Consider the following 71,111-nt stretch of genomic DNA (forward strand, 5'->3'; position numbering starts at 1 on the left):
TGACTGCACCTGGACAGACCCAGGGCCGGTCCTGGGGCAGGACCCCAGGCACAGGCTCTCTGAATCATCTCTGGGTGTCTGGAATAGGTTCTCTGCTCCGACCTGCAGGGCATTCACACCCTCCTTAATGAGGTCCTGGGTGCTCCTTGCCCACAGGACAGGCAAATAGTGGCAAAATACTGAAATTGTCACCTACAGGGACATCTGTAGTCAAGTGTGGGAGGCGAGTAAGTAGCTGCTTCTAAGCGTGTTGCAGAACTTGGGGGAAAAGGGGAAAGCCCCCAGTTTAGCACCAAAGGTCCCGGGCAAACTGGGACAGTTGCCACACCAGATGGAGACACTGCTCCAAGACCAGGGAAGCAGGCTGGGAGCGCCCGAGTCCCAGCCCCTGTTGGTCTCCTGCACAGAGGTGCAAAGTCTCCAGGCCCCAAGCAGCCCGGGGAAGGAAATCCCTGCACCTCCTCTGCAGCCAGGCCTCTGGCCCAGGGGGTGTGACCCTCAGTTCTCTTAGGCAAGGGACCTCCAGCCAGCCTGTGGCAGGGATCAGGCCAAAGCTCTGCCCACCCCGCTCCCCGCAAGGACTTATTTGGCCTCTGTCGCCTCACCGAACGCTGCAGATGGAGCAGCCTCTGCCAACCAGGGGGGGCTGCATGTTCCCGGGAGGGGAGGGCACTGTCCCAGGCCAGGGCCTGCCTCCCCACCTGAAGGACCGCAGGGCCAGCACGGATCCCATCCCCAGGGTACAGGGGTACCAACCTGGCCCTGACTCCAGCCCTGCAACGGGCACACACGTGGCCATTTAGGGCTGCACTGGCTCTTGTCCCCAGCAGCGACAGAAGCTGTGATCGAAGCTCTCGCCAGACCCGTCCAAGGCACCCAAAGCCCGGGCTCAGTCTCAAGCTCTGGGTGGACTTGGCTGACCCTGAGCAGGCCGAGCCCCCGTTACTAGGAAATTTACCTAAAATCAGGAACTTGCTCGCCACCACTTTGAGTCCCCTCGACGTTGGCTAAACTAATAGTAATTGCATTGAAAAACGTGTCTGCCTTTACTCTCACCTGAGACTTTGACATTCAAAGCGTCTGTCAGTTCAGTGGTCAAGAGTAGTTACTGCTGTGTCACATTTAGGTGGGTCTAAGCTGACATTCAGGCCAGACGAGGGTCTGGCGAGGGCTGGGTGAGGGCTCAGGCCCAGCTCTGGTTTGTGCTGTCCAGGGTTTGAGTCCCAGGCCTGCTTTGGCCTTTTCACTGCTTTGTGTGTCTCAGTTTCCCCACGAGGACGCCCAGAATAGCTAGTGCGTGTTAGCGCTGTCCCCACGGACCACGAGCACGCGCTGCACGATCTGTTTCCGCCAGCCACGTTCAGCGACTCATGACAACGACCGTCACGATGCTGTTGGCGGGGAGTGTCAGGCTTGGCCCGCCCGGGACCGCGGGGTGCCCCGGCCCCGACCCTGACCCCACTCCTCTCCCCTGTCCGCCCCGGCCCCGCCCCTCCCGTCCGCGCCCACCCCCCAGCCCCGCGCCGCGGCTCCGCTCGTCCCCCCGCGGCCACACGGGGGCGCAGCCGGACAGCGGGCGAGGGCGGGGCGGGGCGGGAGGACCGGGATGGGGAGAGGACGGAGAGGGGCGGGGAAGGGGGCGCCGGGGAGGCGGGGGTCTGGCGTGTGGCGGGGCAGGTGGGGGATGGGAGGGCTGGGGGGTGGACGGGCAGGTGGAGGATGGGGCGGGAGGCGGGCCTCGGGCGAAACATGGGGAGAAGGCCTGAGGGGTCACCGGGAGCGGAGCCTTCAGCCCCGCGGCATTTCCCTGCCAGGGCTGGGGGTGCGCTGGGCCCCACGGCCCCCTGGAAGGGGTGCGGGCTCTCGGGAGCTCCTGCCAAGGCTGCCCCGCCCCGGGCCGCGGGCAGAGGGTCCCAGAGCCGGCCGTGCAGCTGCGGGCGCCGGCCCCACCTGGGAAAGCCCAGGCAGCGCCGGAAAGTGGGAGGCGGGGCCTTTCCCTCCTCCGCGTTTAAGGCTTCAGGTGGCCCTGTGGCCTGGCGGGCCGTGCAAGGCGGAGGAGGTGGGTGTGGTGGCCCCTGCCGGGCACCAGGTGCTCCTCCCAGGCCCAGCGCGCGCCAGGCCCCACCCCAGCGCCTGGCCGGGTGCAGACGGGTGCGCTGCTGTCTGCCCAGCCCCCACCCCGCTAGGTCCGTGGCTCAGGGCAGATTCCCAAACCTACCCCAGGATGAGGGCAGCTGCTGCCACACTGCACTGGCTGGTCAGAGGGCGGGGACGTAGGCTCCTTCCTGGGCACCGTCTCCAGCCCGTCTGCCCAGTGCACGCCCGGTGAGGGATGCAACCCGGTGTCTCCCCCAGTGCCCCGTAAGCAGGGTGGGCCCCGTCGGGCTGGCACGGCGTCTCCATCTGAGCCAACCCCGCAACGGCAGGAGCAGCCCCCTCCCCGCTATGACTCAGCACACACACCTGTGCGGTTCAGGCCAGCCCAACAGGTAGAATCTTCCCTTCTCTCGACAAAGGATGAAGGTTTCCCTCTGCAGAGCGAGGCTTCCCAAGTCCCTCAGCAGACCTCAGGGTCACCCACATCTCGGACCCGGGGTCTGAGCCTTGGGGCAGGCCCTGCCCCGGGAGAGAAGGGACAGGATGGCAGGACACGGCCGTGGCTCTGGTCAGGTCCCTGCCTGGCTGGGACAGTATGTTTCCCCAGCTGCACTGACCAATCAGAACTCAGCCCCACTGACCAATCAGGACACAACCCCACGGACCAATCAGGACTCAGCTGCACAGACCAATCAGACTCAACCGTGTTGACCAATCAGGACGCAGCAGCACTGACCAATCAGTACTCAGCCACACTGACCAATCAGGACTCCCCTGCACTGACCAATTAGAACTCAGCCTCACTGACCAATCAGGACACAACTGCACTGACCAATCAGGACTCAGCTGCACTGACCAATCAGAACTCAGCTGCACTGACCAATCAGACTCAACCGTATTGACCAATCAGGACGCAGCAGCACTGACCAATCAGAACTCAGCCTTACTGACCAATCAGGACTCACCTGCACTGACCAATCAGAACTCAGCATCACTCACCAATCAGGACACAACTGTACTGACCAATCAGGACTCAGCTGCACTGACCAATCAGAACTCAGCCTCACTGTCCAATCAGGACACAACTGCACTGACCAATCAGAATTCAGTCACACTGACCAATCAGGACACAACTGCACTGACCAATCAGGATTCAGCTGCACTGACCAATCAGAATTCTGTCGCACTGACCAATCAGGACACAACTGCACTGACCTATCAGGACTCAGCAGCACTGACCAATCAGACTCAACTGCATTGACCAATCAGGATGCAGCCACACTGACCAATCAGAACTCAGCCTTACTGACCAATCAGGACTCGCCTGCACTGACCAATCAGAACTCAGCCTCACTGACCAATCAGGAAACAACTGCACTGACCAATCAGGACTCAGCTGCACTCACCAATCAGAATTCAGTCACAATGACCAATCAGGACTCAGCTGCACTGGCCAATCAGGACTCACCTGCACTGACCAATCAGAACTCAGCCACACTGACTAATCAGGACACAACTGCACTGACCAATCAGGACTCAGCTGCACTGTCCAGGTGCTCTGTCCAGCCCTCGCTCCCGTCTGCCCGGACCCCCGTCATGGTGTGGAGGGCGCCCCCCTGCCCCCCGGGAGGGGAAGGGACCCGCAGTGCCGCCGGCCAGGGTGGCCTCTGCGCACCTGGCTGAGGCATCAGCACCCAGGCGGGCCCTGGGGAGGCCTCGGGAGGGGCCTGCCATACCCTGACCTTCGTTCCTATGTCACCGAGGCCGCACAGGAAAGGAGCAGACACATGACGCCAGAGGTGAACAGGCGAGTCATCCTTCCCATGTCACAGAGCACATGATGGGGACTCCTGGGACTGCAGGACACGGTCTGCCATAAGTGTCCAGGGTGACAGGGTCAGACAATCGGGGGAAGGCATCTTATTTCCAAACTCCTTTTACTTGGGGGACCAGAGAGCAGGCTGTCAACACCCCGATACATTCTTAAGACTGTGTCACCCCCACCAGGAGGCTGCCAGGGCCTTCAGAAGGGGTGGCAGGTCCTTCAGCCGTGGGGAGGCGGCGTGGGGAGGCGGCGTGGGTGCCCGTGCTCATGGCCCATTTGCTATTTTAAAAACTACCCGCGAGAGGAGCCCCCACAGCAGAGCTGCACCCCTCCCACCGCTCTCCTGCAGAGAGACTCGCCCAGGGCCCACGGGGGTCCGCAGGTGATCCAGGGGCCGGGTCTGCCAGTCACCCCGCGCTCTCCTTGCAGAAACTGCTGCGGGACCCTGGTCCCCCTTCCCTGGGTGGGCTCTGGGTCTGGAAACCAGCTTGGGTTAGAACTGGGCGGGAAAAAGTCATTTTCCACTTGCCCCCACCAAGGCCACCTCGGACACAAGAGCGGTGACGTCCTTTTGTTCTCAGATGTGGGCCCCAGGGTGCCCTCACTCTCCCCAGCTCTGCACCACCTTTTCTTCCTTGTCTACGGCGGTACCACCCTGATTGCGCCCGGTCTTGGCTGATCTCGGACGCTAAGCAGGGTCAGGCCTGGTTAGTACATGGTGACCCCACCAACCCCGGCCTTCTGTAAAGCCTGCAGTTGCCCCGCCCTGTGGGCGGAAGTCCTGTGCCAACCCCACATCCACAGCCCTCGCTGCGCTCCCTGACTGCACCTGGACAGACCCAGGGCCGGTCCTGGGGCAGGACCCCAGGCACAGGCTCTCTGAATCATCTCTGGGTGTCTGGAATAGGTTCTCTGCTCCGACCTGCAGGGCATTCACACCCTCCTTAACGAGGTCCTGGGTGCTCCTTGCCCACAGGACAGGCAAATAGTGGCAAAATACTGAAATTGTCACCTACAGGGACATCTGTAGTCAAGTGTGGGAGGCGAGTAAGTAGCTGCTTCTAAGCGTGTTGCAGAACTTGGGGGAAAAGGGGAAAGCCCCCAGTTTAGCACCAAAGGTCCCGGGCAAACTGGGACAGTTGCCACACCAGTTGGAGACACTCCTCCAAGACCAGGGAAGCAGGCTGGGAGCGCCCGAGTCCCAGCCCCTGTTGGTCTCCTGCACAGAGGTGCAAAGTCTCCGGGCCCCAAGCAGCCCGGGGAAGGAAATCCCTGCACCTCCTCTGCAGCCAGGCCTCTGGCCCAGGGGGTGTGACCCTCAGTTCTCTTAGGCAAGGGACCTCCAGCCAGCCTGTGGCAGGGATCAGGCCAAAGCTCTGCCCACCCCGCTCCCCGCAAGGACTTATTTGGCCTCTGTCGCCTCACCGAACGCTGCAGATGGAGCAGCCTATGCCAACCAGGGGGGGCTGCATGTTCCCGGGAGGGGAGGGCACTGTCCCAGGCCAGGGCCTGCCTCCCCACCTGAAGGACCGCAGGGCCAGCACGGATCCCATCCCCAGGGTACAGGGGTACCAACCTGGCCCTGACTCCAGCCCTGCAACGGGCACACACGTGGCCATTTAGGGCTGCACTGGCTCTTGTCCCCAGCAGCGACAGAAGCTGTGATCGAAGCTCTCGCCAGACCCGTCCAAGGCACCCAAAGCCCGGGCTCAGTCTCAAGCTCTGGGTGGACTTGGCTGACCCTGAGCAGGCCGAGCCCCCGTTACTAGGAAATTTACCTAAAATCAGGAACTTGCTCACCACCACTTTGAGTCCCCTCGACGTTGGCTAAACTAATAGTAATTGCATTGAAAAACGTGTCTGCCTTTACTCTCACCTGAGACTTTGACATTCAAAGCGTCTGTCAGTTCAGTCGTCAAGAGTAGTTACTGCTGTGTCACATTTAGGTGGGTCTAAGCTGACATTCCGGCCAGACGAGGGTCTGGCGAGGGCTGGGTGAGGGCTCAGGCCCAGCTCTGGTTTGTGCTGTCCAGGGTTTGAGTCCCAGGCCCGCTTTGGCCTTTTCACTGCTTTGTGTGTCTCAGTTTCCCCACGAGGACGCCCAGAATAGCTAGTGCGTGTTAGCGCTGTCCCCGCGGACCACGAGCACGCGCTGCACGATCTGTTTCCGCCAGCCACCTTCAGCGACTCATGACAACGACCGTCACGATGCTGTTGGCGGGGAGTGTCAGGCTTGGCCCGCCCGGGACCGCGGGGTGCCCCGGCCCCGACCCCGACCCCACTCCTCTCCCCTGTCCGCCCCGGCCCCGCCCCTCCCGTCCGCGCCCACCCCCCAGCCCCGCGCCGCGGCTCCGCTCGTCCCCCCGCGGCCACACGGGGGCGCAGCCGGACAGAGGGCGAGGGCGGGGCGGGGCGGGAGGACCGGGATGGGGAGAGGACGGAGAGGGGCGGGGAAGGGGGCGCCGGGGAGGCGGGGGTCTGGCGTGTGGCGGGGCAGGTGGGGGATGGGAGGGCTGGGGGGTGGACGGGCAGGTGGAGGATGGGGCGGGAGGCGGGCCTCGGGCGAAACATGGGGAGAAGGCCTGAGGGGTCACCGGGAGCGGAGCCTTCAGCCCCGCGGCATTTCCCTGCCAGGGCTGGGGGTGCGCTGGGTCCCACGGCCCCCTGGAAGGGGTGCGGGCTCTCGGGAGCTCCTGCCAAGGCTGCCCCGCCCCGGGCCGCGGGCAGAGGGTCCCAGAGCCGGCCGTGCAGCTGGGGGCGCCGGCCCCACCTGGGAAAGCCCAGGCAGCGCCGGAAAGTGGGAGGCGGGGCCTTTCCCTCCTCCGCGTTTAAGGCTTCAGGTGGCCCTGTGGCCTGGCGGGCCGTGCAAGGCAGAGGAGGCGGGTGTGGTGGCCCCTGCCGGGCACCAGGTGCTGCTCCCAGGCCCAGCGCGCGCCAGGCCCCACCCCAGCGCCTGGCCGGGTGCAGACGGGTGCGCTGCCGTCTGCCCAGCCCCCACCCCGCTAGGTCCGTGGCTCAGGGCAGATTCCCAAACCTACCCCAGGATGAGGGCAGCTGCTGCCACACTGCACTGGCTGGTCAGAGGGCGGGGACGTAGGCTCCTTCCTGGGCACCGTCTCCAGCCCGTCTGCCCAGTGCACGCCCGGTGAGGGATGCAACCCGGTGTCTCCCCCAGTGCCCCGTAAGCAGGGTGGGCCCCGTCGGGCTGGCACGGCGTCTCCATCTGAGCCAACCTCGCAACGGCAGGAGCAGCCCCCTCCCCGCTATGACTCAGCACACACACCTGTGCGGTTCAGGCCAGCCCAACAGGTAGAATCTTCTCTTCTCTCGACAAAGGATGAAGGTTTCCCTCTGCAGAGCGAGGCTTCCCAAGTCCCTCAGCAGACCTCAGGGTCACCCACATCTCGGACCCGGGGTCTGAGCCTTGGGGCAGGCCCTGCCCCGGGAGAGAAGGGACAGGATGGCAGGACACGGCCGTGGCTCTGGTCAGGTCCCTGCCTGGCTGGGACAGTATGTTTCCCCAGCTGCACTGACCAATCAGAACTCAGCCAGACTGACCAATCAGGACACAACCCCACGGACCAATCAGGACTCAGCTGCACAGACCAATCAGACTCAACCGTGTTGACCAATCAGGACGCAGCAGCACTGACCAATCAGTACTCAGCCACACTGACCAATCAGGACTCCCCTGCACTGACCAATCAGAACTCAGCCTCACTGACCAATCAGGACACAACTGCACTGACCAATCAGGACTCAGCTCCACTGACCAATCAGAACTCAGCTGCACTGACCAATCAGACTCAACCGTATTGACCAATCAGGACGCAGCAACACTGACCAATCAGAACTCAGCTGCACTGACCAATCAGACTCAACCGTATTGACCAATCAGGACGCAGCAGCACTGACCAATCAGAACTCAGCCTTACTGACCAATCAGGACTCACCTGCACTGACCAATCAGAACTCAGCATCACTGACCAATCAGGACACAACTGTACTGACCAATCAGGACTCAGCTGCACTGACCAACCAGAACTCAGCCTCACTGTCCAATCAGGACACAACTGCACTGACCAATCAGAATTCAGTCACACTGACCAATCAGGACACAACTGCACTGACCAATCAGGACTCAGCTGCACTGACCAATCAGAATTCAGTCGCACTGACCAATCAGGACACAACTGCACTGACCTATCAGGACTCAGCAGCACTGACCAATCAGACTCAACTGCATTGACCAATCAGGACGCAGCCACACTGACCAATCAGAACTCAGCCTTACTGACCAATCAGGACTCAGCTGCACTGTCCAGGTGCTCTGTCCAGCCCTCGCTCCCGTCTGCCCGGACCCCCGTCATGGTGTGGAGGGCGCCCCCCTGCCCCCCGGGAGGGGTAGGGACCCGCAGTGCCGCCGGCCAGGGTGGCCTCTGCGCACCTGGCTGAGGCATCAGCACCCAGGCAGGCCCTGGGGAGGCCTCGGGAGGGGCCTGCCATACACTGACCTTCGTTCCTATGTCACCGAGGCCGCACAGGAAAGGAGCAGACACATGACGCCAGAGGTGAACAGGCGAGTCATCCTTCCCATGTCACAGAGCACATGATGGGGACTCCTGGGACTGCAGGACACGGTCTGCCATAAGTGTCCAGGGTGACAGGGTCAGACAATCGGGGGAAGGCATCTTATTTCCAAACTCCTTTTACTTGGGGGACCAGAGAGCAGGCTGTCAACACCCCGATACATTCTTAAGACTGTGTCACCCCCACCAGGAGGCTGCCAGGGCCTTCAGAAGGGGTGGCAGGTCCTTCAGCCGTGGGGAGGCGGCGTGGGGAGGCGGCGTGGGTGCCCGTGCTCATGGCCCATTTGCTATTTTAAAAACTACCCGCGAGAGGAGCCCCCACAGCAGAGCTGCACCCCTCCCACCGCTCTCCTGCAGAGAGACTCGCCCAGGGCCCACGGGGGTCCGCAGGTGAGCCAGGGGCCGGGTCTGCCAGTCACCCCGCGCTCTCCTTGCAGAAACTGCTGCGGGACCCTGGTCCCCCTTCCCTGGGTGGGCTCTGGGTCTGGAAACCAGCTTGGGTTAGAACTGGGCGGGAAAAAGTCATTTTCCACTTGCCCCCACCAAGGCCACCTCGGACACAAGAGCGGTGACGTCCTTTTGTTCTCAGATGTGGGCCCCAGGGTGCCCTCACTCTCCCCAGCTCTGCACCACCTTTTCTTCCTTGTCTACGGCGGTACCACCCTGATTGCGCCCGGTCTTGGCTGAGCTCGGACGCTAAGCAGGGTCAGGCCTGGTTAGTACATGGTGACCCCACCAACCCCGGCCTTCTGTAAAGCCTGCAGTTGCCCCGCCCTGTGGGCGGAAGTCCTGTGCCAACCCCACATCCACAGACCTCGCTGCGCTCCCTGACTGCACCTGGACAGACCCAGGGCCGGTCCTGGGGCAGGACCCCAGGCACAGGCTCTCTGAATCACCTCTGGGTGTCTGGAATAGGTTCTCTGCTCCGACGCGCAGGGCATTCACACCCTGCTTCCCGAGGTCCTGGGTGCTCCTTGCCCACAGGACTGGCAAATAGTGGCAAAATACTAAAATTGTCACCTACAGGGACATCTGTAGTCAAGTGTGGGAGGCGAGTAAGTAGCTGCTTCTAAGCGTGTTGCAGAACTTGGGGGAAAAGGGGAAAGCCCCCAGTTTAGCACCAAAGGTCCCGGGCAAACTGGGACAGTTGCCACACCAGATGGAGACACTGCTCCAAGACCAGGGAAGCAGGCTGGGAGCGCCCGAGTCCCAGCCCCTGTTGGTCTCCTGCACAGAGGTGCAAAGTCTCCGGGCCCCAAGCAGCCCGGGGAAGGAAATCCCTGCACCTCCTCTGCAGCCAGGCCTCTGGCCCAGGGGGTGTGACCCTCAGTTCTCTTAGGCAAGGGACCTCCAGCCAGCCTGTGGCAGGGATCAGGCCAAAGCTCTGCCCACCCCGCTCCCCACAAGGACTTATTTGGCCTCTGTCGCCTCACCGAACGCTGCAGATGGAGCAGCCTCTGCCAACCAGGGAGGGTTGCATGTTCCCGGGAGGGGAGGGCACTGTCCCAGGCCAGTGCCTGCCTCCCCACCTGAAGGACCGACCACAGGGCCAGCACGGATCCCATCCCCAGGGTACAGGGGTACCAGCCTGGCCCTGACTCCAGCCCTGCAACGGGCACACACGTGGGCATTTAGGGCTGCACTGGCTCTTGTCCCCAGCAGCGGCAGAAGCTGTGATCGAAGCCCTCGCCAGACCCGTCCAAGGCACCCAAAGCCCGGGCTCAGTCTCAAGCTCTGGGTGGACTTGGCTGACCCTGAGCAGGCCGAGCCCCCGTCACTAGGAAACTCACCTAAAATCAGGAACTTGCTCACCACTTTGAGTCCCCTCGACGTTGGCTAAACTAATAGTAATTGCATTTAAAAACGTGTCTGCCTTTATACTCTTACCTGAGACTTTGACATTCAAAGCGTCTGTCAGTTCAGTCGTCAAGAGTAGTTACTGCTGTGTCACATTTAGGTGGGTCTCAGCTGACATTCCGGCCAGACGAGGGTCTGGCGAGGGCTGGGTGAGGGCTCAGGCCCAGCTCTGGTTTGTGCTGTCCAGGGTTTGAGTCCCAGGCCCGCTTTGGCCTTTTCACTGCTTTGTGTGTCTCAGTTTCCCCACGAGGACGCCCAGAATAGCTAGTGCGTGTTAGCGCTGTCCCCGCGGACCACGAGCACGCGCTGCACGATCTGTTTCCGCCAGCCACCTTCAGCGACTCATGACAACGACCGTCACGATGCTGTTGGCGGGGAGTGTCAGGCTTGGCCCGCCCGGGACCGCGGGGTGCCCCGGCCCCGACCCCGACCCCACTCCTCTCCCCTGTCCGCCCCGGCCCCGTCCCTCCCGTCCGCGCCCACCCCCCAGCCCCGCGCCGCGGCTCCGCTCGTCCCCCCGCGGCCACACGGGGGCGCAGCCGGACAGCGGGCGAGGGCGGGGCGGGGCGGGAGGACCGGGATGGGGAGAGGAGGGAGAGGGGCGGGGAAGGGGGCGCCGGGGAGGCGGGGGTCTGGCGTGTGGCGGGGCAGGTGGGGGATGGGAGGGCTGGGGGGTGGACGGGCAGGTGGAGGATGGGGCGGGAGGCGGGCCTCGGGCGAAACATGGGGAGAAGGCCTGAGGGGTCACCGGGAGCGGAGCCTTCAGCCCCGCGGCATTTCCCTGCCAGGGCTGGGGGTGCGCTGGGCCCCACGGCCCCCTGGAAGGGGTGCGGGCTCTCGGGAGCTCCTGCCAAGGCTGCCCCGCCCCGGGCCGCGGGCAGAGGGTCCCAGAGCCGGCCGTGCAGCTGGGGGCGCCAGCCCCACCTGGGAAAGCCCAGGCAGCGCCGGAAAGTGGGAGGCGGGGCCTTTCCCTCCTCCGCGTTTAAGGCTTCAGGTGGCCCTGTGGCCTGGCGGGCCGTGCAAGGCGGAGGAGGTGGGTGTGGTGGCCCCTGCCGGGCACCAGGTGCTCCTCCCAGGCCCAGCGCGCGCCAGGCCCCACCCCAGCGCCTGGCCGGGTGCAGACGGGTGCGCTGCTGTCTGCCCAGCCCCCACCCCGCTAGGTCCGTGGCTCAGGGCAGATTCCCAAACCTACCCCAGGATGAGGGCAGCTGCTGCCACACTGCACTGGCTGGTCAGAGGGCGGGGACGTAGGCTCCTTCCTGGGCACCGTCTCCAGCCCGTCTGCCCAGTGCACGCCCGGTGAGGGATGCAACCCGGTGTCTCCCCCAGTGCCCCGTAAGCAGGGTGGGCCCCGTCGGGCTGGCACGGCGTCTCCATCTGAGCCAACCCCGCAACGGCAGGAGCAGCCCCCTCCCCGCTATGACTCAGCACACACACCTGTGCGGTTCAGGCCAGCCCAACAGGTAGAATCTTCCCTTCTCTCGACAAAGGATGAAGGTTTCCCTCTGCAGAGCGAGGCTTCCCAAGTCCCTCAGCAGACCTCAGGGTCACCCACATCTCGGACCCGGGGTCTGAGCCTTGGGGCAGGCCCTGCCCCGGGAGAGAAGGGACAGGATGGCAGGACACGGCCGTGGCTCTGGTCAGGTCCCTGCCTGGCTGGGACAGTATGTTTCCCCAGCTGCACTGACCAATCAGAACTCAGCCACACTGACCAATCAGGACACAACCCCACGGACCAATCAGGACTCAGCTGCACAGACCAATCAGACTCAACCGTGTTGACCAATCAGGACGCAGCAGCACTGACCAATCAGTACTCAGCCACACTGACCAATCAGGACTCCCCTGCACTGACCAATCAGAACTCAGCCTCACTGACCAATCAGGACACAACTGCACTGACCAATCAGGACTCAGCTCCACTGACCAATCAGAACTCAGCTGCACTGACCAATCAGACTCAACCGTATTGACCAATCAGGACGCAGCAGCACTGACCAATCAGAACTCAGCCTTACTGACCAATCAGGACTCACCTGCACTGACCAATCAGAACTCAGCATCACTCACCAATCAGGACACAACTGTACTGACCAATCAGGACTCAGCTGCACTGACCAATCAGAACTCAGCCTCACTGTCCAATCAGGACACAACTGCACTGACCAATCAGAATTCAGTCACACTGACCAATCAGGACACAACTGCACTGACCAATCAGGATTCAGCTGCACTGACCAATCAGAATTCAGTCGCACTGACCAATCAGGACACAACTGCACTGACCTATCAGGACTCAGCAGCACTGACCAATCAGACTCAACTGCATTGACCAATCAGGATGCAGCCACACTGACCAATCAGAACTCAGCCTTACTGACCAATCAGGACTCGCCTGCACTGACCAATCAGAACTCAGCCTCACTGACCAATCAGGAAACAACTGCACTGACCAATCAGGACTCAGCTGCACTCACCAATCAGAATTCAGTCACAATGACCAATCAGGACTCAGCTGCACTGGCCAATCAGGACTCACCTGCACTGACCAATCAGAACTCAGCCACACTGACTAATCAGGACACAACTGCACTGACCAATCAGGACTCAGCTGCACTGTCCAGGTGCTCTGTCCAGCCCTCGCTCCCGTCTGCCCGGACCCCCGTCATGGTGTGGAGGGCGCCCCCCTGCCCCCCGGGAGGGGAAGGGACCCGCAGTGCCGCCGGCCAGGGTGGCCTCTGCGCACCTGGCTGAGGCATCAGCACCCAGGCGGGCCCTGGGGAGGCCTCGGGAGGGGCCTGCCATACCCTGACCTTCGTTCCTATGTCACCGAGGCCGCACAGGAAAGGAGCAGACACATGACGCCAGAGGTGAACAGGCGAGTCATCCTTCCCATGTCACAGAGCACATGATGGGGACTCCTGGGACTGCAGGACACGGTCTGCCATAAGTGTCCAGGGTGACAGGGTCAGACAATCGGGGGAAGGCATCTTATTTCCAAACTCCTTTTACTTGGGGGACCAGAGAGCAGGCTGTCAACACCCCGATACATTCTTAAGACTGTGTCACCCCCACCAGGAGGCTGCCAGGGCCTTCAGAAGGGGTGGCAGGTCCTTCAGCCGTGGGGAGGCGGCGTGGGGAGGCGGCGTGGGTGCCCGTCTCATGGCCCATTTGCTATTTTAAAAACTACCCGCGAGAGGAGCCCCCACAGCAGAGCTGCACCCCTCCCACCGCTCTCCTGCAGAGAGACTCGCCCAGGGCCCACGGGGGTCCGCAGGTGATCCAGGGGCCGGGTCTGCCAGTCACCCCGCGCTCTCCTTGCAGAAACTGCTGCGGGACCCTGGTCCCCCTTCCCTGGGTGGGCTCTGGGTCTGGAAACCAGCTTGGGTTAGAACTGGGCGGGAAAAAGTCATTTTCCACTTGCCCCCACCAAGGCCACCTCGGGCACAAGAGCGGTGACGTCCTTTTGTTCTCAGATGTGGGCCCCAGGGTGCCCTCACTCTCCCCAGCTCTGCACCACCTTTTCTTCCTTGTCTACGGCGGTACCACCCTGATTGCGCCCGGTCTTGGCTGATCTCGGACGCTAAGCAGGGTCAGGCCTGGTTAGTACATGGTGACCCCACCAACCCCGGCCTTCTGTAAAGCCTGCAGTTGCCCCGCCCTGTGGGCGGAAGTCCTGTGCCAACCCCACATCCACAGCCCTCGCTGCGCTCCCTGACTGCACCTGGACAGACCCAGGGCCGGTCCTGGGGCAGGACCCCAGGCACAGGCTCTCTGAATCATCTCTGGGTGTCTGGAATAGGTTCTCTGCTCCGACCTGCAGGGCATTCACACCCTCCTTAACGAGGTCCTGGGTGCTCCTTGCCCACAGGACAGGCAAATAGTGGCAAAATACTGAAATTGTCACCTACAGGGACATCTGTAGTCAAGTGTGGGAGGCGAGTAAGTAGCTGCTTCTAAGCGTGTTGCAGAACTTGGGGGAAAAGGGGAAAGCCCCCAGTTTAGCACCAAAGGTCCCGGGCAAACTGGGACAGTTGCCACACCAGTTGGAGACACTCCTCCAAGACCAGGGAAGCAGGCTGGGAGCGCCCGAGTCCCAGCCCCTGTTGGTCTCCTGCACAGAGGTGCAAAGTCTCCGGGCCCCAAGCAGCCCGGGGAAGGAAATCCCTGCACCTCCTCTGCAGCCAGGCCTCTGGCCCAGGGGGTGTGACCCTCAGTTCTCTTAGGCAAGGGACCTCCAGCCAGCCTGTGGCAGGGATCAGGCCAAAGCTCTGCCCACCCCGCTCCCCGCAAGGACTTATTTGGCCTCTGTCGCCTCACCGAACGCTGCAGATGGAGCAGCCTATGCCAACCAGGGGGGGCTGCATGTTCCCGGGAGGGGAGGGCACTGTCCCAGGCCAGGGCCTGCCTCCCCACCTGAAGGACCGCAGGGCCAGCACGGATCCCATCCCCAGGGTACAGGGGTACCAACCTGGCCCTGACTCCAGCCCTGCAACGGGCACACACGTGGCCATTTAGGGCTGCACTGGCTCTTGTCCCCAGCAGCGACAGAAGCTGTGATCGAAGCTCTCGCCAGACCCGTCCAAGGCACCCAAAGCCCGGGCTCAGTCTCAAGCTCTGGGTGGACTTGGCTGACCCTGAGCAGGCCGAGCCCCCGTTACTAGGAAATTTACCTAAAATCAGGAACTTGCTCACCACCACTTTGAGTCCCCTCGACGTTGGCTAAACTAATAGTAATTGCATTGAAAAACGTGTCTGCCTTTACTCTCACCTGAGACTTTGACATTCAAAGCGTCTGTCAGTTCAGTCGTCAAGAGTAGTTACTGCTGTGTCACATTTAGGTGGGTCTAAGCTGACATTCCGGCCAGACGAGGGTCTGGCGAGGGCTGGGTGAGGGCTCAGGCCCAGCTCTGGTTTGTGCTGTCCAGGGTTTGAGTCCCAGGCCCGCTTTGGCCTTTTCACTGCTTTGTGTGTCTCAGTTTCCCCACGAGGACGCCCAGAATAGCTAGTGCGTGTTAGCGCTGTCCCCGCGGACCACGAGCACGCGCTGCACGATCTGTTTCCGCCAGCCACCTTCAGCGACTCATGACAACGACCGTCACGATGCTGTTGGCGGGGAGTGTCAGGCTTGGCCCGCCCGGGACCGCGGGGTGCCCCGGCCCCGACCCCGACCCCACTCCTCTCCCCTGTCCGCCCCGGCCCCGCCCCTCCCGTCCGCGCCCACCCCCCAGCCCCGCGCCGCGGCTCCGCTCGTCCCCCCGCGGCCACACGGGGGCGCAGCCGGACAGAGGGCGAGGGCGGGGCGGGGCGGGAGGACCGGGATGGGGAGAGGACGGAGAGGGGCGGGGAAGGGGGCGCCGGGGAGGCGGGGGTCTGGCGTGTGGCGGGGCAGGTGGGGGATGGGAGGGCTGGGGGGTGGACGGGCAGGTGGAGGATGGGGCGGGAGGCGGGCCTCGGGCGAAACATGGGGAGAAGGCCTGAGGGGTCACCGGGAGCGGAGCCTTCAGCCCCGCGGCATTTCCCTGCCAGGGCTGGGGGTGCGCTGGGCCCCACGGCCCCCTGGAAGGGGTGCGGGCTCTCGGGAGCTCCTGCCAAGGCTGCCCCGCCCCGGGCCGCGGGCAGAGGGTCCCAGAGCCGGCCGTGCAGCTGGGGGCGCCGGCCCCACCTGGGAAAGCCCAGGCAGCGCCGGAAAGTGGGAGGCGGGGCCTTTCCCTCCTCCGCGTTTAAGGCTTCAGGTGGCCCTGTGGCCTGGCGGGCCGTGCAAGGCAGAGGAGGCGGGTGTGGTGGCCCCTGCCGGGCACCAGGTGCTGCTCCCAGGCCCAGCGCGCGCCAGGCCCCACCCCAGCGCCTGGCCGGGTGCAGACGGGTGCGCTGCCGTCTGCCCAGCCCCCACCCCGCTAGGTCCGTGGCTCAGGGCAGATTCCCAAACCTACCCCAGGATGAGGGCAGCTGCTGCCACACTGCACTGGCTGGTCAGAGGGCGGGGACGTAGGCTCCTTCCTGGGCACCGTCTCCAGCCCGTCTGCCCAGTGCACGCCCGGTGAGGGATGCAACCCGGTGTCTCCCCCAGTGCCCCGTAAGCAGGGTGGGCCCCGTCGGGCTGGCACGGCGTCTCCATCTGAGCCAACCTCGCAACGGCAGGAGCAGCCCCCTCCCCGCTATGACTCAGCACACACACCTGTGCGGTTCAGGCCAGCCCAACAGGTAGAATCTTCTCTTCTCTCGACAAAGGATGAAGGTTTCCCTCTGCAGAGCGAGGCTTCCCAAGTCCCTCAGCAGACCTCAGGGTCACCCACATCTCGGACCCGGGGTCTGAGCCTTGGGGCAGGCCCTGCCCCGGGAGAGAAGGGACAGGATGGCAGGACACGGCCGTGGCTCTGGTCAGGTCCCTGCCTGGCTGGGACAGTATGTTTCCCCAGCTGCACTGACCAATCAGAACTCAGCCAGACTGACCAATCAGGACACAACCCCACGGACCAATCAGGACTCAGCTGCACAGACCAATCAGACTCAACCGTGTTGACCAATCAGGACGCAGCAGCACTGACCAATCAGTACTCAGCCACACTGACCAATCAGGACTCCCCTGCACTGACCAATCAGAACTCAGCCTCACTGACCAATCAGGACACAACTGCACTGACCAATCAGGACTCAGCTCCACTGACCAATCAGAACTCAGCTGCACTGACCAATCAGACTCAACCGTATTGACCAATCAGGACGCAGCAACACTGACCAATCAGAACTCAGCTGCACTGACCAATCAGACTCAACCGTATTGACCAATCAGGACGCAGCAGCACTGACCAATCAGAACTCAGCCTTACTGACCAATCAGGACTCACCTGCACTGACCAATCAGAACTCAGCATCACTGACCAATCAGGACACAACTGTACTGACCAATCAGGACTCAGCTGCACTGACCAACCAGAACTCAGCCTCACTGTCCAATCAGGACACAACTGCACTGACCAATCAGAATTCAGTCACACTGACCAATCAGGACACAACTGCACTGACCAATCAGGACTCAGCTGCACTGACCAATCAGAATTCAGTCGCACTGACCAATCAGGACACAACTGCACTGACCTATCAGGACTCAGCAGCACTGACCAATCAGACTCAACTGCATTGACCAATCAGGACGCAGCCACACTGACCAATCAGAACTCAGCCTTACTGACCAATCAGGACTCAGCTGCACTGTCCAGGTGCTCTGTCCAGCCCTCGCTCCCGTCTGCCCGGACCCCCGTCATGGTGTGGAGGGCGCCCCCCTGCCCCCCGGGAGGGGTAGGGACCCGCAGTGCCGCCGGCCAGGGTGGCCTCTGCGCACCTGGCTGAGGCATCAGCACCCAGGCAGGCCCTGGGGAGGCCTCGGGAGGGGCCTGCCATACACTGACCTTCGTTCCTATGTCACCGAGGCCGCACAGGAAAGGAGCAGACACATGACGCCAGAGGTGAACAGGCGAGTCATCCTTCCCATGTCACAGAGCACATGATGGGGACTCCTGGGACTGCAGGACACGGTCTGCCATAAGTGTCCAGGGTGACAGGGTCAGACAATCGGGGGAAGGCATCTTATTTCCAAACTCCTTTTACTTGGGGGACCAGAGAGCAGGCTGTCAACACCCCGATACATTCTTAAGACTGTGTCACCCCCACCAGGAGGCTGCCAGGGCCTTCAGAAGGGGTGGCAGGTCCTTCAGCCGTGGGGAGGCGGCGTGGGGAGGCGGCGTGGGTGCCCGTGCTCATGGCCCATTTGCTATTTTAAAAACTACCCGCGAGAGGAGCCCCCACAGCAGAGCTGCACCCCTCCCACCGCTCTCCTGCAGAGAGACTCGCCCAGGGCCCACGGGGGTCCGCAGGTGATCCAGGGGACGGGTCTGCCAGTCACCCCGTGCTCTCCTTGCAGAAACTGCTGCGGGACCCTGGTCCCCCTTCCCTGGGTGGGCTCTGGGTCTGGAAACCAGCTTGGGTTAGAACTGGGCGGGAAAAAGTCATTTTCCACTTGCCCCCACCAAGGCCACCTCGGGCACAAGAGCGGTGACGTCCTTTTGTTCTCAGATGTGGGCCCCAGGGTGCCCTCACTCTCCCCAGCTCTGCACCACCTTTTCTTCCTTGTCTACGGCGGTACCACCCTGATTGCGCCCGGTCTTGGCTGAGCTCGGACGCTAAGCAGGGTCAGGCCTGGTTAGTACATGGTGACCCCACCAACCCCGGCCTTCTGTAAAGCCTGCAGTTGCCCCGCCCTGTGGGCGGAAGTCCTGTGCCAACCCCACATCCACAGCCCTCGCTGCGCTCCCTGACTGCACCTGGACAGACCCAGGGCCGGTCCTGGGGCAGGACCCCAGGCACAGGCTCTCTGAATCATCTCTGGGTGTCTGGAATAGGTTCTCTGCTCCGACCTGCAGGGCATTCACACCCTCCTTAATGAGGTCCTGGGTGCTCCTTGCCCACAGGACAGGCAAATAGTGGCAAAATACTGAAATTGTCACCTACAGGGACATCTGTAGTCAAGTGTGGGAGGCGAGTAAGTAGCTGCTTCTAAGCGTGTTGCAGAACTTGGGGGAAAAGGGGAAAGCCCCCAGTTTAGCACCAAAGGTCCCGGGCAAACTGGGACAGTTGCCACACCAGATGGAGACACTGCTCCAAGACCAGGGAAGCAGGCTGGGAGCGCCCGAGTCCCAGCCCCTGTTGGTCTCCTGCACAGAGGTGCAAAGTCTCCAGGCCCCAAGCAGCCCGGGGAAGGAAATCCCTGCACCTCCTCTGCAGCCAGGCCTCTGGCCCAGGGGGTGTGACCCTCAGTTCTCTTAGGCAAGGGACCTCCAGCCAGCCTGTGGCAGGGATCAGGCCAAAGCTCTGCCCACCCCGCTCCCCGCAAGGACTTATTTGGCCTCTGTCACCTCACCGAACGCTGCAGATGGAGCAGCCTCTGCCAACCAGGGGGGGCTGCATGTTCCCGGGAGGGGAGGGCACTGTCCCAGGCCAGGGCCTGCCTCCCCACCTGAAGGACCGCAGGGCCAGCACGGATCCCATCCCCAGGGTACAGGGGTACCAACCTGGCCCTGACTCCAGCCCTGCAACGGGCACACACGTGGCCATTTAGGGCTGCACTGGCTCTTGTCCCCAGCAGCGACAGAAGCTGTGATCGAAGCTCTCGCCAGACCCGTCCAAGGCACCCAAAGCCCGGGCTCAGTCTCAAGCTCTGGGTGGACTTGGCTGACCCTGAGCAGGCCGAGCCCCCGTTACTAGGAAATTTACCTAAAATCAGGAACTTGCTCGCCACCACTTTGAGTCCCCTCGACGTTGGCTAAACTAATAGTAATTGCATTGAAAAACGTGTCTGCCTTTACTCTCACCTGAGACTTTGACATTCAAAGCGTCTGTCAGTTCAGTGGTCAAGAGTAGTTACTGCTGTGTCACATTTAGGTGGGTCTAAGCTGACATTCAGGCCAGACGAGGGTCTGGCGAGGGCTGGGTGAGGGCTCAGGCCCAGCTCTGGTTTGTGCTGTCCAGGGTTTGAGTCCCAGGCCTGCTTTGGCCTTTTCACTGCTTTGTGTGTCTCAGTTTCCCCACGAGGACGCCCAGAATAGCTAGTGCGTGTTAGCGCTGTCCCCACGGACCACGAGCACGCGCTGCACGATCTGTTTCCGCCAGCCACGTTCAGCGACTCATGACAACGACCGTCACGATGCTGTTGGCGGGGAGTGTCAGGCTTGGCCCGCCCGGGACCGCGGGGTGCCCCGGCCCCGACCCTGACCCCACTCCTCTCCCCTGTCCGCCCCGGCCCCGCCCCTCCCGTCCGCGCCCACCCCCCAGCCCCGCGCCGCGGCTCCGCTCGTCCCCCCGCGGCCACACGGGGGCGCAGCCGGACAGCGGGCGAGGGCGGGGCGGGGCGGGAGGACCGGGATGGGGAGAGGACGGAGAGGGGCGGGGAAGGGGGCGCCGGGGAGGCGGGGGTCTGGCGTGTGGCGGGGCAGGTGGGGGATGGGAGGGCTGGGGGGTGGACGGGCAGGTGGAGGATGGGGCGGGAGGCGGGCCTCGGGCGAAACATGGGGAGAAGGCCTGAGGGGTCACCGGGAGCGGAGCCTTCAGCCCCGCGGCATTTCCCTGCCAGGGCTGGGGGTGCGCTGGGCCCCACGGCCCCCTGGAAGGGGTGCGGGCTCTCGGGAGCTCCTGCCAAGGCTGCCCCGCCCCGGGCCGCGGGCAGAGGGTCCCAGAGCCGGCCGTGCAGCTGCGGGCGCCGGCCCCACCTGGGAAAGCCCAGGCAGCGCCGGAAAGTGGGAGGCGGGGCCTTTCCCTCCTCCGCGTTTAAGGCTTCAGGTGGCCCTGTGGCCTGGCGGGCCGTGCAAGGCGGAGGAGGTGGGTGTGGTGGCCCCTGCCGGGCACCAGGTGCTCCTCCCAGGCCCAGCGCGCGCCAGGCCCCACCCCAGCGCCTGGCCGGGTGCAGACGGGTGCGCTGCTGTCTGCCCAGCCCCCACCCCGCTAGGTCCGTGGCTCAGGGCAGATTCCCAAACCTACCCCAGGATGAGGGCAGCTGCTGCCACACTGCACTGGCTGGTCAGAGGGCGGGGACGTAGGCTCCTTCCTGGGCACCGTCTCCAGCCCGTCTGCCCAGTGCACGCCCGGTGAGGGATGCAACCCGGTGTCTCCCCCAGTGCCCCGTAAGCAGGGTGGGCCCCGTCGGGCTGGCACGGCGTCTCCATCTGAGCCAACCCCGCAACGGCAGGAGCAGCCCCCTCCCCGCTATGACTCAGCACACACACCTGTGCGGTTCAGGCCAGCCCAACAGGTAGAATCTTCCCTTCTCTCGACAAAGGATGAAGGTTTCCCTCTGCAGAGCGAGGCTTCCCAAGTCCCTCAGCAGACCTCAGGGTCACCCACATCTCGGACCCGGGGTCTGAGCCTTGGGGCAGGCCCTGCCCCGGGAGAGAAGGGACAGGATGGCAGGACACGGCCGTGGCTCTGGTCAGGTCCCTGCCTGGCTGGGACAGTATGTTTCCCCAGCTGCACTGACCAATCAGAACTCAGCCCCACTGACCAATCAGGACACAACCCCACGGACCAATCAGGACTCAGCTGCACAGACCAATCAGACTCAACCGTGTTGACCAATCAGGACGCAGCAGCACTGACCAATCAGTACTCAGCCACACTGACCAATCAGGACTCCCCTGCACTGACCAATTAGAACTCAGCCTCACTGACCAATCAGGACACAACTGCACTGACCAATCAGGACTCAGCTGCACTGACCAATCAGAACTCAGCTGCACTGACCAATCAGACTCAACCGTATTGACCAATCAGGACGCAGCAGCACTGACCAATCAGAACTCAGCCTTACTGACCAATCAGGACTCACCTGCACTGACCAATCAGAACTCAGCATCACTCACCAATCAGGACACAACTGTACTGACCAATCAGGACTCAGCTGCACTGACCAATCAGAACTCAGCCTCACTGTCCAATCAGGACACAACTGCACTGACCAATCAGAATTCAGTCACACTGACCAATCAGGACACAACTGCACTGACCAATCAGGATTCAGCTGCACTGACCAATCAGAATTCAGTCGCACTGACCAATCAGGACACAACTGCACTGACCTATCAGGACTCAGCAGCACTGACCAATCAGACTCAACTGCATTGACCAATCAGGATGCAGCCACACTGACCAATCAGAACTCAGCCTTACTGACCAATCAGGACTCGCCTGCACTGACCAATCAGAACTCAGCCTCACTGACCAATCAGGAAACAACTGCACTGACCAATCAGGACTCAGCTGCACTCACCAATCAGAATTCAGTCACAATGACCAATCAGGACTCAGCTGCACTGGCCAATCAGGACTCACCTGCACTGACCAATCAGAACTCAGCCACACTGACTAATCAGGACACAACTGCACTGACCAATCAGGACTCAGCTGCACTGTCCAGGTGCTCTGTCCAGCCCTCGCTCCCGTCTGCCCGGACCCCCGTCATGGTGTGGAGGGCGCCCCCCTGCCCCCCGGGAGGGGAAGGGACCCGCAGTGCCGCCGGCCAGGGTGGCCTCTGCGCACCTGGCTGAGGCATCAGCACCCAGGCGGGCCCTGGGGAGGCCTCGGGAGGGGCCTGCCATACCCTGACCTTCGTTCCTATGTCACCGAGGCCGCACAGGAAAGGAGCAGACACATGACGCCAGAGGTGAACAGGCGAGTCATCCTTCCCATGTCACAGAGCACATGATGGGGACTCCTGGGACTGCAGGACACGGTCTGCCATAAGTGTCCAGGGTGACAGGGTCAGACAATCGGGGGAAGGCATCTTATTTCCAAACTCCTTTTACTTGGGGGACCAGAGAGCAGGCTGTCAACACCCCGATACATTCTTAAGACTGTGTCACCCCCACCAGGAGGCTGCCAGGGCCTTCAGAAGGGGTGGCAGGTCCTTCAGCCGTGGGGAGGCGGCGTGGGGAGGCGGCGTGGGTGCCCGTGCTCATGGCCCATTTGCTATTTTAAAAACTACCCGCGAGAGGAGCCCCCACAGCAGAGCTGCACCCCTCCCACCGCTCTCCTGCAGAGAGACTCGCCCAGGGCCCACGGGGGTCCGCAGGTGATCCAGGGGCCGGGTCTGCCAGTCACCCCGCGCTCTCCTTGCAGAAACTGCTGCGGGACCCTGGTCCCCCTTCCCTGGGTGGGCTCTGGGTCTGGAAACCAGCTTGGGTTAGAACTGGGCGGGAAAAAGTCATTTTCCACTTGCCCCCACCAAGGCCACCTCGGGCACAAGAGCGGTGACGTCCTTTTGTTCTCAGATGTGGGCCCCAGGGTGCCCTCACTCTCCCCAGCTCTGCACCACCTTTTCTTCCTTGTCTACGGCGGTACCACCCTGATTGCGCCCGGTCTTGGCTGATCTCGGACGCTAAGCAGGGTCAGGCCTGGTTAGTACATGGTGACCCCACCAACCCCGGCCTTCTGTAAAGCCTGCAGTTGCCCCGCCCTGTGGGCGGAAGTCCTGTGCCAACCCCACATCCACAGCCCTCGCTGCGCTCCCTGACTGCACCTGGACAGACCCAGGGCCGGTCCTGGGGCAGGACCCCAGGCACAGGCTCTCTGAATCATCTCTGGGTGTCTGGAATAGGTTCTCTGCTCCGACCTGCAGGGCATTCACACCCTCCTTAACGAGGTCCTGGGTGCTCCTTGCCCACAGGACAGGCAAATAGTGGCAAAATACTGAAATTGTCACCTACAGGGACATCTGTAGTCAAGTGTGGGAGGCGAGTAAGTAGCTGCTTCTAAGCGTGTTGCAGAACTTGGGGGAAAAGGGGAAAGCCCCCAGTTTAGCACCAAAGGTCCCGGGCAAACTGGGACAGTTGCCACACCAGTTGGAGACACTGCTCCAAGACCAGGGAAGCAGGCTGGGAGCGCCCGAGTCCCAGCCCCTGTTGGTCTCCTGCACAGAGGTGCAAAGTCTCCGGGCCCCAAGCAGCCCGGGGAAGGAAATCCCTGCACCTCCTCTGCAGCCAGGCCTCTGGCCCAGGGGGTGTGACCCTCAGTTCTCTTAGGCAAGGGACCTCCAGCCAGCCTGTGGCAGGGATCAGGCCAAAGCTCTGCCCACCCCGCTCCCCGCAAGGACTTATTTGGCCTCTGTCGCCTCACCGAACGCTGCAGATGGAGCAGCCTATGCCAACCAGGGGGGGCTGCATGTTCCCGGGAGGGGAGGGCACTGTCCCAGGCCAGGGCCTGCCTCCCCACCTGAAGGACCGCAGGGCCAGCACGGATCCCATCCCCAGGGTACAGGGGTACCAACCTGGCCCTGACTCCAGCCCTGCAACGGGCACACACGTGGCCATTTAGGGCTGCACTGGCTCTTGTCCCCAGCAGCGACAGAAGCTGTGATCGAAGCTCTCGCCAGACCCGTCCAAGGCACCCAAAGCCCGGGCTCAGTCTCAAGCTCTGGGTGGACTTGGCTGACCCTGAGCAGGCCGAGCCCCCGTTACTAGGAAATTTACCTAAAATCAGGAACTTGCTCACCACCACTTTGAGTCCCCTCGACGTTGGCTAAACTAATAGTAATTGCATTGAAAAACGTGTCTGCCTTTACTCTCACCTGAGACTTTGACATTCAAAGCGTCTGTCAGTTCAGTCGTCAAGAGTAGTTACTGCTGTGTCACATTTAGGTGGGTCTCAGCTGACATTCCGGCCAGACGAGGGTCTGGCGAGGGCTGGGTGAGGGCTCAGGCCCAGCTCTGGTTTGTGCTGTCCAGGGTTTGAGTCCCAGGCCCGCTTTGGCCTTTTCACTGCTTTGTGTGTCTCAGTTTCCCCACGAGGACGCCCAGAATAGCTAGTGCGTGTTAGCGCTGTCCCCGCGGACCACGAGCACGCGCTGCACGATCTGTTTCCGCCAGCCACCTTCAGCGACTCATGACAACGACCCTCACGATGCTGTTGGCGGGGAGTGTCAGGCTTGGCCCGCCCGGGACCGCGGGGTGCCCCGGCCCCGACCCCGACCCCACTCCTCTCCCCTGTCCGCCCCGGCCCCGCCCCTCCCGTCCGCGCCCACCCCCCAGCCCCGCGCCGCGGCTCCGCTCGTCCCCCCGCGGCCACACGGGGGCGCAGCCGGACAGCGGGCGAGGGCGGGGCGGGGCGGGAGGACCGGGATGGGGAGAGGAGGGAGAGGGGCGGGGAAGGGGGCGCCGGGGAGGCGGGGGTCTGGCGTGTGGCGGGGCAGGTGGGGGATGGGAGGGCTGGGGGGTGGACGGGCAGGTGGAGGATGGGGCGGGAGGCGGGCCTCGGGCGAAACATGGGGAGAAGGCCTGAGGGGTCACCGGGAGCGGAGCCTTCAGCCCCGCGGCATTTCCCTGCCAGGGCTGGGGGTGCGCTGGGCCCCACGGCCCCCTGGAAGGGGTGCGGGCTCTCGGGAGCTCCTGCCAAGGCTGCCCCGCCCCGGGCCGCGGGCAGAGGGTCCCAGAGCCGGCCGTGCAGCTGGGGGCGCCGGGCCCACCTGGGAAAGCCCAGGCAGCGCCGGAAAGTGGGAGGCGGGGCCTTTCCCTCCTCCGCGTTTAAGGCTTCAGGTGGCCCTGTGGCCTGGCGGGCCGTGCAAGGCGGAGGAGGTGGGTGTGGTGGCCCCTGCCGGGCACCAGGTGCTCCTCCCAGGCCCAGCGCGCGCCAGGCCCCACCCCAGCGCCTGGCCGGGTGCAGACGGGTGCGCTGCTGTCTGCCCAGCCCCCACCCCGCTAGGTCCGTGGCTCAGGGCAGATTCCCAAACCTACCCCAGGATGAGGGCAGCTGCTGCCACACTGCACTGGCTGGTCAGAGGGCGGGGACGTAGGCTCCTTCCTGGGCACCGTCTCCAGCCCGTCTGCCCAGTGCACGCCCGGTGAGGGATGCAACCCGGTGTCTCCCCCAGTGCCCCGTAAGCAGGGTGGGCCCCGTCGGGCTGGCACGGCGTCTCCATCTGAGCCAACCCCGCAACGGCAGGAGCAGCCCCCTCCCCGCTATGACTCAGCACACACACCTGTGCGGTTCAGGCCAGCCCAACAGGTAGAATCTTCCCTTCTCTCGACAAAGGATGAAGGTTTCCCTCTGCAGAGCGAGGCTTCCCAAGTCCCTCAGCAGACCTCAGGGTCACCCACATCTCGGACCCGGGGTCTGAGCCTTGGGGCAGGCCCTGCCCCGGGAGAGAAGGGACAGGATGGCAGGACACGGCCGTGGCTCTGGTCAGGTCCCTGCCTGGCTGGGACAGTATGTTTCCCCAGCTGCACTGACCAATCAGAACTCAGCCACACTGACCAATCAGGACACAACCCCACGGACCAATCAGGACTCAGCTGCACAGACCAATCAGACTCAACCGTGTTGACCAATCAGGACGCAGCAGCACTGACCAATCAGTACTCAGCCACACTGACCAATCAGGACTCCCCTGCACTGACCAATCAGAACTCAGCCTCACTGACCAATCAGGACACAACTGCACTGACCAATCAGGACTCAGCTGCACTGACCAATCAGAACTCAGCTGCACTGACCAATCAGACTCAACCGTATTGACCAATCAGGACGCAGCAGCACTGACCAATCAGAACTCAGCCTTACTGACCAATCAGGACTCACCTGCACTGACCAATCAGAACTCAGCATCACTCACCAATCAGGACACAACTGTACTGACCAATCAGGACTCAGCTGCACTGACCAATCAGAACTCAGCCTCACTGTCCAATCAGGACACAACTGCACTGACCAATCAGAATTCAGTCACACTGACCAATCAGGACACAACTGCACTGACCAATCAGGATTCAGCTGCACTGACCAATCAGAATTCAGTCGCACTGACCAATCAGGACACAACTGCACTGACCTATCAGGACTCAGCAGCACTGACCAATCAGACTCAACTGCATTGACCAATCAGGATGCAGCCACACTGACCAATCAGAACTCAGCCTTACTGACCAATCAGGACTCGCCTGCACTGACCAATCAGAACTCAGCCTCACTGACCAATCAGGAAACAACTGCACTGACCAATCAGGACTCAGCTGCACTCACCAATCAGAATTCAGTCACAATGACCAATCAGGACTCAGCTGCACTGGCCAATCAGGACTCACCTGCACTGACCAATCAGAACTCAGCCACACTGACTAATCAGGACACAACTGCACTGACCAATCAGGACTCAGCTGCACTGTCCAGGTGCTCTGTCCAGCCCTCGCTCCCGTCTGCCCGGACCCCCGTCATGGTGTGGAGGGCGCCCCCCTGCCCCCCGGGAGGGGAAGGGACCCGCAGTGCCGCCGGCCAGGGTGGCCTCTGCGCACCTGGCTGAGGCATCAGCACCCAGGCGGGCCCTGGGGAGGCCTCGGGAGGGGCCTGCCATACCCTGACCTTCGTTCCTATGTCACCGAGGCCGCACAGGAAAGGAGCAGACACATGACGCCAGAGGTGAACAGGCGAGTCATCCTTCCCATGTCACAGAGCACATGATGGGGACTCCTGGGACTGCAGGACACGGTCTGCCATAAGTGTCCAGGGTGACAGGGTCAGACAATCGGGGGAAGGCATCTTATTTCCAAACTCCTTTTACTTGGGGGACCAGAGAGCAGGCTGTCAACACCCCGATACATTCTTAAGACTGTGTCACCCCCACCAGGAGGCTGCCAGGGCCTTCAGAAGGGGTGGCAGGTCCTTCAGCCGTGGGGAGGCGGCGTGGGGAGGCGGCGTGGGTGCCCGTGCTCATGGCCCATTTGCTATTTTAAAAACTACCCGCGAGAGGAGCCCCCACAGCAGAGCTGCACCCCTCCCACCGCTCTCCTGCAGAGAGACTCGCCCAGGGCCCACGGGGGTCCGCAGGTGATCCAGGGGCCGGGTCTGCCAGTCACCCCGCGCTCTCCTTGCAGAAACTGCTGCGGGACCCTGGTCCCCCTTCCCTGGGTGGGCTCTGGGTCTGGAAACCAGCTTGGGTTAGAACTGGGCGGGAAAAAGTCATTTTCCACTTGCCCCCACCAAGGCCACCTCGGGCACAAGAGCGGTGACGTCCTTTTGTTCTCAGATGTGGGCCCCAGGGTGCCCTCACTCTCCCCAGCTCTGCACCACCTTTTCTTCCTTGTCTACGGCGGTACCACCCTGATTGCGCCCGGTCTTGGCTGAGCTCGGACGCTAAGCAGGGTCAGGCCTGGTTAGTACATGGTGACCCCACCAACCCCGGCCTTCTGTAAAGCCTGCAGTTGCCCCGCCCTGTGGGCGGAAGTCCTGTGCCAACCCCACATCCACAGCCCTCGCTGCGCTCCCTGACTGCACCTGGACAGACCCAGGGCCGGTCCTGGGGCAGGACCCCAGGCACAGGCTCTCTGAATCATCTCTGGGTGTCTGGAATAGGTTCTCTGCTCCGACCTGCAGGGCATTCACACCCTCCTTAACGAGGTCCTGGGTGCTCCTTGCCCACAGGACAGGCAAATAGTGGCAAAATACTGAAATTGTCACCTACAGGGACATCTGTAGTCAAGTGTGGGAGGCGAGTAAGTAGCTGCTTCTAAGCGTGTTGCAGAACTTGGGGGAAAAGGGGAAAGCCCCCAGTTTAGCACCAAAGGTCCCGGGCAAACTGGGACAGTTGCCACACCAGTTGGAGACACTGCTCCAAGACCAGGGAAGCAGGCTGGGAGCGCCCGAGTCCCAGCCCCTGTTGGTCTCCTGCACAGAGGTGCAAAGTCTCCGGGCCCCAAGCAGCCCGGGGAAGGAAATCCCTGCACCTCCTCTGCAGCCAGGCCTCTGGCCCAGGGGGTGTGACCCTCAGTTCTCTTAGGCAAGGGACCTCCAGCCAGCCTGTGGCAGGGATCAGGCCAAAGCTCTGCCCACCCCGCTCCCCGCAAGGACTTATTTGGCCTCTGTCGCCTCACCGAACGCTGCAGATGGAGCAGCCTATGCCAACCAGGGGGGGCTGCATGTTCCCGGGAGGGGAGGGCACTGTCCCAGGCCAGGGCCTGCCTCCCCACCTGAAGGACCGCAGGGCCAGCACGGATCCCATCCCCAGGGTACAGGGGTACCAACCTGGCCCTGACTCCAGCCCTGCAACGGGCACACACGTGGCCATTTAGGGCTGCACTGGCTCTTGTCCCCAGCAGCGACAGAAGCTGTGATCGAAGCTCTCGCCAGACCCGTCCAAGGCACCCAAAGCCCGGGCTCAGTCTCAAGCTCTGGGTGGACTTGGCTGACCCTGAGCAGGCCGAGCCCCCGTTACTAGGAAATTTACCTAAAATCAGGAACTTGCTCACCACCACTTTGAGTCCCCTCGACGTTGGCTAAACTAATAGTAATTGCATTGAAAAACGTGTCTGCCTTTACTCTCACCTGAGACTTTGACATTCAAAGCGTCTGTCAGTTCAGTCGTCAAGAGTAGTTACTGCTGTGTCACATTTAGGTGGGTCTAAGCTGACATTCCGGCCAGACGAGGGTCTGGCGAGGGCTGGGTGAGGGCTCAGGCCCAGCTCTGGTTTGTGCTGTCCAGGGTTTGAGTCCCAGGCCCGCTTTGGCCTTTTCACTGCTTTGTGTGTCTCAGTTTCCCCACGAGGACGCCCAGAATAGCTAGTGCGTGTTAGCGCTGTCCCCGCGGACCACGAGCACGCGCTGCACGATCTGTTTCCGCCAGCCACCTTCAGCGACTCATGACAACGACCGTCACGATGCTGTTGGCGGGGAGTGTCAGGCTTGGCCCGCCCGGGACCGCGGGGTGCCCCGGCCCCGACCCCGACCCCACTCCTCTCCCCTGTCCGCCCCGGCCCCGCCCCTCCCGTCCGCGCCCACCCCCCAGCCCCGCGCCGCGGCTCCGCTCGTCCCCCCGCGGCCACACGGGGGCGCAGCCGGACAGAGGGCGAGGGCGGGGCGGGGCGGGAGGACCGGGATGGGGAGAGGACGGAGAGGGGCGGGGAAGGGGGCGCCGGGGAGGCGGGGGTCTGGCGTGTGGCGGGGCAGGTGGGGGATGGGAGGGCTGGGGGGTGGACGGGCAGGTGGAGGATGGGGCGGGAGGCGGGCCTCGGGCGAAACATGGGGAGAAGGCCTGAGGGGTCACCGGGAGCGGAGCCTTCAGCCCCGCGGCATTTCCCTGCCAGGGCTGGGGGTGCGCTGGGCCCCACGGCCCCCTGGAAGGGGTGCGGGCTCTCGGGAGCTCCTGCCAAGGCTGCCCCGCCCCGGGCCGCGGGCAGAGGGTCCCAGAGCCGGCCGTGCAGCTGGGGGCGCCGGCCCCACCTGGGAAAGCCCAGGCAGCGCCGGAAAGTGGGAGGCGGGGCCTTTCCCTCCTCCGCGTTTAAGGCTTCAGGTGGCCCTGTGGCCTGGCGGGCCGTGCAAGGCAGAGGAGGCGGGTGTGGTGGCCCCTGCCGGGCACCAGGTGCTGCTCCCAGGCCCAGCGCGCGCCAGGCCCCACCCCAGCGCCTGGCCGGGTGCAGACGGGTGCGCTGCCGTCTGCCCAGCCCCCACCCCGCTAGGTCCGTGGCTCAGGGCAGATTCCCAAACCTACCCCAGGATGAGGGCAGCTGCTGCCACACTGCACTGGCTGGTCAGAGGGCGGGGACGTAGGCTCCTTCCTGGGCACCGTCTCCAGCCCGTCTGCCCAGTGCACGCCCGGTGAGGGATGCAACCCGGTGTCTCCCCCAGTGCCCCGTAAGCAGGGTGGGCCCCGTCGGGCTGGCACGGCGTCTCCATCTGAGCCAACCTCGCAACGGCAGGAGCAGCCCCCTCCCCGCTATGACTCAGCACACACACCTGTGCGGTTCAGGCCAGCCCAACAGGTAGAATCTTCTCTTCTCTCGACAAAGGATGAAGGTTTCCCTCTGCAGAGCGAGGCTTCCCAAGTCCCTCAGCAGACCTCAGGGTCACCCACATCTCGGACCCGGGGTCTGAGCCTTGGGGCAGGCCCTGCCCCGGGAGAGAAGGGACAGGATGGCAGGACACGGCCGTGGCTCTGGTCAGGTCCCTGCCTGGCTGGGACAGTATGTTTCCCCAGCTGCACTGACCAATCAGAACTCAGCCAGACTGACCAATCAGGACACAACCCCACGGACCAATCAGGACTCAGCTGCACAGACCAATCAGACTCAACCGTGTTGACCAATCAGGACGCAGCAGCACTGACCAATCAGTACTCAGCCACACTGACCAATCAGGACTCCCCTGCACTGACCAATCAGAACTCAGCCTCACTGACCAATCAGGACACAACTGCACTGACCAATCAGGACTCAGCTCCACTGACCAATCAGAACTCAGCTGCACTGACCAATCAGACTCAACCGTATTGACCAATCAGGACGCAGCAGCACTGACCAATCAGAACTCAGCTGCACTGACCAATCAGACTCAACCGTATTGACCAATCAGGACGCAGCAGCACTGACCAATCAGAACTCAGCCTTACTGACCAATCAGGACTCACCTGCACTGACCAATCAGGACACAACTGTACTGACCAATCAGGACTCAGCTGCACTGACCAACCAGAACTCAGCCTCACTGTCCAATAAGGACACAACTGCACTGACCAATCAGAATTCAGTCACACTGACCAATCAGGACACAACTGCACTGACCAATCAGGACTCAGCTGCACTGACCAATCAGAATTCAGTCGCACTGACCAATCAGGACACAACTGCACTGACCTATCAGGACTCAGCAGCACTGACCAATCAGACTCAACTGCATTGACCAATCAGGACGCAGCCACACTGACCAATCAGAACTCAGCCTTACTGACCAATCAGGACTCGCCTGCACTGACCAATCAGAACTCAGCCTCACTGACCAATCAGGAAACAACTGCACTGACCAATCAGGACTCAGCTGCACTCACCAATCAGAATTCAGTCACAATGACCAATCAGGACTGAGCTGCACTGGCCAATCAGGACTCACCTGCACTGACCAATCACAACTCAGCCGCACTGACTAATCAGGACACAACTGCACTGACCAATCAGGACTCAGCTGCACTGTCCAGGTGCTCTGTCCAGCCCTCGCTCCCGTCTGCCCGGACCCCCGTCATGGTGTGGAGGGCGCCCCCCTGCCCCCCGGGAGGGGTAGGGACCCGCAGTGCCGCCGGCCAGGGTGGCCTCTGCGCACCTGGCTGAGGCATCAGCACCCAGGCAGGCCCTGGGGAGGCCTCGGGAGGGGCCTGCCATACACTGACCTTCGTTCCTATGTCACCGAGGCCGCACAGGAAAGGAGCAGACACATGACGCCAGAGGTGAACAGGCGAGTCATCCTTCCCATGTCACAGAGCACATGATGGGGACTCCTGGGACTGCAGGACACGGTCTGCCATAAGTGTCCAGGGTGACAGGGTCAGACAATCGGGGGAAGGCATCTTATTTCCAAACTCCTTTTACTTGGGGGACCAGAGAGCAGGCTGTCAACACCCCGATACATTCTTAAGACTGTGTCACCCCCACCAGGAGGCTGCCAGGGCCTTCAGAAGGGGTGGCAGGTCCTTCAGCCGTGGGGAGGCGGCGTGGGGAGGCGGCGTGGGTGCCCGTGCTCATGGCCCATTTGCTATTTTAAAAACTACCCGCGAGAGGAGCCCCCACAGCAGAGCTGCACCCCTCCCACCGCTCTCCTGCAGAGAGACTCGCCCAGGGCCCACGGGGGTCCGCAGGTGATCCAGGGGACGGGTCTGCCAGTCACCCCGTGCTCTCCTTGCAGAAACTGCTGCGGGACCCTGGTCCCCCTTCCCTGGGTGGGCTCTGGGTCTGGAAACCAGCTTGGGTTAGAACTGGGCGGGAAAAAGTCATTTTCCACTTGCCCCCACCAAGGCCACCTCGGGCACAAGAGCGGTGACGTCCTTTTGTTCTCAGATGTGGGCCCCAGGGTGCCCTCACTCTCCCCAGCTCTGCACCACCTTTTCTTCCTTGTCTACGGCGGTACCACCCTGATTGCGCCCGGTCTTGGCTGAGCTCGGACGCTAAGCAGGGTCAGGCCTGGTTAGTACATGGTGACCCCACCAACCCCGGCCTTCTGTAAAGCCTGCAGTTGCCCCGCCCTGTGGGCGGAAGTCCTGTGCCAACCCCACATCCACAGCCCTCGCTGCGCTCCCTGACTGCACCTGGACAGACCCAGGGCCGGTCCTGGGGCAGGACCCCAGGCACAGGCTCTCTGAATCATCTCTGGGTGTCTGGAATAGGTTCTCTGCTCCGACCTGCAGGGCATTCACACCCTCCTTAACGAGGTCCTGGGTGCTCCTTGCCCACAGGACAGGCAAATAGTGGCAAAATACTGAAATTGTCACCTACAGGGACATCTGTAGTCAAGTGTGGGAGGCGAGTAAGTAGCTGCTTCTAAGCGTGTTGCAGAACTTGGGGGAAAAGGGGAAAGCCCCCAGTTTAGCACCAAAGGTCCCGGGCAAACTGGGACAGTTGCCACACCAGATGGAGACACTGCTCCAAGACCAGGGAAGCAGGCTGGGAGCGCCCGAGTCCCAGCCCCTGTTGGTCTCCTGCACAGAGGTGCAAAGTCTCCGGGCCCCAAGCAGCCCGGGGAAGGAAATCCCTGCACCTCCTCTGCAGCCAGGCCTCTGGCCCAGGGGGTGTGACCCTCAGTTCTCTTAGGCAAGGGACCTCCAGCCAGCCTGTGGCAGGGATCAGGCCAAAGCTCTGCCCACCCCGCTCCCCGCAAGGACTTATTTGGCCTCTGTCGCCTCACCGAACGCTGCAGATGGAGCAGCCTCTGCCAACCAGGGGGGGCTGCATGTTCCCGGGAGGGGAGGGCACTGTCCCAGGCCAGGGCCTGCCTCCCCACCTGAAGGACCGCAGGGCCAGCACGGATCCCATCCCCAGGGTACAGGGGTACCAACCTGGCCCTGACTCCAGCCCTGCAACGGGCACACACGTGGCCATTTAGGGCTGCACTGGCTCTTGTCCCCAGCAGCGACAGAAGCTGTGATCGAAGCTCTCGCCAGACCCGTCCAAGGCACCCAAAGCCCGGGCTCAGTCTCAAGCTCTGGGTGGACTTGGCTGACCCTGAGCAGGCCGAGCCCCCGTTACTAGGAAATTTACCTAAAATCAGGAACTTGCTCGCCACCACTTTGAGTCCCCTCGACGTTGGCTAAACTAATAGTAATTGCATTGAAAAACGTGTCTGCCTTTACTCTCACCTGAGACTTTGACATTCAAAGCGTCTGTCAGTTCAGTGGTCAAGAGTAGTTACTGCTGTGTCACATTTAGGTGGGTCTAAGCTGACATTCAGGCCAGACGAGGGTCTGGCGAGGGCTGGGTGAGGGCTCAGGCCCAGCTCTGGTTTGTGCTGTCCAGGGTTTGAGTCCCAGGCCCGCTTTGGCCTTTTCACTGCTTTGTGTGTCTCAGTTTCCCCACGAGGACGCCCAGAATAGCTAGTGCGTGTTAGCGCTGTCCCCGCGGACCACGAGCACGCGCTGCACGATCTGTTTCCGCCAGCCACGTTCAGCGACTCATGACAACGACCGTCACGATGCTGTTGGCGGGGAGTGTCAGGCTTGGCCCGCCCGGGACCGCGGGGTGCCCCGGCCCCGACCCCGACCCCACTCCTCTCCCCTGTCCGCCCCGGCCCCGCCCCTCCCGTCCGCGCCCACCCCCCAGCCCCGCGCCGCGGCTCCGCTCGTCCCCCCGCGGCCACACGGGGGCGCAGCCGGACAGCGGGCGAGGGCGGGGCGGGGCGGGAGGACCGGGATGGGGAGAGGACGGAGAGGGGCGGGGAAGGGGGCGCCGGGGAGGCGGGGGTCTGGCGTGTGGCGGGGCAGGTGGGGGATGGGAGGGCTGGGGGGTGGACGGGCAGGTGGAGGATGGGGCGGGAGGCGGGCCTCGGGCGAAACATGGGGAGAAGGCCTGAGGGGTCACCGGGAGCGGAGCCTTCAGCCCCGCGGCATTTCCCTGCCAGGGCTGGGGGTGCGCTGGGCCCCACGGCCCCCTGGAAGGGGTGCGGGCTCTCGGGAGCTCCTGCCAAGGCTGCCCCGCCCCGGGCCGCGGGCAGAGGGTCCCAGAGCCGGCCGTGCAGCTGGGGGCGCCGGCCCCACCTGGGAAAGCCCAGGCAGCGCCGGAAAGTGGGAGGCGGGGCCTTTCCCTCCTCCGCGTTTAAGGCTTCAGGTGGCCCTGTGGCCTGGCGGGCCGTGCAAGGCAGAGGAGGCGGGTGTGGTGGCCCCTGCCGGGCACCAGGTGCTGCTCCCAGGCCCAGCGCGCGCCAGGCCCCACCCCAGCGCCTGGCCGGGTGCAGACGGGTGCGCTGCCGTCTGCCCAGCCCCCACCCCGCTAGGTCCGTGGCTCAGGGCAGATTCCCAAACCTACCCCAGGATGAGGGCAGCTGCTGCCACACTGCACTGGCTGGTCAGAGGGCGGGGACGTAGGCTCCTTCCTGGGCACCGTCTCCAGCCCGTCTGCCCAGTGCACGCCCGGTGAGGGATGCAACCCGGTGTCTCCCCCAGTGCCCCGTAAGCAGGGTGGGCCCCGTCGGGCTGGCACGGCGTCTCCATCTGAGCCAACCTCGCAACGGCAGGAGCAGCCCCCTCCCCGCTATGACTCAGCACACACACCTGTGCGGTTCAGGCCAGCCCAACAGGTAGAATCTTCTCTTCTCTCGACAAAGGATGAAGGTTTCCCTCTGCAGAGCGAGGCTTCCCAAGTCCCTCAGCAGACCTCAGGGTCACCCACATCTCGGACCCGGGGTCTGAGCCTTGGGGCAGGCCCTGCCCCGGGAGAGAAGGGACAGGATGGCAGGACACGGCCGTGGCTCTGGTCAGGTCCCTGCCTGGCTGGGACAGTATGTTTCCCCAGCTGCACTGACCAATCAGAACTCAGCCAGACTGACCAATCAGGACACAACCCCACGGACCAATCAGGACTCAGCTGCACAGACCAATCAGACTCAACCGTGTTGACCAATCAGGACGCAGCAGCACTGACCAATCAGTACTCAGCCACACTGACCAATCAGGACTCCCCTGCACTGACCAATCAGAACTCAGCCTCACTGACCAATCAGGACACAACTGCACTGACCAATCAGGACTCAGCTCCACTGACCAATCAGAACTCAGCTGCACTGACCAATCAGACTCAACCGTATTGACCAATCAGGACGCAGCAGCACTGACCAATCAGAACTCAGCTGCACTGACCAATCAGACTCAACCGTATTGACCAATCAGGACGCAGCAACACTGACCAATCAGAACTCAGCTGCACTGACCAATCAGACTCAACCGTATTGACCAATCAGGACGCAGCAGCACTGACCAATCAGAACTCAGCCTTACTGACCAATCAGGACTCACCTGCACTGACCAATCAGAACTCAGCATCACTGACCAATCAGGACACAACTGTACTGACCAATCAGGACTCAGCTGCACTGACCAACCAGAACTCAGCCTCACTGTCCAATCAGGACACAACTGCACTGACCAATCAGAATTCAGTCACACTGACCAATCAGGACACAACTGCACTGACCAATCAGGACTCAGCTGCACTGACCAATCAGAATTCAGTCGCACTGACCAATCAGGACACAACTGCACTGACCTATCAGGACTCAGCAGCACTGACCAATCAGACTCAACTGCATTGACCAATCAGGACGCAGCCACACTGACCAATCAGAACTCAGCCTTACTGACCAATCAGGACTCGCCTGCACTGACCAATCAGAACTCAGCCTCACTGACCAATCAGGAAACAACTGCACTGACCAATCAGGACTCAGCTGCACTCACCAATCAGAATTCAGTCACAATGACCAATCAGGACTGAGCTGCACTGGCCAATCAGGACTCACCTGCACTGACCAATCACAACTCAGCCGCACTGACTAATCAGGACACAACTGCACTGACCAATCAGGACTCAGCTGCACTGTCCAGGTGCTCTGTCCAGCCCTCGCTCCCGTCTGCCCGGACCCCCGTCATGGTGTGGAGGGCGCCCCCCTGCCCCCCGGGAGGGGTAGGGACCCGCAGTGCCGCCGGCCAGGGTGGCTTCTGCGCACCTGGCTGAGGCATCAGCACCCAGGCAGGCCCTGGGGAGGCCTCGGGAGGGGCCTGCCATACACTGACCTTCGTTCCTATGTCACCGAGGCCGCACAGGAAAGGAGCAGACACATAACGCCAGAGGTGAACAGGCGAGTCATCCTTCCCATGTCACAGAGCACATGATGGGGACTCCTGGGACTGCAGGACACGGTCTGCCATAAGTGTCCAGGGTGACAGGGTCAGACAATCGGGGGAAGGCATCTTATTTCCAAACTCCTTTTACTTGGGGGACCAGAGAGCAGGCTGTCAACACCCCGATACATTCTTAAGACTGTGTCACCCCCACCAGGAGGCTTCCAGGGCCTTCAGAAGGGGTGGCAGGTCCTTCAGCCGTGGGGAGGCGGCGTGGGGAGGCGGCGTGGGTGCCCGTGCTCATGGCCCATTTGCTATTTTAAAAACTACCCGCGAGAGGAGCCCCCACAGCAGAGCTGCACCCCTCCCACCGCTCTCCTGCAGAGAGACTCGCCCAGGGCCCACGGGGGTCCGCAGGTGATCCAGGGGACGGGTCTGCCAGTCACCCCGTGCTCTCCTTGCAGAAACTGCTGCGGGACCCTGGTCCCCCTTCCCTGGGTGGGCTCTGGGTCTGGAAACCAGCTTGGGTTAGAACTGGGCGGGAAAAAGTCATTTTCCACTTGCCCCCACCAAGGCCACCTCGGGCACAAGAGCGGTGACGTCCTTTTGTTCTCAGATGTGGGCCCCAGGGTGCCCTCACTCTCCCCAGCTCTGCACCACCTTTTCTTCCTTGTCTACGGCGGTACCACCCTGATTGCGCCCGGTCTTGGCTGAGCTCGGACGCTAAGCAGGGTCAGGCCTGGTTAGTACATGGTGACCCCACCAACCCCGGCCTTCTGTAAAGCCTGCAGTTGCCCCGCCCTGTGGGCGGAAGTCCTGTGCCAACCCCACATCCACAGCCCTCGCTGCGCTCCCTGACTGCACCTGGACAGACCCAGGGCCGGTCCTGGGGCAGGACCCCAGGCACAGGCTCTCTGAATCATCTCTGGGTGTCTGGAATAGGTTCTCTGCTCCGACCTGCAGGGCATTCACACCCTCCTTAACGAGGTCCTGGGTGCTCCTTGCCCACAGGACAGGCAAATAGTGGCAAAATACTGAAATTGTCACCTACAGGGACATCTGTAGTCAAGTGTGGGAGGCGAGTAAGTAGCTGCTTCTAAGCGTGTTGCAGAACTTGGGGGAAAAGGGGAAAGCCCCCAGTTTAGCACCAAAGGTCCCGGGCAAACTGGGACAGTTGCCACACCAGATGGAGACACTGCTCCAAGACCAGGGAAGCAGGCTGGGAGCGCCCGAGTCCCAGCCCCTGTTGGTCTCCTGCACAGAGGTGCAAAGTCTCCAGGCCCCAAGCAGCCCGGGGAAGGAAATCCCTGCACCTCCTCTGCAGCCAGGCCTCTGGCCCAGGGGGTGTGACCCTCAGTTCTCTTAGGCAAGGGACCTCCAGCCAGCCTGTGGCAGGGATCAGGCCAAAGCTCTGCCCACCCCGCTCCCCGCAAGGACTTATTTGGCCTCTGTCGCCTCACCGAACGCTGCAGATGGAGCAGCCTCTGCCAACCAGGGGGGGCTGCATGTTCCCGGGAGGGGAGGGCACTGTCCCAGGCCAGGGCCTGCCTCCCCACCTGAAGGACCGCAGGGCCAGCACGGATCCCATCCCCAGGGTACAGGGGTACCAACCTGGCCCTGACTCCAGCCCTGCAACGGGCACACACGTGGCCATTTAGGGCTGCACTGGCTCTTGTCCCCAGCAGCGACAGAAGCTGTGATCGAAGCTCTCGCCAGACCCGTCCAAGGCACCCAAAGCCCGGGCTCAGTCTCAAGCTCTGGGTGGACTTGGCTGACCCTGAGCAGGCCGAGCCCCCGTTACTAGGAAATTTACCTAAAATCAGGAACTTGCTCGCCACCACTTTGAGTCCCCTCGACGTTGGCTAAACTAATAGTAATTGCATTGAAAAACGTGTCTGCCTTTACTCTCACCTGAGACTTTGACATTCAAAGCGTCTGTCAGTTCAGTGGTCAAGAGTAGTTACTGCTGTGTCACATTTAGGTGGGTCTAAGCTGACATTCAGGCCAGACGAGGGTCTGGCGAGGGCTGGGTGAGGGCTCAGGCCCAGCTCTGGTTTGTGCTGTCCAGGGTTTGAGTCCCAGGCCTGCTTTGGCCTTTTCACTGCTTTGTGTGTCTCAGTTTCCCCACGAGGACGCCCAGAATAGCTAGTGCGTGTTAGCGCTGTCCCCACGGACCACGAGCACGCGCTGCACGATCTGTTTCCGCCAGCCACGTTCAGCGACTCATGACAACGACCGTCACGATGCTGTTGGCGGGGAGTGTCAGGCTTGGCCCGCCCGGGACCGCGGGGTGCCCCGGCCCCGACCCTGACCCCACTCCTCTCCCCTGTCCGCCCCGGCCCCGCCCCTCCCGTCCGCGCCCACCCCCCAGCCCCGCGCCGCGGCTCCGCTCGTCCCCCCGCGGCCACACGGGGGCGCAGCCGGACAGCGGGCGAGGGCGGGGCGGGGCGGGAGGACCGGGATGGGGAGAGGACGGAGAGGGGCGGGGAAGGGGGCGCCGGGGAGGCGGGGGTCTGGCGTGTGGCGGGGCAGGTGGGGGATGGGAGGGCTGGGGGGTGGACGGGCAGGTGGAGGATGGGGCGGGAGGCGGGCCTCGGGCGAAACATGGGGAGAAGGCCTGAGGGGTCACCGGGAGCGGAGCCTTCAGCCCCGCGGCATTTCCCTGCCAGGGCTGGGGGTGCGCTGGGCCCCACGGCCCCCTGGAAGGGGTGCGGGCTCTCGGGAGCTCCTGCCAAGGCTGCCCCGCCCCGGGCCGCGGGCAGAGGGTCCCAGAGCCGGCCGTGCAGCTGCGGGCGCCGGCCCCACCTGGGAAAGCCCAGGCAGCGCCGGAAAGTGGGAGGCGGGGCCTTTCCCTCCTCCGCGTTTAAGGCTTCAGGTGGCCCTGTGGCCTGGCGGGCCGTGCAAGGCGGAGGAGGTGGGTGTGGTGGCCCCTGCCGGGCACCAGGTGCTCCTCCCAGGCCCAGCGCGCGCCAGGCCCCACCCCAGCGCCTGGCCGGGTGCAGACGGGTGCGCTGCTGTCTGCCCAGCCCCCACCCCGCTAGGTCCGTGGCTCAGGGCAGATTCCCAAACCTACCCCAGGATGAGGGCAGCTGCTGCCACACTGCACTGGCTGGTCAGAGGGCGGGGACGTAGGCTCCTTCCTGGGCACCGTCTCCAGCCCGTCTGCCCAGTGCACGCCCGGTGAGGGATGCAACCCGGTGTCTCCCCCAGTGCCCCGTAAGCAGGGTGGGCCCCGTCGGGCTGGCACGGCGTCTCCATCTGAGCCAACCCCGCAACGGCAGGAGCAGCCCCCTCCCCGCTATGACTCAGCACACACACCTGTGCGGTTCAGGCCAGCCCAACAGGTAGAATCTTCCCTTCTCTCGACAAAGGATGAAGGTTTCCCTCTGCAGAGCGAGGCTTCCCAAGTCCCTCAGCAGACCTCAGGGTCACCCACATCTCGGACCCGGGGTCTGAGCCTTGGGGCAGGCCCTGCCCCGGGAGAGAAGGGACAGGATGGCAGGACACGGCCGTGGCTCTGGTCAGGTCCCTGCCTGGCTGGGACAGTATGTTTCCCCAGCTGCACTGACCAATCAGAACTCAGCCCCACTGACCAATCAGGACACAACCCCACGGACCAATCAGGACTCAGCTGCACAGACCAATCAGACTCAACCGTGTTGACCAATCAGGACGCAGCAGCACTGACCAATCAGTACTCAGCCACACTGACCAATCAGGACTCCCCTGCACTGACCAATTAGAACTCAGCCTCACTGACCAATCAGGACACAACTGCACTGACCAATCAGGACTCAGCTGCACTGACCAATCAGAACTCAGCTGCACTGACCAATCAGACTCAACCGTATTGACCAATCAGGACGCAGCAGCACTGACCAATCAGAACTCAGCCTTACTGACCAATCAGGACTCACCTGCACTGACCAATCAGAACTCAGCATCACTCACCAATCAGGACACAACTGTACTGACCAATCAGGACTCAGCTGCACTGACCAATCAGAACTCAGCCTCACTGTCCAATCAGGACACAACTGCACTGACCAATCAGAATTCAGTCACACTGACCAATCAGGACACAACTGCACTGACCAATCAGGATTCAGCTGCACTGACCAATCAGAATTCTGTCGCACTGACCAATCAGGACACAACTGCACTGACCTATCAGGACTCAGCAGCACTGACCAATCAGACTCAACTGCATTGACCAATCAGGATGCAGCCACACTGACCAATCAGAACTCAGCCTTACTGACCAATCAGGACTCGCCTGCACTGACCAATCAGAACTCAGCCTCACTGACCAATCAGGAAACAACTGCACTGACCAATCAGGACTCAGCTGCACTCACCAATCAGAATTCAGTCACAATGACCAATCAGGACTCAGCTGCACTGGCCAATCAGGACTCACCTGCACTGACCAATCAGAACTCAGCCACACTGACTAATCAGGACACAACTGCACTGACCAATCAGGACTCAGCTGCACTGTCCAGGTGCTCTGTCCAGCCCTCGCTCCCGTCTGCCCGGACCCCCGTCATGGTGTGGAGGGCGCCCCCCTGCCCCCCGGGAGGGGAAGGGACCCGCAGTGCCGCCGGCCAGGGTGGCCTCTGCGCACCTGGCTGAGGCATCAGCACCCAGGCGGGCCCTGGGGAGGCCTCGGGAGGGGCCTGCCATACCCTGACCTTCGTTCCTATGTCACCGAGGCCGCACAGGAAAGGAGCAGACACATGACGCCAGAGGTGAACAGGCGAGTCATCCTTCCCATGTCACAGAGCACATGATGGGGACTCCTGGGACTGCAGGACACGGTCTGCCATAAGTGTCCAGGGTGACAGGGTCAGACAATCGGGGGAAGGCATCTTATTTCCAAACTCCTTTTACTTGGGGGACCAGAGAGCAGGCTGTCAACACCCCGATACATTCTTAAGACTGTGTCACCCCCACCAGGAGGCTGCCAGGGCCTTCAGAAGGGGTGGCAGGTCCTTCAGCCGTGGGGAGGCGGCGTGGGGAGGCGGCGTGGGTGCCCGTGCTCATGGCCCATTTGCTATTTTAAAAACTACCCGCGAGAGGAGCCCCCACAGCAGAGCTGCACCCCTCCCACCGCTCTCCTGCAGAGAGACTCGCCCAGGGCCCACGGGGGTCCGCAGGTGATCCAGGGGCCGGGTCTGCCAGTCACCCCGCGCTCTCCTTGCAGAAACTGCTGCGGGACCCTGGTCCCCCTTCCCTGGGTGGGCTCTGGGTCTGGAAACCAGCTTGGGTTAGAACTGGGCGGGAAAAAGTCATTTTCCACTTGCCCCCACCAAGGCCACCTCGGGCACAAGAGCGGTGACGTCCTTTTGTTCTCAGATGTGGGCCCCAGGGTGCCCTCACTCTCCCCAGCTCTGCACCACCTTTTCTTCCTTGTCTACGGCGGTACCACCCTGATTGCGCCCGGTCTTGGCTGATCTCGGACGCTAAGCAGGGTCAGGCCTGGTTAGTACATGGTGACCCCACCAACCCCGGCCTTCTGTAAAGCCTGCAGTTGCCCCGCCCTGTGGGCGGAAGTCCTGTGCCAACCCCACATCCACAGCCCTCGCTGCGCTCCCTGACTGCACCTGGACAGACCCAGGGCCGGTCCTGGGGCAGGACCCCAGGCACAGGCTCTCTGAATCATCTCTGGGTGTCTGGAATAGGTTCTCTGCTCCGACCTGCAGGGCATTCACACCCTCCTTAACGAGGTCCTGGGTGCTCCTTGCCCACAGGACAGGCAAATAGTGGCAAAATACTGAAATTGTCACCTACAGGGACATCTGTAGTCAAGTGTGGGAGGCGAGTAAGTAGCTGCTTCTAAGCGTGTTGCAGAACTTGGGGGAAAAGGGGAAAGCCCCCAGTTTAGCACCAAAGGTCCCGGGCAAACTGGGACAGTTGCCACACCAGTTGGAGACACTGCTCCAAGACCAGGGAAGCAGGCTGGGAGCGCCCGAGTCCCAGCCCCTGTTGGTCTCCTGCACAGAGGTGCAAAGTCTCCGGGCCCCAAGCAGCCCGGGGAAGGAAATCCCTGCACCTCCTCTGCAGCCAGGCCTCTGGCCCAGGGGGTGTGACCCTCAGTTCTCTTAGGCAAGGGACCTCCAGCCAGCCTGTGGCAGGGATCAGGCCAAAGCTCTGCCCACCCCGCTCCCCGCAAGGACTTATTTGGCCTCTGTCGCCTCACCGAACGCTGCAGATGGAGCAGCCTATGCCAACCAGGGGGGGCTGCATGTTCCCGGGAGGGGAGGGCACTGTCCCAGGCCAGGGCCTGCCTCCCCACCTGAAGGACCGCAGGGCCAGCACGGATCCCATCCCCAGGGTACAGGGGTACCAACCTGGCCCTGACTCCAGCCCTGCAACGGGCACACACGTGGCCATTTAGGGCTGCACTGGCTCTTGTCCCCAGCAGCGACAGAAGCTGTGATCGAAGCTCTCGCCAGACCCGTCCAAGGCACCCAAAGCCCGGGCTCAGTCTCAAGCTCTGGGTGGACTTGGCTGACCCTGAGCAGGCCGAGCCCCCGTTACTAGGAAATTTACCTAAAATCAGGAACTTGCTCACCACCACTTTGAGTCCCCTCGACGTTGGCTAAACTAATAGTAATTGCATTGAAAAACGTGTCTGCCTTTACTCTCACCTGAGACTTTGACATTCAAAGCGTCTGTCAGTTCAGTCGTCAAGAGTAGTTACTGCTGTGTCACATTTAGGTGGGTCTCAGCTGACATTCCGGCCAGACGAGGGTCTGGCGAGGGCTGGGTGAGGGCTCAGGCCCAGCTCTGGTTTGTGCTGTCCAGGGTTTGAGTCCCAGGCCCGCTTTGGCCTTTTCACTGCTTTGTGTGTCTCAGTTTCCCCACGAGGACGCCCAGAATAGCTAGTGCGTGTTAGCGCTGTCCCCGCGGACCACGAGCACGCGCTGCACGATCTGTTTCCGCCAGCCACCTTCAGCGACTCATGACAACGACCCTCACGATGCTGTTGGCGGGGAGTGTCAGGCTTGGCCCGCCCGGGACCGCGGGGTGCCCCGGCCCCGACCCCGACCCCACTCCTCTCCCCTGTCCGCCCCGGCCCCGCCCCTCCCGTCCGCGCCCACCCCCCAGCCCCGCGCCGCGGCTCCGCTCGTCCCCCCGCGGCCACACGGGGGCGCAGCCGGACAGCGGGCGAGGGCGGGGCGGGGCGGGAGGACCGGGATGGGGAGAGGAGGGAGAGGGGCGGGGAAGGGGGCGCCGGGGAGGCGGGGGTCTGGCGTGTGGCGGGGCAGGTGGGGGATGGGAGGGCTGGGGGGTGGACGGGCAGGTGGAGGATGGGGCGGGAGGCGGGCCTCGGGCGAAACATGGGGAGAAGGCCTGAGGGGTCACCGGGAGCGGAGCCTTCAGCCCCGCGGCATTTCCCTGCCAGGGCTGGGGGTGCGCTGGGCCCCACGGCCCCCTGGAAGGGGTGCGGGCTCTCGGGAGCTCCTGCCAAGGCTGCCCCGCCCCGGGCCGCGGGCAGAGGGTCCCAGAGCCGGCCGTGCAGCTGGGGGCGCCGGGCCCACCTGGGAAAGCCCAGGCAGCGCCGGAAAGTGGGAGGCGGGGCCTTTCCCTCCTCCGCGTTTAAGGCTTCAGGTGGCCCTGTGGCCTGGCGGGCCGTGCAAGGCGGAGGAGGTGGGTGTGGTGGCCCCTGCCGGGCACCAGGTGCTCCTCCCAGGCCCAGCGCGCGCCAGGCCCCACCCCAGCGCCTGGCCGGGTGCAGACGGGTGCGCTGCTGTCTGCCCAGCCCCCACCCCGCTAGGTCCGTGGCTCAGGGCAGATTCCCAAACCTACCCCAGGATGAGGGCAGCTGCTGCCACACTGCACTGGCTGGTCAGAGGGCGGGGACGTAGGCTCCTTCCTGGGCACCGTCTCCAGCCCGTCTGCCCAGTGCACGCCCGGTGAGGGATGCAACCCGGTGTCTCCCCCAGTGCCCCGTAAGCAGGGTGGGCCCCGTCGGGCTGGCACGGCGTCTCCATCTGAGCCAACCCCGCAACGGCAGGAGCAGCCCCCTCCCCGCTATGACTCAGCACACACACCTGTGCGGTTCAGGCCAGCCCAACAGGTAGAATCTTCCCTTCTCTCGACAAAGGATGAAGGTTTCCCTCTGCAGAGCGAGGCTTCCCAAGTCCCTCAGCAGACCTCAGGGTCACCCACATCTCGGACCCGGGGTCTGAGCCTTGGGGCAGGCCCTGCCCCGGGAGAGAAGGGACAGGATGGCAGGACACGGCCGTGGCTCTGGTCAGGTCCCTGCCTGGCTGGGACAGTATGTTTCCCCAGCTGCACTGACCAATCAGAACTCAGCCACACTGACCAATCAGGACACAACCCCACGGACCAATCAGGACTCAGCTGCACAGACCAATCAGACTCAACCGTGTTGACCAATCAGGACGCAGCAGCACTGACCAATCAGTACTCAGCCACACTGACCAATCAGGACTCCCCTGCACTGACCAATCAGAACTCAGCCTCACTGACCAATCAGGACACAACTGCACTGACCAATCAGGACTCAGCTCCACTGACCAATCAGAACTCAGCTGCACTGACCAATCAGACTCAACCGTATTGACCAATCAGGACGCAGCAGCACTGACCAATCAGAACTCAGCCTTACTGACCAATCAGGACTCACCTGCACTGACCAATCAGAACTCAGCATCACTCACCAATCAGGACACAACTGTACTGACCAATCAGGACTCAGCTGCACTGACCAATCAGAACTCAGCCTCACTGTCCAATCAGGACACAACTGCACTGACCAATCAGAATTCAGTCACACTGACCAATCAGGACACAACTGCACTGACCAATCAGGATTCAGCTGCACTGACCAATCAGAATTCAGTCGCACTGACCAATCAGGACACAACTGCACTGACCTATCAGGACTCAGCAGCACTGACCAATCAGACTCAACTGCATTGACCAATCAGGATGCAGCCACACTGACCAATCAGAACTCAGCCTTACTGACCAATCAGGACTCGCCTGCACTGACCAATCAGAACTCAGCCTCACTGACCAATCAGGAAACAACTGCACTGACCAATCAGGACTCAGCTGCACTCACCAATCAGAATTCAGTCACAATGACCAATCAGGACTCAGCTGCACTGGCCAATCAGGACTCACCTGCACTGACCAATCAGAACTCAGCCACACTGACTAATCAGGACACAACTGCACTGACCAATCAGGACTCAGCTCCACTGACCAATCAGAACTCAGCTGCACTGACCAATCAGAACTCAGCCTCACTGACCAATCAGGACGCAGCAACACTGACCAATCAGAACTCAGCTGCACTGACCAATCAGACTCAACCGTATTGACCAATCAGGACGCAGCAGCACTGACCAATCAGAACTCAGCCTTACTGACCAATCAGGACTCACCTGCACTGACCAATCAGAACTCAGCATCACTGACCAATCAGGACACAACTGTACTGACCAATCAGGACTCAGCTGCACTGACCAACCAGAACTCAGCCTCACTGTCCAATCAGGACACAACTGCACTGACCAATCAGAATTCAGTCACACTGACCAATCAGGACACAACTGCACTGACCAATCAGGACTCAGCTGCACTGACCAATCAGAATTCAGTCGCACTGACCAATCAGGACACAACTGCACTGACCTATCAGGACTCAGCAGCACTGACCAATCAGACTCAACTGCATTGACCAATCAGGACGCAGCCACACTGACCAATCAGAACTCAGCCTTACTGACCAATCAGGACTCAGCTGCACTGTCCAGGTGCTCTGTCCAGCCCTCGCTCCCGTCTGCCCGGACCCCCGTCATGGTGTGGAGGGCGCCCCCCTGCCCCCCGGGAGGGGTAGGGACCCGCAGTGCTGCCGGCCAGGGTGGCCTCTGCGCACCTGGCTGAGGCATCAGCACCCAGGCAGGCCCTGGGGAGGCCTCGGGAGGGGCCTGCCATACACTGACCTTCGTTCCTATGTCACCGAGGCCGCACAGGAAAGGAGCAGACACATGACGCCAGAGGTGAACAGGCGAGTCATCCTTCCCATGTCACAGAGCACATGATGGGGACTCCTGGGACTGCAGGACACGGTCTGCCATAAGTGTCCAGGGTGACAGGGTCAGACAATCGGGGGAAGGCATCTTATTTCCAAACTCCTTTTACTTGGGGGACCAGAGAGCAGGCTGTCAACACCCCGATACATTCTTAAGACTGTGTCACCCCCACCAGGAGGCTGCCAGGGCCTTCAGAAGGGGTGGCAGGTCCTTCAGCCGTGGGGAGGCGGCGTGGGGAGGCGGCGTGGGTGCCCGTGCTCATGGCCCATTTGCTATTTTAAAAACTACCCGCGAGAGGAGCCCCCACAGCAGAGCTGCACCCCTCCCACCGCTCTCCTGCAGAGAGACTCGCCCAGGGCCCACGGGGGTCCGCAGGTGATCCAGGGGACGGGTCTGCCAGTCACCCCGTGCTCTCCTTGCAGAAACTGCTGCGGGACCCTGGTCCCCCTTCCCTGGGTGGGCTCTGGGTCTGGAAACCAGCTTGGGTTAGAACTGGGCGGGAAAAAGTCATTTTCCACTTGCCCCCACCAAGGCCACCTCGGGCACAAGAGCGGTGACGTCCTTTTGTTCTCAGATGTGGGCCCCAGGGTGCCCTCACTCTCCCCAGCTCTGCACCACCTTTTCTTCCTTGTCTACGGCGGTACCACCCTGATTGCGCCCGGTCTTGGCTGATCTCGGACGCTAAGCAGGGTCAGGCCTGGTTAGTACATGGTGACCCCACCAACCCCGGCCTTCTGTAAAGCCTGCAGTTGCCCCGCCCTGTGGGCGGAAGTCCTGTGCCAACCCCACATCCACAGCCCTCGCTGCGCTCCCTGACTGCACCTGGACAGACCCAGGGCCGGTCCTGGGGCAGGACCCCAGGCACAGGCTCTCTGAATCATCTCTGGGTGTCTGGAATAGGTTCTCTGCTCCGACCTGCAGGGCATTCACACCCTCCTTAATGAGGTCCTGGGTGCTCCTTGCCCACAGGACAGGCAAATAGTGGCAAAATACTGAAATTGTCACCTACAGGGACATCTGTAGTCAAGTGTGGGAGGCGAGTAAGTAGCTGCTTCTAAGCGTGTTGCAGAACTTGGGGGAAAAGGGGAAAGCCCCCAGTTTAGCACCAAAGGTCCCGGGCAAACTGGGACAGTTGCCACACCAGATGGAGACACTGCTCCAAGACCAGGGAAGCAGGCTGGGAGCGCCCGAGTCCCAGCCCCTGTTGGTCTCCTGCACAGAGGTGCAAAGTCTCCAGGCCCCAAGCAGCCCGGGGAAGGAAATCCCTGCACCTCCTCTGCAGCCAGGCCTCTGGCCCAGGGGGTGTGACCCTCAGTTCTCTTAGGCAAGGGACCTCCAGCCAGCCTGTGGCAGGGATCAGGCCAAAGCTCTGCCCACCCCGCTCCCCGCAAGGACTTATTTGGCCTCTGTCGCCTCACCGAACGCTGCAGATGGAGCAGCCTCTGCCAACCAGGGGGGGCTGCATGTTCCCGGGAGGGGAGGGCACTGTCCCAGGCCAGGGCCTGCCTCCCCACCTGAAGGACCGCAGGGCCAGCACGGATCCCATCCCCAGGGTACAGGGGTACCAACCTGGCCCTGACTCCAGCCCTGCAACGGGCACACACGTGGCCATTTAGGGCTGCACTGGCTCTTGTCCCCAGCAGCGACAGAAGCTGTGATCGAAGCTCTCGCCAGACCCGTCCAAGGCACCCAAAGCCCGGGCTCAGTCTCAAGCTCTGGGTGGACTTGGCTGACCCTGAGCAGGCCGAGCCCCCGTTACTAGGAAATTTACCTAAAATCAGGAACTTGCTCGCCACCACTTTGAGTCCCCTCGACGTTGGCTAAACTAATAGTAATTGCATTGAAAAACGTGTCTGCCTTTACTCTCACCTGAGACTTTGACATTCAAAGCGTCTGTCAGTTCAGTGGTCAAGAGTAGTTACTGCTGTGTCACATTTAGGTGGGTCTAAGCTGACATTCAGGCCAGACGAGGGTCTGGCGAGGGCTGGGTGAGGGCTCAGGCCCAGCTCTGGTTTGTGCTGTCCAGGGTTTGAGTCCCAGGCCTGCTTTGGCCTTTTCACTGCTTTGTGTGTCTCAGTTTCCCCACGAGGACGCCCAGAATAGCTAGTGCGTGTTAGCGCTGTCCCCACGGACCACGAGCACGCGCTGCACGATCTGTTTCCGCCAGCCACGTTCAGCGACTCATGACAACGACCGTCACGATGCTGTTGGCGGGGAGTGTCAGGCTTGGCCCGCCCGGGACCGCGGGGTGCCCCGGCCCCGACCCTGACCCCACTCCTCTCCCCTGTCCGCCCCGGCCCCGCCCCTCCCGTCCGCGCCCACCCCCCAGCCCCGCGCCGCGGCTCCGCTCGTCCCCCCGCGGCCACACGGGGGCGCAGCCGGACAGCGGGCGAGGGCGGGGCGGGGCGGGAGGACCGGGATGGGGAGAGGACGGAGAGGGGCGGGGAAGGGGGCGCCGGGGAGGCGGGGGTCTGGCGTGTGGCGGGGCAGGTGGGGGATGGGAGGGCTGGGGGGTGGACGGGCAGGTGGAGGATGGGGCGGGAGGCGGGCCTCGGGCGAAACATGGGGAGAAGGCCTGAGGGGTCACCGGGAGCGGAGCCTTCAGCCCCGCGGCATTTCCCTGCCAGGGCTGGGGGTGCGCTGGGCCCCACGGCCCCCTGGAAGGGGTGCGGGCTCTCGGGAGCTCCTGCCAAGGCTGCCCCGCCCCGGGCCGCGGGCAGAGGGTCCCAGAGCCGGCCGTGCAGCTGCGGGCGCCGGCCCCACCTGGGAAAGCCCAGGCAGCGCCGGAAAGTGGGAGGCGGGGCCTTTCCCTCCTCCGCGTTTAAGGCTTCAGGTGGCCCTGTGGCCTGGCGGGCCGTGCAAGGCGGAGGAGGTGGGTGTGGTGGCCCCTGCCGGGCACCAGGTGCTCCTCCCAGGCCCAGCGCGCGCCAGGCCCCACCCCAGCGCCTGGCCGGGTGCAGACGGGTGCGCTGCTGTCTGCCCAGCCCCCACCCCGCTAGGTCCGTGGCTCAGGGCAGATTCCCAAACCTACCCCAGGATGAGGGCAGCTGCTGCCACACTGCACTGGCTGGTCAGAGGGCGGGGACGTAGGCTCCTTCCTGGGCACCGTCTCCAGCCCGTCTGCCCAGTGCACGCCCGGTGAGGGATGCAACCCGGTGTCTCCCCCAGTGCCCCGTAAGCAGGGTGGGCCCCGTCGGGCTGGCACGGCGTCTCCATCTGAGCCAACCCCGCAACGGCAGGAGCAGCCCCCTCCCCGCTATGACTCAGCACACACACCTGTGCGGTTCAGGCCAGCCCAACAGGTAGAATCTTCCCTTCTCTCGACAAAGGATGAAGGTTTCCCTCTGCAGAGCGAGGCTTCCCAAGTCCCTCAGCAGACCTCAGGGTCACCCACATCTCGGACCCGGGGTCTGAGCCTTGGGGCAGGCCCTGCCCCGGGAGAGAAGGGACAGGATGGCAGGACACGGCCGTGGCTCTGGTCAGGTCCCTGCCTGGCTGGGACAGTATGTTTCCCCAGCTGCACTGACCAATCAGAACTCAGCCACACTGACCAATCAGGACACAACCCCACGGACCAATCAGGACTCAGCTGCACTGACCAATCAGACTCAACCGTGTTGACCAATCAGGACGCAGCAGCACTGACCAATCAGTACTCAGCCACACTGACCAATGAGGACTGCCCTGCACTGACCAATTAGAACTCAGCCTCACTGACCAATCAGGACACAACTGCACTGACCAATCAGGACTCAGCTGCACTGACCAATCAGACTCAACCGTATTGACCAATCAGGACGCAGCAGCACTGACCAATCAGAACTCAGCCTTACTGACCAATCAGGACTCACCTGCACTGACCAATCAGAACTCAGCATCACTCACCAATCAGGACACAACTGTACTGACCAATCAGGACTCAGCTGCACTGACCAATCAGAACTCAGCCTCACTGTCCAATCAGGACACAACTGCACTGACCAATCAGAATTCAGTCACACTGACCAATCAGGACACAACTGCACTGACCAATCAGGATTCAGCTGCACTGACCAATCAGAATTCTGTCGCACTGACCAATCAGGACACAACTGCACTGACCTATCAGGACTCAGCAGCACTGACCAATCAGACTCAACTGCATTGACCAATCAGGATGCAGCCACACTGACCAATCAGAACTCAGCCTTACTGACCAATCAGGACTCGCCTGCACTGACCAATCAGAACTCAGCCTCACTGACCAATCAGGAAACAACTGCACTGACCAATCAGGACTCAGCTGCACTCACCAATCAGAATTCAGTCACAATGACCAATCAGGACTCAGCTGCACTGGCCAATCAGGACTCACCTGCACTGACCAATCAGAACTCAGCCACACTGACTAATCAGGACACAACTGCACTGACCAATCAGGACTCAGCTGCACTGTCCAGGTGCTCTGTCCAGCCCTCGCTCCCGTCTGCCCGGACCCCCGTCATGGTGTGGAGGGCGCCCCCCTGCCCCCCGGGAGGGGAAGGGACCCGCAGTGCCGCCGGCCAGGGTGGCCTCTGCGCACCTGGCTGAGGCATCAGCACCCAGGCGGGCCCTGGGGAGGCCTCGGGAGGGGCCTGCCATACCCTGACCTTCGTTCCTATGTCACCGAGGCCGCACAGGAAAGGAGCAGACACATGACGCCAGAGGTGAACAGGCGAGTCATCCTTCCCATGTCACAGAGCACATGATGGGGACTCCTGGGACTGCAGGACACGGTCTGCCATAAGTGTCCAGGGTGACAGGGTCAGACAATCGGGGGAAGGCATCTTATTTCCAAACTCCTTTTACTTGGGGGACCAGAGAGCAGGCTGTCAACACCCCGATACATTCTTAAGACTGTGTCACCCCCACCAGGAGGCTGCCAGGGCCTTCAGAAGGGGTGGCAGGTCCTTCAGCCGTGGGGAGGCGGCGTGGGGAGGCGGCGTGGGTGCCCGTGCTCATGGCCCATTTGCTATTTTAAAAACTACCCGCGAGAGGAGCCCCCACAGCAGAGCTGCACCCCTCCCACCGCTCTCCTGCAGAGAGACTCGCCCAGGGCCCACGGGGGTCCGCAGGTGATCCAGGGGCCGGGTCTGCCAGTCACCCCGCGCTCTCCTTGCAGAAACTGCTGCGGGACCCTGGTCCCCCTTCCCTGGGTGGGCTCTGGGTCTGGAAACCAGCTTGGGTTAGAACTGGGCGGGAAAAAGTCATTTTCCACTTGCCCCCACCAAGGCCACCTCGGGCACAAGAGCGGTGACGTCCTTTTGTTCTCAGATGTGGGCCCCAGGGTGCCCTCACTCTCCCCAGCTCTGCACCACCTTTTCTTCCTTGTCTACGGCGGTACCACCCTGATTGCGCCCGGTCTTGGCTGATCTCGGACGCTAAGCAGGGTCAGGCCTGGTTAGTACATGGTGACCCCACCAACCCCGGCCTTCTGTAAAGCCTGCAGTTGCCCCGCCCTGTGGGCGGAAGTCCTGTGCCAACCCCACATCCACAGCCCTCGCTGCGCTCCCTGACTGCACCTGGACAGACCCAGGGCCGGTCCTGGGGCAGGACCCCAGGCACAGGCTCTCTGAATCATCTCTGGGTGTCTGGAATAGGTTCTCTGCTCCGACCTGCAGGGCATTCACACCCTCCTTAACGAGGTCCTGGGTGCTCCTTGCCCACAGGACAGGCAAATAGTGGCAAAATACTGAAATTGTCACCTACAGGGACATCTGTAGTCAAGTGTGGGAGGCGAGTAAGTAGCTGCTTCTAAGCGTGTTGCAGAACTTGGGGGAAAAGGGGAAAGCCCCCAGTTTAGCACCAAAGGTCCCGGGCAAACTGGGACAGTTGCCACACCAGTTGGAGACACTGCTCCAAGACCAGGGAAGCAGGCTGGGAGCGCCCGAGTCCCAGCCCCTGTTGGTCTCCTGCACAGAGGTGCAAAGTCTCCGGGCCCCAAGCAGCCCGGGGAAGGAAATCCCTGCACCTCCTCTGCAGCCAGGCCTCTGGCCCAGGGGGTGTGACCCTCAGTTCTCTTAGGCAAGGGACCTCCAGCCAGCCTGTGGCAGGGATCAGGCCAAAGCTCTGCCCACCCCGCTCCCCGCAAGGACTTATTTGGCCTCTGTCGCCTCACCGAACGCTGCAGATGGAGCAGCCTATGCCAACCAGGGGGGGCTGCATGTTCCCGGGAGGGGAGGGCACTGTCCCAGGCCAGGGCCTGCCTCCCCACCTGAAGGACCGCAGGGCCAGCACGGATCCCATCCCCAGGGTACAGGGGTACCAACCTGGCCCTGACTCCAGCCCTGCAACGGGCACACACGTGGCCATTTAGGGCTGCACTGGCTCTTGTCCCCAGCAGCGACAGAAGCTGTGATCGAAGCTCTCGCCAGACCCGTCCAAGGCACCCAAAGCCCGGGCTCAGTCTCAAGCTCTGGGTGGACTTGGCTGACCCTGAGCAGGCCGAGCCCCCGTTACTAGGAAATTTACCTAAAATCAGGAACTTGCTCACCACCACTTTGAGTCCCCTCGACGTTGGCTAAACTAATAGTAATTGCATTGAAAAACGTGTCTGCCTTTACTCTCACCTGAGACTTTGACATTCAAAGCGTCTGTCAGTTCAGTCGTCAAGAGTAGTTACTGCTGTGTCACATTTAGGTGGGTCTAAGCTGACATTCCGGCCAGACGAGGGTCTGGCGAGGGCTGGGTGAGGGCTCAGGCCCAGCTCTGGTTTGTGCTGTCCAGGGTTTGAGTCCCAGGCCCGCTTTGGCCTTTTCACTGCTTTGTGTGTCTCAGTTTCCCCACGAGGACGCCCAGAATAGCTAGTGCGTGTTAGCGCTGTCCCCGCGGACCACGAGCACGCGCTGCACGATCTGTTTCCGCCAGCCACCTTCAGCGACTCATGACAACGACCGTCACGATGCTGTTGGCGGGGAGTGTCAGGCTTGGCCCGCCCGGGACCGCGGGGTGCCCCGGCCCCGACCCCGACCCCACTCCTCTCCCCTGTCCGCCCCGGCCCCGCCCCTCCCGTCCGCGCCCACCCCCCAGCCCCGCGCCGCGGCTCCGCTCGTCCCCCCGCGGCCACACGGGGGCGCAGCCGGACAGAGGGCGAGGGCGGGGCGGGGCGGGAGGACCGGGATGGGGAGAGGACGGAGAGGGGCGAGGAAGGGGGCGCCGGGGAGGCGGGGGTCTGGCGTGTGGCGGGGCAGGTGGGGGATGGGAGGGCTGGGGGGTGGACGGGCAGGTGGAGGATGGGGCGGGAGGCGGGCCTCGGGCGAAACATGGGGAGAAGGCCTGAGGGGTCACCGGGAGCGGAGCCTTCAGCCCCGCGGCATTTCCCTGCCAGGGCTGGGGGTGCGCTGGGCCCCACGGCCCCCTGGAAGGGGTGCGGGCTCTCGGGAGCTCCTGCCAAGGCTGCCCCGCCCCGGGCCGCGGGCAGAGGGTCCCAGAGCCGGCCGTGCAGCTGGGGGCGCCGGCCCCACCTGGGAAAGCCCAGGCAGCGCCGGAAAGTGGGAGGCGGGGCCTTTCCCTCCTCCGCGTTTAAGGCTTCAGGTGGCCCTGTGGCCTGGCGGGCCGTGCAAGGCAGAGGAGGCGGGTGTGGTGGCCCCTGCCGGGCACCAGGTGCTGCTCCCAGGCCCAGCGCGCGCCAGGCCCCACCCCAGCGCCTGGCCGGGTGCAGACGGGTGCGCTGCCGTCTGCCCAGCCCCCACCCCGCTAGGTCCGTGGCTCAGGGCAGATTCCCAAACCTACCCCAGGATGAGGGCAGCTGCTGCCACACTGCACTGACTGGTCAGAGGGCGGGGACGTAGGCTCCTTCCTGGGCACCGTCTCCAGCCCGTCTGCCCAGTGCACGCCCGGTGAGGGATGCAACCCGGTGTCTCCCCCAGTGCCCCGTAAGCAGGGTGGGCCCCGTCGGGCTGGCACGGCGTCTCCATCTGAGCCAACCTCGCAACGGCAGGAGCAGCCCCCTCCCCGCTATGACTCAGCACACACACCTGTGCGGTTCAGGCCAGCCCAACAGGTAGAATCTTCTCTTCTCTCGACAAAGGATGAAGGTTTCCCTCTGCAGAGCGAGGCTTCCCAAGTCCCTCAGCAGACCTCAGGGTCACCCACATCTCGGACCCGGGGTCTGAGCCTTGGGGCAGGCCCTGCCCCGGGAGAGAAGGGACAGGATGGCAGGACACGGCCGTGGCTCTGGTCAGGTCCCTGCCTGGCTGGGACAGTATGTTTCCCCAGCTGCACTGACCAATCAGAACTCAGCCAGACTGACCAATCAGGACACAACCCCACGGACCAATCAGGACTCAGCTGCACAGACCAATCAGACTCAACCGTGTTGACCAATCAGGACGCAGCAGCACTGACCAATCAGTACTCAGCCACACTGACCAATCAGGACTCCCCTGCACTGACCAATCAGAACTCAGCCTCACTGACCAATCAGGACACAACTGCACTGACCAATCAGGACTCAGCTCCACTGACCAATCAGAACTCAGCTGCACTGACCAATCAGACTCAACCGTATTGACCAATCAGGACGCAGCAGCACTGACCAATCAGAACTCAGCTGCACTGACCAATCAGACTCAACCGTATTGACCAATCAGGACGCAGCAGCACTGACCAATCAGAACTCAGCCTTACTGACCAATCAGGACTCACCTGCACTGACCAATCAGAACTCAGCATCACTGACCAATCAGGACACAACTGTACTGACCAATCAGGACTCAGCTGCACTGACCAACCAGAACTCAGCCTCACTGTCCAATAAGGACACAACTGCACTGACCAATCAGAATTCAGTCACACTGACCAATCAGGACACAACTGCACTGACCAATCAGGACTCAGCTGCACTGACCAATCAGAATTCAGTCGCACTGACCAATCAGGACACAACTGCACTGACCTATCAGGACTCAGCAGCACTGACCAATCAGACTCAACTGCATTGACCAATCAGGACGCAGCCACACTGACCAATCAGAACTCAGCCTTACTGACCAATCAGGACTCGCCTGCACTGACCAATCAGAACTCAGCCTCACTGACCAATCAGGAAACAACTGCACTGACCAATCAGGACTCAGCTGCACTCACCAATCAGAATTCAGTCACAATGACCAATCAGGACTGAGCTGCACTGGCCAATCAGGACTCACCTGCACTGACCAATCACAACTCAGCCGCACTGACTAATCAGGACACAACTGCACTGACCAATCAGGACTCAGCTGCACTGTCCAGGTGCTCTGTCCAGCCCTCGCTCCCGTCTGCCCGGACCCCCGTCATGGTGTGGAGGGCGCCCCCCTGCCCCCCGGGAGGGGTAGGGACCCGCAGTGCCGCCGGCCAGGGTGGCCTCTGCGCACCTGGCTGAGGCATCAGCACCCAGGCAGGCCCTGGGGAGGCCTCGGGAGGGGCCTGCCATACACTGACCTTCGTTCCTATGTCACCGAGGCCGCACAGGAAAGGAGCAGACACATGACGCCAGAGGTGAACAGGCGAGTCATCCTTCCCATGTCACAGAGCACATGATGGGGACTCCTGGGACTGCAGGACACGGTCTGCCATAAGTGTCCAGGGTGACAGGGTCAGACAATCGGGGGAAGGCATCTTATTTCCAAACTCCTTTTACTTGGGGGACCAGAGAGCAGGCTGTCAACACCCCGATACATTCTTAAGACTGTGTCACCCCCACCAGGAGGCTGCCAGGGCCTTCAGAAGGGGTGGCAGGTCCTTCAGCCGTGGGGAGGCGGCGTGGGGAGGCGGCGTGGGTGCCCGTGCTCATGGCCCATTTGCTATTTTAAAAACTACCCGCGAGAGGAGCCCCCACAGCAGAGCTGCACCCCTCCCACCGCTCTCCTGCAGAGAGACTCGCCCAGGGCCCACGGGGGTCCGCAGGTGATCCAGGGGACGGGTCTGCCAGTCACCCCGTGCTCTCCTTGCAGAAACTGCTGCGGGACCCTGGTCCCCCTTCCCTGGGTGGGCTCTGGGTCTGGAAACCAGCTTGGGTTAGAACTGGGCGGGAAAAAGTCATTTTCCACTTGCCCCCACCAAGGCCACCTCGGGCACAAGAGCGGTGACGTCCTTTTGTTCTCAGATGTGGGCCCCAGGGTGCCCTCACTCTCCCCAGCTCTGCACCACCTTTTCTTCCTTGTCTACGGCGGTACCACCCTGATTGCGCCCGGTCTTGGCTGAGCTCGGACGCTAAGCAGGGTCAGGCCTGGTTAGTACATGGTGACCCCACCAACCCCGGCCTTCTGTAAAGCCTGCAGTTGCCCCGCCCTGTGGGCGGAAGTCCTGTGCCAACCCCACATCCACAGCCCTCGCTGCGCTCCCTGACTGCACCTGGACAGACCCAGGGCCGGTCCTGGGGCAGGACCCCAGGCACAGGCTCTCTGAATCATCTCTGGGTGTCTGGAATAGGTTCTCTGCTCCGACCTGCAGGGCATTCACACCCTCCTTAACGAGGTCCTGGGTGCTCCTTGCCCACAGGACAGGCAAATAGTGGCAAAATACTGAAATTGTCACCTACAGGGACATCTGTAGTCAAGTGTGGGAGGCGAGTAAGTAGCTGCTTCTAAGCGTGTTGCAGAACTTGGGGGAAAAGGGGAAAGCCCCCAGTTTAGCACCAAAGGTCCCGGGCAAACTGGGACAGTTGCCACACCAGATGGAGACACTGCTCCAAGACCAGGGAAGCAGGCTGGGAGCGCCCGAGTCCCAGCCCCTGTTGGTCTCCTGCACAGAGGTGCAAAGTCTCCGGGCCCCAAGCAGCCCGGGGAAGGAAATCCCTGCACCTCCTCTGCAGCCAGGCCTCTGGCCCAGGGGGTGTGACCCTCAGTTCTCTTAGGCAAGGGACCTCCAGCCAGCCTGTGGCAGGGATCAGGCCAAAGCTCTGCCCACCCCGCTCCCCGCAAGGACTTATTTGGCCTCTGTCGCCTCACCGAACGCTGCAGATGGAGCAGCCTCTGCCAACCAGGGGGGGCTGCATGTTCCCGGGAGGGGAGGGCACTGTCCCAGGCCAGGGCCTGCCTCCCCACCTGAAGGACCGCAGGGCCAGCACGGATCCCATCCCCAGGGTACAGGGGTACCAACCTGGCCCTGACTCCAGCCCTGCAACGGGCACACACGTGGCCATTTAGGGCTGCACTGGCTCTTGTCCCCAGCAGCGACAGAAGCTGTGATCGAAGCTCTCGCCAGACCCGTCCAAGGCACCCAAAGCCCGGGCTCAGTCTCAAGCTCTGGGTGGACTTGGCTGACCCTGAGCAGGCCGAGCCCCCGTTACTAGGAAATTTACCTAAAATCAGGAACTTGCTCGCCACCACTTTGAGTCCCCTCGACGTTGGCTAAACTAATAGTAATTGCATTGAAAAACGTGTCTGCCTTTACTCTCACCTGAGACTTTGACATTCAAAGCGTCTGTCAGTTCAGTGGTCAAGAGTAGTTACTGCTGTGTCACATTTAGGTGGGTCTAAGCTGACATTCAGGCCAGACGAGGGTCTGGCGAGGGCTGGGTGAGGGCTCAGGCCCAGCTCTGGTTTGTGCTGTCCAGGGTTTGAGTCCCAGGCCCGCTTTGGCCTTTTCACTGCTTTGTGTGTCTCAGTTTCCCCACGAGGACGCCCAGAATAGCTAGTGCGTGTTAGCGCTGTCCCCGCGGACCACGAGCACGCGCTGCACGATCTGTTTCCGCCAGCCACGTTCAGCGACTCATGACAACGACCGTCACGATGCTGTTGGCGGGGAGTGTCAGGCTTGGCCCGCCCGGGACCGCGGGGTGCCCCGGCCCCGACCCCGACCCCACTCCTCTCCCCTGTCCGCCCCGGCCCCGCCCCTCCCGTCCGCGCCCACCCCCCAGCCCCGCGCCGCGGCTCCGCTCGTCCCCCCGCGGCCACACGGGGGCGCAGCCGGACAGCGGGCGAGGGCGGGGCGGGGCGGGAGGACCGGGATGGGGAGAGGACGGAGAGGGGCGGGGAAGGGGGCGCCGGGGAGGCGGGGGTCTGGCGTGTGGCGGGGCAGGTGGGGGATGGGAGGGCTGGGGGGTGGACGGGCAGGTGGAGGATGGGGCGGGAGGCGGGCCTCGGGCGAAACATGGGGAGAAGGCCTGAGGGGTCACCGGGAGCGGAGCCTTCAGCCCCGCGGCATTTCCCTGCCAGGGCTGGGGGTGCGCTGGGCCCCACGGCCCCCTGGAAGGGGTGCGGGCTCTCGGGAGCTCCTGCCAAGGCTGCCCCGCCCCGGGCCGCGGGCAGAGGGTCCCAGAGCCGGCCGTGCAGCTGGGGGCGCCGGCCCCACCTGGGAAAGCCCAGGCAGCGCCGGAAAGTGGGAGGCGGGGCCTTTCCCTCCTCCGCGTTTAAGGCTTCAGGTGGCCCTGTGGCCTGGCGGGCCGTGCAAGGCAGAGGAGGCGGGTGTGGTGGCCCCTGCCGGGCACCAGGTGCTGCTCCCAGGCCCAGCGCGCGCCAGGCCCCACCCCAGCGCCTGGCCGGGTGCAGACGGGTGCGCTGCCGTCTGCCCAGCCCCCACCCCGCTAGGTCCGTGGCTCAGGGCAGATTCCCAAACCTACCCCAGGATGAGGGCAGCTGCTGCCACACTGCACTGGCTGGTCAGAGGGCGGGGACGTAGGCTCCTTCCTGGGCACCGTCTCCAGCCCGTCTGCCCAGTGCACGCCCGGTGAGGGATGCAACCCGGTGTCTCCCCCAGTGCCCCGTAAGCAGGGTGGGCCCCGTCGGGCTGGCACGGCGTCTCCATCTGAGCCAACCTCGCAACGGCAGGAGCAGCCCCCTCCCCGCTATGACTCAGCACACACACCTGTGCGGTTCAGGCCAGCCCAACAGGTAGAATCTTCTCTTCTCTCGACAAAGGATGAAGGTTTCCCTCTGCAGAGCGAGGCTTCCCAAGTCCCTCAGCAGACCTCAGGGTCACCCACATCTCGGACCCGGGGTCTGAGCCTTGGGGCAGGCCCTGCCCCGGGAGAGAAGGGACAGGATGGCAGGACACGGCCGTGGCTCTGGTCAGGTCCCTGCCTGGCTGGGACAGTATGTTTCCCCAGCTGCACTGACCAATCAGAACTCAGCCAGACTGACCAATCAGGACACAACCCCACGGACCAATCAGGACTCAGCTGCACAGACCAATCAGACTCAACCGTGTTGACCAATCAGGACGCAGCAGCACTGACCAATCAGTACTCAGCCACACTGACCAATCAGGACTCCCCTGCACTGACCAATCAGAACTCAGCCTCACTGACCAATCAGGACACAACTGCACTGACCAATCAGGACTCAGCTCCACTGACCAATCAGAACTCAGCTGCACTGACCAATCAGACTCAACCGTATTGACCAATCAGGACGCAGCAGCACTGACCAATCAGAACTCAGCTGCACTGACCAATCAGACTCAACCGTATTGACCAATCAGGACGCAGCAGCACTGACCAATCAGAACTCAGCCTTACTGACCAATCAGGACTCACCTGCACTGACCAATCAGAACTCAGCATCACTGACCAATCAGGACACAACTGTACTGACCAATCAGGACTCAGCTGCACTGACCAACCAGAACTCAGCCTCACTGTCCAATAAGGACACAACTGCACTGACCAATCAGAATTCAGTCACACTGACCAATCAGGACACAACTGCACTGACCAATCAGGACTCAGCTGCACTGACCAATCAGAATTCAGTCGCACTGACCAATCAGGACACAACTGCACTGACCTATCAGGACTCAGCAGCACTGACCAATCAGACTCAACTGCATTGACCAATCAGGACGCAGCCACACTGACCAATCAGAACTCAGCCTTACTGACCAATCAGGACTCGCCTGCACTGACCAATCAGAACTCAGCCTCACTGACCAATCAGGAAACAACTGCACTGACCAATCAGGACTCAGCTGCACTCACCAATCAGAATTCAGTCACAATGACCAATCAGGACTGAGCTGCACTGGCCAATCAGGACTCACCTGCACTGACCAATCACAACTCAGCCGCACTGACTAATCAGGACACAACTGCACTGACCAATCAGGACTCAGCTGCACTGTCCAGGTGCTCTGTCCAGCCCTCGCTCCCGTCTGCCCGGACCCCCGTCATGGTGTGGAGGGCGCCCCCCTGCCCCCCGGGAGGGGTAGGGACCCGCAGTGCCGCCGGCCAGGGTGGCCTCTGCGCACCTGGCTGAGGCATCAGCACCCAGGCAGGCCCTGGGGAGGCCTCGGGAGGGGCCTGCCATACACTGACCTTCGTTCCTATGTCACCGAGGCCGCACAGGAAAGGAGCAGACACATGACGCCAGAGGTGAACAGGCGAGTCATCCTTCCCATGTCACAGAGCACATGATGGGGACTCCTGGGACTGCAGGACACGGTCTGCCATAAGTGTCCAGGGTGACAGGGTCAGACAATCGGGGGAAGGCATCTTATTTCCAAACTCCTTTTACTTGGGGGACCAGAGAGCAGGCTGTCAACACCCCGATACATTCTTAAGACTGTGTCACCCCCACCAGGAGGCTGCCAGGGCCTTCAGAAGGGGTGGCAGGTCCTTCAGCCGTGGGGAGGCGGCGTGGGGAGGCGGCGTGGGTGCCCGTGCTCATGGCCCATTTGCTATTTTAAAAACTACCCGCGAGAGGAGCCCCCACAGCAGAGCTGCACCCCTCCCACCGCTCTCCTGCAGAGAGACTCGCCCAGGGCCCACGGGGGTCCGCAGGTGATCCAGGGGACGGGTCTGCCAGTCACCCCGTGCTCTCCTTGCAGAAACTGCTGCGGGACCCTGGTCCCCCTTCCCTGGGTGGGCTCTGGGTCTGGAAACCAGCTTGGGTTAGAACTGGGCGGGAAAAAGTCATTTTCCACTTGCCCCCACCAAGGCCACCTCGGGCACAAGAGCGGTGACGTCCTTTTGTTCTCAGATGTGGGCCCCAGGGTGCCCTCACTCTCCCCAGCTCTGCACCACCTTTTCTTCCTTGTCTACGGCGGTACCACCCTGATTGCGCCCGGTCTTGGCTGAGCTCGGACGCTAAGCAGGGTCAGGCCTGGTTAGTACATGGTGACCCCACCAACCCCGGCCTTCTGTAAAGCCTGCAGTTGCCCCGCCCTGTGGGCGGAAGTCCTGTGCCAACCCCACATCCACAGCCCTCGCTGCGCTCCCTGACTGCACCTGGACAGACCCAGGGCCGGTCCTGGGGCAGGACCCCAGGCACAGGCTCTCTGAATCATCTCTGGGTGTCTGGAATAGGTTCTCTGCTCCGACCTGCAGGGCATTCACACCCTCCTTAACGAGGTCCTGGGTGCTCCTTGCCCACAGGACAGGCAAATAGTGGCAAAATACTGAAATTGTCACCTACAGGGACATCTGTAGTCAAGTGTGGGAGGCGAGTAAGTAGCTGCTTCTAAGCGTGTTGCAGAACTTGGGGGAAAAGGGGAAAGCCCCCAGTTTAGCACCAAAGGTCCCGGGCAAACTGGGACAGTTGCCACACCAGATGGAGACACTGCTCCAAGACCAGGGAAGCAGGCTGGGAGCGCCCGAGTCCCAGCCCCTGTTGGTCTCCTGCACAGAGGTGCAAAGTCTCCGGGCCCCAAGCAGCCCGGGGAAGGAAATCCCTGCACCTCCTCTGCAGCCAGGCCTCTGGCCCAGGGGGTGTGACCCTCAGTTCTCTTAGGCAAGGGACCTCCAGCCAGCCTGTGGCAGGGATCAGGCCAAAGCTCTGCCCACCCCGCTCCCCGCAAGGACTTATTTGGCCTCTGTCGCCTCACCGAACGCTGCAGATGGAGCAGCCTCTGCCAACCAGGGGGGGCTGCATGTTCCCGGGAGGGGAGGGCACTGTCCCAGGCCAGGGCCTGCCTCCCCACCTGAAGGACCGCAGGGCCAGCACGGATCCCATCCCCAGGGTACAGGGGTACCAACCTGGCCCTGACTCCAGCCCTGCAACGGGCACACACGTGGCCATTTAGGGCTGCACTGGCTCTTGTCCCCAGCAGCGACAGAAGCTGTGATCGAAGCTCTCGCCAGACCCGTCCAAGGCACCCAAAGCCCGGGCTCAGTCTCAAGCTCTGGGTGGACTTGGCTGACCCTGAGCAGGCCGAGCCCCCGTTACTAGGAAATTTACCTAAAATCAGGAACTTGCTCGCCACCACTTTGAGTCCCCTCGACGTTGGCTAAACTAATAGTAATTGCATTGAAAAACGTGTCTGCCTTTACTCTCACCTGAGACTTTGACATTCAAAGCGTCTGTCAGTTCAGTGGTCAAGAGTAGTTACTGCTGTGTCACATTTAGGTGGGTCTAAGCTGACATTCAGGCCAGACGAGGGTCTGGCGAGGGCTGGGTGAGGGCTCAGGCCCAGCTCTGGTTTGTGCTGTCCAGGGTTTGAGTCCCAGGCCCGCTTTGGCCTTTTCACTGCTTTGTGTGTCTCAGTTTCCCCACGAGGACGCCCAGAATAGCTAGTGCGTGTTAGCGCTGTCCCCGCGGACCACGAGCACGCGCTGCACGATCTGTTTCCGCCAGCCACCTTCAGCGACTCATGACAACGACCGTCACGATGCTGTTGGCGGGGAGTGTCAGGCTTGGCCCGCCCGGGACCGCGGGGTGCCCCGGCCCCGACCCCGACCCCACTCCTCTCCCCTGTCCGCCCCGGCCCCGCCCCTCCCGTCCGCGCCCACCCCCCAGCCCCGCGCCGCGGCTCCGCTCGTCCCCCCGCGGCCACACGGGGGCGCAGCCGGACAGCGGGCGAGGGCGGGGCGGGGCGGGAGGACCGGGATGGGGAGAGGACGGAGAGGGGCGGGGAAGGGGGCGCCGGGGAGGCGGGGGTCTGGCGTGTGGCGGGGCAGGTGGGGGATGGGAGGGCTGGGGGGTGGACGGGCAGGTGGAGGATGGGGCGGGAGGCGGGCCTCGGGCGAAACATGGGGAGAAGGCCTGAGGGGTCACCGGGAGCGGAGCCTTCAGCCCCGCGGCATTTCCCTGCCAGGGCTGGGGGTGCGCTGGGCCCCACGGCCCCCTGGAAGGGGTGCGGGCTCTCGGGAGCTCCTGCCAAGGCTGCCCCGCCCCGGGCCGCGGGCAGAGGGTCCCAGAGCCGGCCGTGCAGCTGGGGGCGCCGGCCCCACCTGGGAAAGCCCAGGCAGCGCCGGAAAGTGGGAGGCGGGGCCTTTCCCTCCTCCGCGTTTAAGGCTTCAGGTGGCCCTGTGGCCTGGCGGGCCGTGCAAGGCAGAGGAGGCGGGTGTGGTGGCCCCTGCCGGGCACCAGGTGCTGCTCCCAGGCCCAGCGCGCGCCAGGCCCCACCCCAGCGCCTGGCCGGGTGCAGACGGGTGCGCTGCCGTCTGCCCAGCCCCCACCCCGCTAGGTCCGTGGCTCAGGGCAGATTCCCAAACCTACCCCAGGATGAGGGCAGCTGCTGCCACACTGCACTGGCTGGTCAGAGGGCGGGGACGTAGGCTCCTTCCTGGGCACCGTCTCCAGCCCGTCTGCCCAGTGCACGCCCGGTGAGGGATGCAACCCGGTGTCTCCCCCAGTGCCCCGTAAGCAGGGTGGGCCCCGTCGGGCTGGCACGGCGTCTCCATCTGAGCCAACCTCGCAACGGCAGGAGCAGCCCCCTCCCCGCTATGACTCAGCACACACACCTGTGCGGTTCAGGCCAGCCCAACAGGTAGAATCTTCTCTTCTCTCGACAAAGGATGAAGGTTTCCCTCTGCAGAGCGAGGCTTCCCAAGTCCCTCAGCAGACCTCAGGGTCACCCACATCTCGGACCCGGGGTCTGAGCCTTGGGGCAGGCCCTGCCCCGGGAGAGAAGGGACAGGATGGCAGGACACGGCCGTGGCTCTGGTCAGGTCCCTGCCTGGCTGGGACAGTATGTTTCCCCAGCTGCACTGACCAATCAGAACTCAGCCAGACTGACCAATCAGGACACAACCCCACGGACCAATCAGGACTCAGCTGCACAGACCAATCAGACTCAACCGTGTTGACCAATCAGGACGCAGCAGCACTGACCAATCAGTACTCAGCCACACTGACCAATCAGGACTCCCCTGCACTGACCAATCAGAACTCAGCCTCACTGACCAATCAGGACACAACTGCACTGACCAATCAGGACTCAGCTCCACTGACCAATCAGAACTCAGCTGCACTGACCAATCAGACTCAACCGTATTGACCAATCAGGACGCAGCAACACTGACCAATCAGAACTCAGCTGCACTGACCAATCAGACTCAACCGTATTGACCAATCAGGACGCAGCAACACTGACCAATCAGAACTCAGCTGCACTGACCAATCAGACTCAACCGTATTGACCAATCAGGACGCAGCAGCACTGACCAATCAGAACTCAGCCATACTGACCAATCAGGACTCACCTGCACTGACCAATCAGAACTCAGCATCACTGACCAATCAGGACACAACTGCACTGACCAATCAGGACTCAGCTGCACTCACCAATCAGAATTCAGTCACAATGACCAATCAGGACTCAGCTGCACTGGCCAATCAGGACTCACCTGCACTGACCAATCAGAACTCAGCCACACTGACTAATCAGGACACAACTGCACTGACCAATCAGGACTCAGCTGCACTGTCCAGGTGCTCTGTCCAGCCCTCGCTCCCGTCTGCCCGGACCCCCGTCATGGTGTGGAGGGCGCCCCCCTGCCCCCCGGGAGGGGAAGGGACCCGCAGTGCCGCCGGCCAGGGTGGCCTCTGCGCACCTGGCTGAGGCATCAGCACCCAGGCGGGCCCTGGGGAGGCCTCGGGAGGGGCCTGCCATACCCTGACCTTCGTTCCTATGTCACCGAGGCCGCACAGGAAAGGAGCAGACACATGACGCCAGAGGTGAACAGGCGAGTCATCCTTCCCATGTCACAGAGCACATGATGGGGACTCCTGGGACTGCAGGACACGGTCTGCCATAAGTGTCCAGGGTGACAGGGTCAGACAATCGGGGGAAGGCATCTTATTTCCAAACTCCTTTTACTTGGGGGACCAGAGAGCAGGCTGTCAACACCCCGATACATTCTTAAGACTGTGTCACCCCCACCAGGAGGCTGCCAGGGCCTTCAGAAGGGGTGGCAGGTCCTTCAGCCGTGGGGAGGCGGCGTGGGGAGGCGGCGTGGGTGCCCGTGCTCATGGCCCATTTGCTATTTTAAAAACTACCCGCGAGAGGAGCCCCCACAGCAGAGCTGCACCCCTCCCACCGCTCTCCTGCAGAGAGACTCGCCCAGGGCCCACGGGGGTCCGCAGGTGATCCAGGGGCCGGGTCTGCCAGTCACCCCGCGCTCTCCTTGCAGAAACTGCTGCGGGACCCTGGTCCCCCTTCCCTGGGTGGGCTCTGGGTCTGGAAACCAGCTTGGGTTAGAACTGGGCGGGAAAAAGTCATTTTCCACTTGCCCCCACCAAGGCCACCTCGGGCACAAGAGCGGTGACGTCCTTTTGTTCTCAGATGTGGGCCCCAGGGTGCCCTCACTCTCCCCAGCTCTGCACCACCTTTTCTTCCTTGTCTACGGCGGTACCACCCTGATTGCGCCCGGTCTTGGCTGATCTCGGACGCTAAGCAGGGTCAGGCCTGGTTAGTACATGGTGACCCCACCAACCCCGGCCTTCTGTAAAGCCTGCAGTTGCCCCGCCCTGTGGGCGGAAGTCCTGTGCCAACCCCACATCCACAGCCCTCGCTGCGCTCCCTGACTGCACCTGGACAGACCCAGGGCCGGTCCTGGGGCAGGACCCCAGGCACAGGCTCTCTGAATCATCTCTGGGTGTCTGGAATAGGTTCTCTGCTCCGACCTGCAGGGCATTCACACCCTCCTTAACGAGGTCCTGGGTGCTCCTTGCCCACAGGACAGGCAAATAGTGGCAAAATACTGAAATTGTCACCTACAGGGACATCTGTAGTCAAGTGTGGGAGGCGAGTAAGTAGCTGCTTCTAAGCGTGTTGCAGAACTTGGGGGAAAAGGGGAAAGCCCCCAGTTTAGCACCAAAGGTCCCGGGCAAACTGGGACAGTTGCCACACCAGTTGGAGACACTGCTCCAAGACCAGGGAAGCAGGCTGGGAGCGCCCGAGTCCCAGCCCCTGTTGGTCTCCTGCACAGAGGTGCAAAGTCTCCGGGCCCCAAGCAGCCCGGGGAAGGAAATCCCTGCACCTCCTCTGCAGCCAGGCCTCTGGCCCAGGGGGTGTGACCCTCAGTTCTCTTAGGCAAGGGACCTCCAGCCAGCCTGTGGCAGGGATCAGGCCAAAGCTCTGCCCACCCCGCTCCCCGCAAGGACTTATTTGGCCTCTGTCGCCTCACCGAACGCTGCAGATGGAGCAGCCTATGCCAACCAGGGGGGGCTGCATGTTCCCGGGAGGGGAGGGCACTGTCCCAGGCCAGGGCCTGCCTCCCCACCTGAAGGACCGCAGGGCCAGCACGGATCCCATCCCCAGGGTACAGGGGTACCAACCTGGCCCTGACTCCAGCCCTGCAACGGGCACACACGTGGCCATTTAGGGCTGCACTGGCTCTTGTCCCCAGCAGCGACAGAAGCTGTGATCGAAGCTCTCGCCAGACCCGTCCAAGGCACGCAAAGCCCGGGCTCAGTCTCAAGCTCTGGGTGGACTTGGCTGACCCTGAGCAGGCCGAGCCCCCGTTACTAGGAAATTTACCTAAAATCAGGAACTTGCTCACCACCACTTTGAGTCCCCTCGACGTTGGCTAAACTAATAGTAATTGCATTGAAAAACGTGTCTGCCTTTACTCTCACCTGAGACTTTGACATTCAAAGCGTCTGTCAGTTCAGTCGTCAAGAGTAGTTACTGCTGTGTCACATTTAGGTGGGTCTAAGCTGACATTCCGGCCAGACGAGGGTCTGGCGAGGGCTGGGTGAGGGCTCGGGCCCAGCTCTGGTTTGTGCTGTCCAGGGTTTGAGTCCCAGGCCCGCTTTGGCCTTTTCACTGCTTTGTGTGTCTCAGTTTCCCCACGAGGACGCCCAGAATAGCTAGTGCGTGTTAGCGCTGTCCCCGCGGACCACGAGCACGCGCTGCACGATCTGTTTCCGCCAGCCACCTTCAGCGACTCATGACAACGACCGTCACGATGCTGTTGGCGGGGAGTGTCAGGCTTGGCCCGCCCGGGACCGCGGGGTGCCCCGGCCCCGACCCCGACCCCGACCCCACTCCTCTCCCCTGTCCGCCCCGGCCCCGCCCCTCCCGTCCGCGCCCACCCCCCAGCCCCGCGCCGCGGCTCCGCTCGTCCCCCCGCGGCCACACGGGGGCGCAGCCGGACAGAGGGCGAGGGCGGGGCGGGGCGGGAGGACCGGGATGGGGAGAGGACGGAGAGGGGCGGGGAAGGGGGCGCCGGGGAGGCGGGGGTCTGGCGTGTGGCGGGGCAGGTGGGGGATGGGAGGGCTGGGGGGTGGACGGGCAGGTGGAGGATGGGGCGGGAGGCGGGCCTCGGGCGAAACATGGGGAGAAGGCCTGAGGGGTCACCGGGAGCGGAGCCTTCAGCCCCGCGGCATTTCCCTGCCATGGCTGGGGGTGCGCTGGGCCCCACGGCCCCCTGGAAGGGGTGCGGGCTCTCGGGAGCTCCTGCCAAGGCTGCCCCGCCCCGGGCCGCGGGCAGAGGGTCCCAGAGCCGGCCGTGCAGCTGGGGGCGCCGGCCCCACCTGGGAAAGCCCAGGCAGCGCCGGAAAGTGGGAGGCGGGGCCTTTCCCTCCTCCGCGTTTAAGGCTTCAGGTGGCCCTGTGGCCTGGCGGGCCGTGCAAGGCAGAGGAGGCGGGTGTGGTGGCCCCTGCCGGGCACCAGGTGCTGCTCCCAGGCCCAGCGCGCGCCAGGCCCCACCCCAGCGCCTGGCCGGGTGCAGACGGGTGCGCTGCCGTCTGCCCAGCCCCCACCCCGCTAGGTCCGTGGCTCAGGGCAGATTCCCAAACCTACCCCAGGATGAGGGCAGCTGCTGCCACACTGCACTGGCTGGTCAGAGGGCGGGGACGTAGGCTCCTTCCTGGGCACCGTCTCCAGCCCGTCTGCCCAGTGCACGCCCGGTGAGGGATGCAACCCGGTGTCTCCCCCAGTGCCCCGTAAGCAGGGTGGGCCCCGTCGGGCTGGCACGGCGTCTCCATCTGAGCCAACCTCGCAACGGCAGGAGCAGCCCCCTCCCCGCTATGACTCAGCACACACACCTGTGCGGTTCAGGCCAGCCCAACAGGTAGAATCTTCTCTTCTCTCGACAAAGGATGAAGGTTTCCCTCTGCAGAGCGAGGCTTCCCAAGTCCCTCAGCAGACCTCAGGGTCACCCACATCTCGGACCCGGGGTCTGAGCCTTGGGGCAGGCCCTGCCCCGGGAGAGAAGGGACAGGATGGCAGGACACGGCCGTGGCTCTGGTCAGGTCCCTGCCTGGCTGGGACAGTATGTTTCCCCAGCTGCACTGACCAATCAGAACTCAGCCAGACTGACCAATCAGGACACAACCCCACGGACCAATCAGGACTCAGCTGCACAGACCAATCAGACTCAACCGTGTTGACCAATCAGGACGCAGCAGCACTGACCAATCAGTACTCAGCCACACTGACCAATCAGGACTCCCCTGCACTGACCAATCAGAACTCAGCCTCACTGACCAATCAGGACACAACTGCACTGACCAATCAGGACTCAGCTCCACTGACCAATCAGAACTCAGCTGCACTGACCAATCAGACTCAACCGTATTGACCAATCAGGACGCAGCAACACTGACCAATCAGAACTCAGCTGCACTGACCAATCAGACTCAACCGTATTGACCAATCAGGACGCAGCAACACTGACCAATCAGAACTCAGCTGCACTGACCAATCAGACTCAACCGTATTGACCAATCAGGACGCAGCAGCACTGACCAATCAGAACTCAGCCATACTGACCAATCAGGACTCACCTGCACTGACCAATCAGAACTCAGCATCACTGACCAATCAGGACACAACTGCACTGACCAATCAGGACTCAGCTGCACTCACCAATCAGAATTCAGTCACAATGACCAATCAGGACTCAGCTGCACTGGCCAATCAGGACTCACCTGCACTGACCAATCAGAACTCAGCCACACTGACTAATCAGGACACAACTGCACTGACCAATCAGGACTCAGCTGCACTGTCCAGGTGCTCTGTCCAGCCCTCGCTCCCGTCTGCCCGGACCCCCGTCATGGTGTGGAGGGCGCCCCCCTGCCCCCCGGGAGGGGAAGGGACCCGCAGTGCCGCCGGCCAGGGTGGCCTCTGCGCACCTGGCTGAGGCATCAGCACCCAGGCGGGCCCTGGGGAGGCCTCGGGAGGGGCCTGCCATACCCTGACCTTCGTTCCTATGTCACCGAGGCCGCACAGGAAAGGAGCAGACACATGACGCCAGAGGTGAACAGGCGAGTCATCCTTCCCATGTCACAGAGCACATGATGGGGACTCCTGGGACTGCAGGACACGGTCTGCCATAAGTGTCCAGGGTGACAGGGTCAGACAATCGGGGGAAGGCATCTTATTTCCAAACTCCTTTTACTTGGGGGACCAGAGAGCAGGCTGTCAACACCCCGATACATTCTTAAGACTGTGTCACCCCCACCAGGAGGCTGCCAGGGCCTTCAGAAGGGGTGGCAGGTCCTTCAGCCGTGGGGAGGCGGCGTGGGGAGGCGGCGTGGGTGCCCGTGCTCATGGCCCATTTGCTATTTTAAAAACTACCCGCGAGAGGAGCCCCCACAGCAGAGCTGCACCCCTCCCACCGCTCTCCTGCAGAGAGACTCGCCCAGGGCCCACGGGGGTCCGCAGGTGATCCAGGGGCCGGGTCTGCCAGTCACCCCGCGCTCTCCTTGCAGAAACTGCTGCGGGACCCTGGTCCCCCTTCCCTGGGTGGGCTCTGGGTCTGGAAACCAGCTTGGGTTAGAACTGGGCGGGAAAAAGTCATTTTCCACTTGCCCCCACCAAGGCCACCTCGGGCACAAGAGCGGTGACGTCCTTTTGTTCTCAGATGTGGGCCCCAGGGTGCCCTCACTCTCCCCAGCTCTGCACCACCTTTTCTTCCTTGTCTACGGCGGTACCACCCTGAT

Source organism: Lemur catta, chromosome 1 (genome assembly GCF_020740605.2).
Source record: "Lemur catta isolate mLemCat1 chromosome 1, mLemCat1.pri, whole genome shotgun sequence".
NCBI lineage: Eukaryota > Metazoa > Chordata > Mammalia > Primates > Lemuridae > Lemur > Lemur catta.